A 72,089-nucleotide genomic window follows, 5' to 3' on the forward strand; every position below is an offset into this window, starting at 1 on the left:
AAAAGAAACCCACCAAACCTGGCTTGATCCTGAGTGGCTGAGAAGGTCCAGGTTGAGGAGGTGTTCAGAGTTGAGATAGTGGGAACATTCTTCCCTCACTCATCAGCAAGATACATTTGCTTTCTTGAAGGAGTCTGGTCTAGGGCCAAGAGCAGTGACCAGAACTAGAGGGTCAGACTTGGTTGTGTCAGACTTGATGGGAATTATAATGTGCTCCAGCTGGATCTGAAAATGTCAGCCACTCAGGAAAAATTTTAAAAGCTGCAACTTCAACTCTTTGGCTTGGTAACAGATGACCCTGACTAAAGGAACCAGTTTTTAGTGGTATCTGAGGTGCTCTCCAGCTTCAAGGAAACACAGCTGAGATCTGGCTCCTACTGTGAGCTGAAAGTAGTCTGAATTGACCCTATGAGTGTAAAAAAGAAACTTGGTAACTTGCTAAGACCATCATGCGAGAGGGAGCCCTAAGAAGAGAAAAGGACATTTTAGTTTAGAGGCAAACTGGAGACTTGGGCTTTTTAATTTGAGAATTTAACAGGAGATATAACATCTTATTTTGAACCACAAGCTCATAAAACAGGTCATATCCATCACATATATGTTATGTGCATACTTTTAAATAAATGGTAGCATATTGTACAGGCCACTGAACAGCCAACTTTTTCATTCAATTTTAGGTTGTGACTGTCATGTTATGTTAATTAATGTAGACTGACACCCTTAATAATGGCTGCATGCTATTCTAAAATAAATCTATGAGCCATACTTTATTTACTGTTTCCTTATTAAAGGACACTGAACTTGAATCTTCTTACTTTGTTTGTCAATGTTACAAGCAGCGTTCACTCATTAATGATCATTCAATAATAATCATTATTAAACATCTACCTTCTGACATTTTATTATTTTCTTTTCTTTTTTTTTTTGTCTTATTATTTCTTTAAAACAATTTCCGAGAAGTGGAGTTGCTGGATCAAAAAGGATCAAAATTTTCTCTCTTTGGTGTCTTCTGCCAAATAGCCCTTAAGAAATCTTGTACTAATTTGTACTCTACCAAAAGTGTATGAGAGTGTCCATCTTCCTATGCTCTATTACATGTTGTGTTACCAATCATTTTTGTATGCAAATCTAATAAGTGGGGAGGGGGGAGATGCTGTTTTATTAGAGTATCTGAAATGTTGAACATAATTTCCTTGTTTCTTGGCCATTTTTATTTATCCTATTGTGTTTATGTCATTTGCAAATTATTTCTATGGGGACAGAAATTTTTTTCTCAATATTTCATAGGAATTAAAAAAATATTGTAGCAATACTGATCATGATCTACATCGGAAATAGTTTCCCCACTTTTTCATTCTTTAAACTTTGTTCCATGACATTTTTTCCATGTGAAATAAGGGATCAAATCTATCACCCTTCTCTTTTATGGTTTCTAGCTGGGATGTTATACTTTAAAAGTTCTTCTTCAGCCTCAAAATAACCAAAACATCTATATTTTAATCTAGTATGCATATGATGTAATTTTTACATTTAAGCTACTGATTCATCTACAATTATTTTAAGGCCTCAGCTTTTTTGATGTTTAGCCACTTATTTTAACAATATTTATTGAATTATTAATTTTTGAATACTCCATTTTTTCTCCTTTCACTTAAAATGCTAAATTCCCAAATATACTTGGAACATTTTATAGAATCTGTGTTTTGTTTCACACATCTGTCAGTTCATTACTCTTCCACAAGCACATAATTTGATTACTGATAGTTTAAATATATTTTAATATCAATGAATCCTTTGTAAATATTCAAGAAATTTTAACAAGTTCTATGAGACTCAGAGGTATGATATGAACCTAGGAAAGTAAAGGACTGTTGACATGAATTGATATAGAGAACACCCAAGTGAAATCACAAGTCCAGATGTTCACGTAAACAAAGCCATCCAGAAATAGAGAATTTCTTATTCATTGAATTTGGGAAGGAGTCAAAGAATATGTGCAGATGTCAATAAATACAGTTGGTGTAAGCCCATCTATGCAATGAGACCCATCAGGCAATTCTCATCAAAACTCTTCCATAATTTTAACACTACCTTTAAATTTTTCATAGGTGTAAAATAAAATCTTATTTGGAGAACATCATCTTTTTTCTCAGATGCCTCATCAATATAGTTCTAGGAAGTTCTTTCCTAGAACTTCTTGTGTAAGGTCATTTACATTCTTCACAGAGAATCTGTGCTTCTGCCTTATATTACAGAGCTCCTGGAACTTCTAAGAATGCAGACACTCAATTTTTAGGACACTCCAACTCACATGCTCAGTACTGAATAAGAAGCATCCGTGTAAAAGCTCCCAACTTCCCCAATTTTGGAAACACATATGAGGGACATTTCTGGAAATAAATGGAGGAATGGGGTTAACTTGAGCCTTAGGCAAAGAGTAGGAAAGAGGTCCTAGGAAGATGGCCTTGACCTTGAAAAATGAAAGGAGGAACAAATGGATATCCCACTGCCTAAATTCCTAGGTTATAAATATGAACAAGAAAAATGTAATAAATTAGGAGCGGTATATCTACACCTAGGATAAAGCTGCACCCGAGGTGGGGCTACCCCTTGTGTGGTGCTGGGACTGAATCTTGGACACAATTTTGATCCTATCAATCTGCCAAATAATGTGGGATAATAAATCCTGAATCAAGTGAGTGATCATGAAGTTCAGTGTGAAGCTTTGAAATCAAAACACATCAGGGGTACCCTGTTCACAGGATAATTGCTACCAGGGGATAACTAGAACATTTAGAAGGATTCTTATTTCATCATGCCACTAAAAACAAACGTTATCCATCCTAAATATCACAAAAGTTTTCACTTCATTCTTTTTAATTTTGTAGTTAGCCACTCCAAAGTGGATAAAAATGTTTCCCAGTTAAGCATTCAGATCAACGTGTTAGGGAAGGAGAGTATACTCAATTGATATGAGCTAGGAATGGGTTGCACTGTACTCAGGTAGAGGAAAATATTTTCCCAGTTTCTAGGAGAAACTTTAGGGTCCTTCATTCATTCATTCATTCAATAAATATGCATTGAGAACCAACAGAGTGCCAGGCGCTGTTCTAGGAACTGGGGATAGATTAGTGAATAAGACAGGTAAGGTACTTGTTTTTGCAAGGTAACCTGTAGTAGGAGAAGTATGACAATAAATAAATTCGTAAATAAAATATTGGATATTGAAAAGTTCTACAAAGAAATGTGCTAAGACAGTGTATGTTAGGGAAGACCCCTGACAGAAAATGGGACTCGAACTGAGGACACAGAGAAGTGAGGGAGCACGATCTTCCAAGGTCTGCAGGAGGAACATTCCAGGTAAAGGGAACAAGGTGGCCAGAATGGTTGGAGACAATAAGATGGAGAGTGCTAGGGGATGAGGTGGTAGGATCGCAGGAGCCAGACCAGGGGACCTTGTCGGATGCTAAGGAGTGGGAGGCCACTGGAGAGTCTGAGCAGGGGAATTAAAGGATTCAATTTACACCTTTAATTGATCACTTTGGCTGTTGAGTTGAGAAATGATTCTAGAAGAACAACTGAGATCATTTCTGGCAGTGACTTAGAAGACAGAAAATGGCAGGTGGGGTTAGATTGACAGACATTGAGTTGCAGAGAAGTGGACAGATTTAGGAAGCAAATTCAACAGACATGCTGAAGGGATTATATTTCTGGGTTATTAAATTCTGGATTCTGGTACTGACTTTAGGAGATTCCCTAATCTACCTGGGCTGCATTTGGATCATTTGTTTTCAATCTGTAGAACAAAAATTGCATAATAATTTTACTATATAATATTTGGCAAAATTTAATCAATCCTCTGGCAAGAATTTTTTGCTCAGTTTTTCAGTGAGTTCTTTCTTCCAGTATTTTTTCCTAAGTGCTCAAATAATCTTTTTAGATAATTAGTTTCAAAGATAATTCTCATTCCACACATACTGGCCAGGATATATAAATCCTCAATTTAAAAAATGGATAAAATATCAAGAGCCTTATTTTGCCACATATAGATACAATGTAAATAAACAAATCATTTACTGTTATCACTAACAACTATAAAAATATATAAAATCCATGACTGTCTAGATGTCCCTTGAGAATGTCATGTGCATAGGGCAAGTCAATTGAATAGGGAAAGAGATCTGTTAAAAGATGCTAGGTATTTTTGAACTTTTAGTTCCATCATAAAATTTTCCTAGACACACACAATGATAAAAGTTCTATAAACAACAGTTATTAAACTAATGGGCCCCATGGGATATGATATGACATTACGGAATATGCCAGCCATCTGCAGATTTGACATTATTTTTATTGACTTTAGTAAAAATGATGACATACCCAAAGGGGAAATAGACCATTTCCCCATCTCCAAAGACATCAAACACTGAAATTAGCAGTATGTGATTTATCTTTGGGCCCCATCTTTCACATCAGTGGGGAAAATCCATTATTATCTTTGCATGGAAGACTCTACGCTAGGTAATAAAGAAGTATCATTTCATTGAGAGAGCACATTTTCCAGGCAGCTGTTGCTTTTTTGTGTTTCATGCCTTCAATAAGCCAGGGGACAAGGAAAACAAAGACAAAACCAGGATTACTGAGAGCCAAGTCAAAGAGTAAACTTAATCGTACCTCAAACCCATGACACCCAAAATGTAATATTCTCTGAAGCTGGAAATTCTTGACTAGCCTCATGCTTAAAAAAAATTACGCTAATAAATTTATGCCATCATAAAATCATCTGAGCTCAGCTAAAAGGGTTTCATGGATATAGTTAGAGGGCATTATTTTAGTTATGCTGGAGGCAAAATGACAGTGATGAAGGCCATGCATGTAAGAAATTATGTCCTGATCTCTTCACGCTGATGCTAGTTCTGGTATCTTTATTTTTTTTAATGATCAGATTCTGATAGTAAATCCATTTTCAATTATTTCATTAAGAAAAGAACAAAATTCCATTTCATCTATAGTCCTTCTTTGAGTGTTTTACCCCCCAAAAGGCAATAATATTGTAAAATATTTATTCCATTAGTTTCAGGTAATTGAAATGCCGAGAGCTAAGCGCTTAATCTCTGCTGGCAGGGAAAGCTGCCTGCTGTCACTTTTTATTAAGTCTTTTTCTGCAGCTTTTTGCATAGTCAGTAACAGTGTCTGAACCCAAGAAAATATACAGAGTAACATTTAAATAGCAGTCTGTGATAAGGTAATGTTTACATTCAGGATAATATGAAAATGTGTGCTCTAGAGTTGCAAAGGTTTTTCTCTAGGTTAACTAATTAGAATGTTTATTAGCTACATTCATTATTCTGAAATTTCATTAGAGATTTCTAAACATTATGAACTTCTTAAGCACCATATTCCCTAAAGAGCCTGTGTCTGCTGGAATCTGGACAGGTGAATTTGAGTAGCACTTGGTATTTATCTTCCCATGCCTACAATAGCACAAAAACAGAATACAGAGCATTCATCCTTAGTACCTTCAGGGAACAGAGAGGGCCTGCATAAGTCCCCTCATCATTTTTATGGCACCCTTCACAACTCTGGCTGGTTAACATACAGCCTTCTTAGCTGGACCCGGATCAGTGACTTATCATCATGGTAAATGGACAGCACACAAATCTGTCTTTAGTGGCACTAACTGAAAAGGGAAAGGTCTATCTCTGCCACGAGGGGTGGTGAGCACACAAGCAGGGTTTACAGCCTCCTTATTACCTTAGACACCACGTGGCAAGAGGTGAACCCCCAGGAAACCTGGATCCTGAGTCATAAATCATGAGGATCCTGTTTCTTTGATTTGAACTGTGTTTAGCTTCTGTTTTCTGCCACTAGTCAGTTTTTATTATTCTCAACATCATCATAACTTGAGTCTGAAATATATAATTATACTAATTTTTAAAGCCTCTCACCAGTACACCATAGTACAGGGAAAAGTGCATGGACTTTAGAGTCAAAATTATCTGAGTTCAAGACCTGCCTTCCCTAGGTACCCGCTGTGTGACCTCAGTCATATTAGTTGACCTCTCTGGGCTTCACTTTCCTCATCTATAAAGTAAGGGTAGTATCTCTTTCACAGAGTTATTATTGACAGGATTGAGAGAGATGAGACACAGTGTAGACAAGTGTTTCAACCATGGACTCAGGAGTCAGACCTGACTTTGATTCTTGGCTGTACTACTTACTAAGTTTATGGCCTTGGACAAGTTACATGACCTGTCTAAGCCTCTGTACTCATGTGTAACATCCAAATAATCAAACTACCCACTGCAAAAGATGAGAGATTTACTAAGGCAACAACTATCTTTTCAATGACTCCATGATCTAGGAACTAGGGATAGAGCAGGAAATTTAAAAGATAACAATCTCTGCCCTCATGGAGCTTATACTCTAGCAGGGGAAGACTGACAACAACAAAATGAATGAATAAACTTTAGCTCAGTGCCTAGCATTTAATAAGCACCAAATACAGGCTGTCACTTCTCAGTCTATAATAAACACCTCCCAAAATGTTATCATCTTTTTCCTATCCCATATCCAAGTTCTACCAAACCTCTCATGTTTCAGGAAGAAGTTGAAGCCAAAACCTACATCAAAAGGGACTGAGTCTTTTCAGGGCTTTTTGGCAGGCAGCTATACCCATGGACCACTTAAAAACATAAGAATAAGAAATGGTCTTTCATTTCGATTCATGATGAGGCTTAAAATGTAAGTGACTTGTTGAGGAACCATTCTAAGTGAGAGTGAGTTACTACAGAAGAATAAGTTGTAAGCAAATCAACATACTTTAAGTTCATTAGTTGTTCCCTATTTTGAGAGTAGGAGATGAAGAGAAATTAACTATAGCAGAGTATCTCATCCAAGCTGAAGAGTAAGTCTCTTTGGAAACTGATGGTCTGTGAGCTCTCCAAGGTCTATAGGACAAGAAGAGTACAGATCCACTAGGGATCTTGTTGAGGAGATCAGGGTAGTGCTGAGAGAAAGAGGGGAGAGTTTGTGGACACCTTTAAAGAAAGAGAGGTAGCTTCTGAAACTGAAAGAACTACTTTCATAAAAGCTTTGGGAAACCTACAAGAGAAAGGCTTCCCTGGGGCCAAGAAGACATAGTCCAAGGCAAACAGGGTCTTCATCCTGTGGGGAATCCAGTGCAGTGAGGACCAGCTGTTGGGCACTCATGGATGGCACCCTTGACCCAGGTGTCAGCATCTTCACAGAGGAATTCAGCCGCAGCTCCATCTGGTAAAGCATTAATAGGACTGAGCAGAAACAAACCAGAAAGCAGAAATAACTGGGGAGGGTATTTTTGTGGAAGAGCTATGTTTTGAGAAATGAAACTGAGATAAGATTATTAAACTACCATGATGACTTTTGTAAGAAGTTGGTATATTTTTTTCCAAAATAAATCTGATATTTTATAGCTGAGCCTTATTTAAAAAAAAAAAAAACTCCTTATAAAATTATGGAGATCTTTCTGTATGGCAATGCCTTATGAAGATATCAGCTGAATTATCTGCAGTTGTCTTCTACAAACCATGACCAACTTCACTTGTTTTTGAAAGGACAAACCCCTCTACCCACCCACCCTATACACACATCTTTGCTTCCTGAGATACATAAAGACAAGAATTAGGTTGGCTCATATACATGGAAATGGAAACTAAGACCGCCCACTCCATGCTGACGGGTTAAGTCAACGTTGGTGGGGAGAATACAACTTCTTCATTACTTCTAGGGAGTGGTAGCTACTTTCCTATTTTCTTTTCATCCCCTGATCTATTCCTTATTCCTTCAGGTGATTAGTGATTACTGAGTTTAGGAGAAATGGTAACAGAGCATGCATAATTGAGGCCCTTTCTCTCTCCTGTCTCTTTGGAACAAGATGCATTCCTCTCTGCTCTGGTTGTAGAAGGAGGCCTGCCTCATCTGCCTAATTCTAGGGTTTGGCTTTAGGACTCCATCTGACTTACACACCAGCCCTTCTTCTTTCTCTCCTTCTTGAGGGGCTGCCTACCTAGGGACAGCATGTGCTCACGTTACTCTCCTACAGGCAATAAATCACAAGACCAGGACTTGTCTGGCATTGCTGGAGGAGATGAATTCAAACTCCAGCTTCTGGAACATTGAGCAGGGAGTAAACTAAAAGGAGCAGGGAAATGAACAAAAAGGAGCAACGACAAGTAGGTTCTAAAATTATGTAGGAAAACAAAGGACCTGGAAGAGTCTAAACTATTTTGAAAGAGATGAACACATTTAGAAAATTCACATATTTCATTTCAATATTTACTGTAAAGCAACAAGGGTGTGGTGCTGGCATAAGGATAGACATATAGATCAATGTAACAAAATATTATGCCCAGCAGTAGACTCACGCATATATTGATTTTGACAAAAGTGAAAAGTAAATCAATGGAGGAAGAATAGTTTATCAACAAATGGTGCTGAAATAACTGAACATTCAAAAGCAAAAAAGAAAAGAGAAATGAAAGGAAAAAAAAAGAAGAAAAGGAGGAAATATAGAAGTATTTGTTACCTTGAGTTAGGCAAAGGTTTATTAGGCCACAACAAGCTTGAAGTACACACACTTACAAAAAAATACATTTACCAAAATTGATAATGCCTGCTCTTCAAATAATTATCTTAGGAAAATGGAAAAAAAAAACTGAACACAAATAAACAAAAAAAAAAACAAGCTCCAGACCAGGATAAAATATTTGCAAAGTACATACCTGAAAAGAACTTGCATCCAAAATATATAAAGAACTCTCAAAATTCAATAATAAGGGGACAGGGACTTCCCTCGTGGCACAGTGGTTAAGAATCCGTCTGCCAATGCAGGGAACACGGGTTCAACTCCTGGTCCAGGAAGATCCCACATGCGGCAGAGCACTAAGCCCGTGGGCCACAACTACTGAGCCTGCGCTCTAGAACCCATGCACCACAACTACTGAGCCCGCGCACCTATAGCCTGTGCTCCACAACAAGAGAAGCCACTGCAATGAGAAGCCCGCCTACTGCAACAAAGAGTAGCCCCCGCTCGCCACAACTAGGGAAAGCCCGTGCACAGCAATGAAGACCCAACACAGCCAAAAATAAATCAAATAAATAAGTTTAAAATAATAATAAGGGGACAAACAATCCAATAAAAATAATCAAATAATATGAACAAATATTTTGCCAAAGAAGAGATGTGGATAATAAAAAAGCACATGAAAAGATATTTATTATTTATAAACATTAGAGAAATGTACTTTCTTCTCAATTTTGTGATAAATATGAGTCTGGCTTAAAAAAAAAATCTTTAAAAAAAAGTGAAAAGAAAAATTCAAAGGAAATAAAGGAACCTCAAATAAGACCCAGTGATTGGCTACGCCACCATGGCAAATTTCTTAACTAAACAAAATGGGAGAGGACACAGGATAAGTAAGTGGATTTCTTCCCCTTGGATATGATAGGAGCGTATTACCCAAAATAACATCCTGTTTAAAGATTTTTTCCCAGTTGAGATTATTTTTACAGGTGGTGGACTCAAGAAAACTGTCATAAATTGAGTGACTTCCCAATAAAACTAAAATCTAGTTTACCTTCATGAATAGGATGGTCATATAATTTATTTTCTAAGCAAAGTAATTTTGAGAGTGAAAGTGCTGCAATTTGATCACAACTTTGGGATAAGAGAGACATACACTGGGACTGTCCCAGGGAAATTGGAACTTACAGTTGCCCGTCTCAGTAACCACTGAGTCTCTGCCATGGACAGGGGTAGCATCAAGTACTGTGTTCTGGAAACAAAGCTTTGCCTGGAATCACTACCGCCAGGGCTGGGGATTGGCCTTCTTTGTAAATGTGGTGTAGGTGAGACCAGTACTAATAATTATCAGTGTCCAAACAACTTGGAATCTTTTAAAAGTGAGGCTCATCAGAGATTTGGCATTGGACTAATTCATCTTCAGAACTCCTGAAGCAATCATAATCACTCCAGTGAAAGCTGCTGAAAGAACCTCAGTTCTACCCAAAAGATGACCTTTTTGGCTAAAAATGAACAAAATAAGAAATGGGGAAGAACTTTGATTTCATTAGACTTTTCATTTACAAGGGCAAGCAAATGTGACTTCTGACGTTAATTCCATTGCACTTGAACTTGCAAAGCAATTTAATTTTTAGACTAATTTCTCCCCAGGAATTTGATAATGGGAGGGTGTTTATATTCAATCTGGGGCATTTCTATGTTCTTGACATTTTATTATTGGGAGTAGCTTAATGTTGTCATTTAATTTTATTGTAGTATCTCTGATAGGCTATATTGGAAAATATGGCTAGACATAATTTGGAAAGGGAAATAAAACTGGGAATGAATGTTTAGCCTTAAGCATAGTGCGGCCTCAGAGTTCATTTAATTAATATACTCTCTGCCTCCTTTCAGTCTTCCAGGAGAAAAAATCTATACTGCTCACCAGGGATCCCAGGAAGATACGCAAAAGAACAGTGGTTAGGAGTGGGGGAATGACTTTGAAGCTAGAAGCCGACTTTCTTTTAGACAACCACCGCCTTCCTGGGGAGGGTGTCCCTACCCCTGGTCTTTTCCTTCCACAGGAAAAAGACCAAGGTAGCATCATACACCTGGTTTCTCTCCACCCCCTTCCTCACTCTTCTTCAGGAGAGGCAGAAAAAGTCACCTGGAGAGAGCCTTTTATGGATGGAGCTCAACTGGGGGGAACAAGTCCATCCACACTCCTGCCCATGTGAGATGGGGAGTCTGTTCTTCAGACTCCAGCTACCCTCAGCTGAGCTGTCCACTGATCAGTTAGCAAACGCCTTTTGTTTCTCCATCTGCTCTCTCTTTTGTCTTATTTCTCAGTTGGTTCAGAAACCTAGTCAAGAAAAAGCAGGGTTATTTCTTGGATTCCTCAAGGACCCCCAACTGACAACTCATAGCAAGCATCTAGCAGGATATCTAGATGCACAGTCAATATTTATTGAATGAATAATGAGAGCTGAGATGCACAAATCACATCAAAGAGACAATGGTTCCCAAGTCAGAGTAATTCTTGACTGAAGATACTGACATATGTACAGAAATGCATCAATCATACAGGGGTGGGTTTTAATTTTCCAAAGAATGTAGATCAGAAAAAAGACTAAGAGATAAGTTTTCACCTAAGCTCTGTCAGGAGAGAAAGAGTCAGCTTGTAGGATTTGACAAGTGATTTCAGTGTGCAAGAGAGGCCCACAATCTGTTTCTTACTTTTTTTTACTAATACAAGGAATTAATGTTTGTTACAGAATTACTGCAAAACCCAGATAATAAAAACAAAAAAATCAATGGCTTGAAATCTGAAAATCCATAGAGAATAATTACTTTTATTTTAGTGTATATCTTTGTAGTCTTCATTTTGCAGTTAAATACATACGATCACATATAGAATTTTTGCCAAAATAGGATCATAAATTCTGTATTTGCTCATCCTTTCACCAGATGTATGACAATCTTCCCATTATCGGTGAATGTACTACCATGTCATATTTTTAAATGAATGTAAATATTTAATACCTTAGATGTATAATAGTGTATTTCATCGATGCTCTATTTTTGACATACAGTCATTTCTCTATTAAAACAAGACTACAAAGAACATACTTATGCATACTTTTTATGCATGCATATTTGTCCAGATGATTAACTTTTCCCAGGATGGATTATTATCATGTGCCAGTAGTTTTGGAAGTTTCTCAATAATAATCTATATGCCATGGGCTTCCCTGGTGGCGCAGCGGTTGAGAGTCCACCTGCCGATGCAGGGGACACGGGTTCGTGCTCAGGTCCAGGAAGGTCCCACATGCCGCGGAGCGGCTGGGCCCGTGAGCCTTGGCCGCTGAGCCTGTGCATCCGGAGCCTGTGCTCCACAACGGGAGAGGCCACGACAGTAAGAGGCCTGCGTACCGCAAAAAAAAAATAATAATAATAATCTATATGCCAGTATTTTACTGAACATTTTCAGATACACTGTCTCATTCGACCCTCATAAAAACCCCACAAGATATTACTCTCTTATTTTTAAAGATGAAATTAAGGTTGGGTAACTGGTCACATCACTAGTAAAGGGGAAGAAATGGAGCTGAAACTGATCCTTCTTTTCCCAAAGTTGGATACACGCACATTGTGAAACTCTACTTTGCCTTTAGGACATATTAAGCTTTGCCCCAGACAAGTTGTTCTTTTTGGTGTTCCTATAAATCAGCTTTGCTTTCTAATTTGTTTTCTAGTTAATAATTGTTGTTATATAATAAAACAAGAATTGAAATCTTTTGAACTTTTATTATGCCCAGAAGCTAGTATTAGTTGATTGTATTAAGTTTTTCAGACAGCCATTTATCTCTTTATATTTCCTATAAATTATAACTTCATCCTTTCCAGTTTTCATACTTTCATTTGCTGTTATTTTTACTTCTATGTGCATAAACTAGCATTTCCAAAACTGTGCTAAATAGTAAGGATGACATTAGGAAGTGGTGTTTTATTTCATCCAACCTCATCTAATCCACTGTGTTTTTGGTGTGTCTGTTGTTCACTTGAGATCGAACCCCCAGCCCCTGCATGTCAAGGAAGGACATACCTATTCCTAAACACTAAGATTCTGTTTTTTAAATCATAATATTAAATTTTATAAAATGCGTATTTGGAAACTATGAAAATAGTGTTTTCCGTTTTAACCTACTAATATCATGAATTCTATTAACAGATTTCCTAATGTTGTGCCATACTCACTTTCCTAGAATAAATTCTACTTAGTCGTGGTGAATATACTGCTGGATTTGTACTTCTAATATTTTATTTAAGATATTAGTTTCGTGGGTAAATGAGAAATTACTCAGGGTTTTTTGTTTGTTTTTATCCTGTACCATCTCTTTCAAGTTTTGGCCACAAGGCTTACACTATCCATGTAAAAATAAATAAAGTTATTGCAAGGGTCTTTTTTTCCCCCTGTGCTCTGCAAAGCTTAAATAATATCAGCACCCTGTATCTCTTGAAGGATCATAAAACACTAGTGAAACCATTCAGGCCTGACACCTTTCCTGGGGCTAGTTCTTCAGACAATCTTTGGATTTATTTTAGAGATATTGATATATTGATAACTTCTATCTTCTTATTTACCAATTTTTGGATATTTGTCAAAAATTATGTATTTTAAAGAAACTTTGAAAATTAATAGCCTAGAATTTTACAAATTATTTTTGTATAATTGATTTAATTTGCTTATATTGTCATTGCTAATTCTGTGTATATTTTAAAATCTAATTAGATTATATAATCTTTTGTCTATATTATTGTTTTTTACAAAAAAAGTTTTTGGAATTTAATATAAACTGTACTCTGTTTTCTAACTTATAAAATTGTCTTTTAAACGTTCTTTCTTCTTTCTTTTTTTTTTCCGCTGTTCTTTTCCATTTATTTTGTTAGTTCATTTATTTTCCTTCTTGTTAAGAAACTTTTAGTTTTTTTAAAATGTGCAAAGCACTATAGTCCTAAATTCTTGCATGCCTATGTATCATATTTTGTTGCTTTCAAATGAATGACAACTGGCTAAGGAGAGAACCTGGGGGCATAACCTGTTCCATAAAACTTCAGTAATCATTAATTTATTTTCCTCTAGCATCTAACGTTACAAAAAATTCTGAGGGCAATTCAGCTTTTTCTTTTCTTTTTTTAAATAAATACCTGTTTTAGTTGTTGGTTAGTTGATTGTTATTATTGTTTTGATGCCATGTGTTTAGAATTTTTCTTTACTTTTGAAATTCAACACTTTCATTTTTAATTAAGTTTCCCTTGTACCCATGAACACTTTCTTTATGCAATTCATCCATCATTTTCCACCAGGCTAGTTATTGGTCTTCCCTCCCACTCCTAGTATGGAGACAAAAGCTGCTTTTCAAGCTTGCTGGGGGCTGGAAGCTAGATTCTGAGCACTGGTGAAGTCCCCCGGATGAGTGTCATTCTGTGGACACCATAGGTCATCAGCCAGCCAGTCAGAATCACATTTTGAGGACAAATTTGCTAGAACAATTCTAATATTCTGACAGTAATTACATTCACCCATCAGTCCTTCTAAAATACTCAAATAAGAAAGGAACAAGAGGAAGACAACTGTGAGATAATTCTAGACTCATCCTCACAGCTGAATCTTTACACAAGATTCTAGGTACCAGGGAGGACACGGATAGCATTTTCTTGTTTCCTTCCGCCACGAACTAGAGAAAAAGTTCGCTTTTAAAGGGGTTCATGTGATTAAATCAGGTCCATCTAGATAATCTCTCTATCTTAAAGTCAGCTGTGCCATAAAACATGACGTAATTATGGTAGTAATAGCTCATTATGTTCACAGGTCCTAGAGATTAAGTCATGGAATCTCGGGACCCATTTTTAGAATTCTGTCGACTGCAAGAACATCTCTTTTACTATACCCAGATGCCATCCAAGCACTTGGGGGTCATCACGGAAACACAGAGCACCTTCACAAAATACCCACTTTGGGCCTTACCTGTCAAATACAATTGTTAATCAATAGCCAGTGTGTCCCATGTTATAATCAGCAAACCAAGAGAGCACAACGAGATCAGATCCTCTCATCAAAAATACTATAGATGCACTGAAAAAAGTTTAAGATTTACAGAAAGAGTTTTAAAAGGAAATTAAAAGCATACAATCCAACCATAGTAATCCAACTATTACTTTCTATGTGTATTATTTCACAAATAAGACTATTCTATACATATAATTTGTATCCTGTTTTTTATAATGACACTGTAAATTAGAAGTGTTCATAATATTTACTCTACTTTGCCATAATTTATTGCCCTATTGCTGAATATTTATTTTGTTTATGAATTTTCCTGTTTATAAATGATGCTATTTCTAAGATCTTTTTATATAATTTTTTTTCTTATTTTGTATTATTTACTTAGAATATTATTTTCATAAAATAAGTTTGTTCAATGTGTCTTGTTATGTGATCAGAAACATATTTTAAATATTAATTAAAAATTTTAAACATAAAAAAATAAAGTTTAAGGTAAAACCCAAATTAGACCAAAAAAAATATTATAGACGCTTGCCTATTTTTTGACACTTATAGAAATGGTATAGCATTCCTGGGTGGGTACTAGTACATTGCATTTTGGAAAATAGAACATGTAATTTGCACTCCAAACTGTGGAAAGAAGCAACCACTTTACCCATAGAAAATGATGTATGCGCAGTGCTTACTGCAACTTCATTTATAATAATAAAAAAAGTGTTTAACAACAATAGAGTGCAAATTATAGCACATCCACAAGGTATAGTCATTTACTCATTCTTTCAGCCTTTCAACAAATTTTTATTGTTTATCTGTCACATGCCAGGTACTGTTAGGTGCTAGGGATACAACAATGATGCACAAGAGACTTGGTTCCTATACTTATGGAATTTATATTCCAGTTGGGGAGGAGAGACATTAATCAAATAACCGCACAAACTAATATAAAATTGCAGCTTAAATCTATACAACTTCTGAAGGGTGTAGCCATTTGAAATGATGGTTTTAATTTAAAAGTTGTCAAAAGAGAAGAAACCTGCTTATGATCTAATGGTACTATGAATAAGAAGGACCTGTAATTGTATGCATAGAAAGATACTAATAATATAAACTTTGCAAGGAGAAAAGACTGGAAGGAAACAAACCAACTGTTAATATTGGTTGTCTTCCTTATATTTATATGTAGCTCCCAAATTATATAATTTGCATATTTTACTTCTATAAATAGAAAAATTACTCTATTATGAAAATAAGAAAATCATTTTCCTTCTATCTATCCTTATCATCAGATGCTTAAAGTTTGCAATGTCTGGGCCAGATTTTCACATCTGCTTTGTTTGAATTTTGTGGTTTAGGCTGAACTAACCGAAAACATAAAAATAAATGTGAAATTACCCGGTTATTACTTGGTAAATCCTCATTCTTTACATGGACTTGCCAACTTGCTCAATATTCCAAAGCCTTTCAAAAACTTTTCTGCAACAATTAAATCATAGTAACATTGCTGATGGGGGACTTGCTGTGCTAGATCATTACACACACTGCCTCAGATCTCTACAACAAGACTGCATGGTAGGCATGACTATCCTCATTTGATAGGTCAGGTATCAGAAAACCAGTGTTACTGAGCAGATAGGAAAGACCAAGGGCAGGAGTTGAACCCAGGACCATCTGACTCCCAGGATCATGCCCTTTTCATCATTTTCATAAGCAGAATGTTAAGACAGCCCCCAAGAGAGCCACTATTTCCTGGCATGCAAGCCCTCGCTAAGGCCCTGCCCTTGAGTGTGGGCAGGACCTGTGAATATGATGGAATCACTCCTGTGATTATTACATTATAAAGCAAAGGAATTTGGCAGATGCAATTAAGCTTTGATTTTTTGAGTTAATAAAAAGGGAGATTTTTTTTAAGTGGGGGAGATTATCCTGGGTGGGCATAACCCAATTAAGTGAGCCCTTTCCCTCCTTGAAGTCAGGGAGATTTGCCTGTTGGCCTTGAAGGAGCAAACAGCCTTGAGTCCTGCAGCCACAAGGGACTGAATTCTGCTAACAGCTAGTGACCCTGGAAGTTGATCCTGAGCCTAAATCAGATAACAGCCCCAGCCAACACTTTGATTTAAGTCTGGTGAGACCCTGAGCAGAGGACCCAGCTAACTCATGCTCAACCCCTGATACATGGAACCTGAGATAATAAAGTTGTATAGATTTAAGCTGCTACTCAGCAATAGAAAAGTAATACAATTACCTTACTCTGCTTCCTGCCTCTGGTCTGCCTTCTTCATTTGGGTAAGTAGTGCTCCTGGTTTCTCTCGGGGCTGAGCGCCCAGGCACTTGGGCTGGTTTGCTGTGGGGAATTAAACTTTTCATGCATGAAGGGGCACCTGGAAACTTCAGGTCCAATTGGGATAGACCGAACCCCCAGCAAGAGTCTATGAAAAAGACTAAACCAATGGAGTGAAAAGGTTCAACAGGCTCAGTTGAAACCTCCTAGAGACATCCCATATAGTAACAAGGAGCAGACCTTTGTTGGTGGGTCCAGTGGACAAAAGGGGGTTGATTAACACATCAAACTAAGGATTTCTCCTCCTAACACTTCCTGCCTTCCTTCATGCCATTTTAATGTCCCTAACCTGAGAGATCCAAATATTAGCCAGAAGGAGGGCCACCTAATACCCCCTCCCCATAACCAGCATGGACTTCATGAAGTCAAGTTGGATTCAAACATGAACACCAGGCTGAAATGTTGTGGACCTCTCCAGGCTTCAGTTCCAGCCACTGGGCTCAGTGATAAAGAGGATGCGAGATTTAGGGCTGCCATTTCACAAAAGACCCATTTCAAGGCCCATTCTTTACTACAAAGGTTGATGTCATGGGAGATACTTAACATCAACTCCTGTAAAATATACTTTGACATCAATGAAAGCTTTAAACAATATCACTGACCAGTGATATCCCAAGTCATTCTGCTGGGGTGGATGATTCACCACATTTCAGGAGATTCAGAACCAAAATATCCAATGACTCCAAAATATCTTAGACTTCCCTAGCCAGCACTTAAAAATTCATGTGTTGAGCTCTAATTTTTGGTTTACAGGTCTGTGCTTGCTAAAATACAGGCACTCCTAGAAAAGATTCCTCAGTTTAAAGTTTCATCAACCAACAGACAGAAACAAACTTCACACCTTCTCTTATGAGTAGATGTGACCATAAAAAGAATAAGAAATGAAGAAAATACTGAGGTGCTGGAGAGTAAATACAGGGCAGCAAATATTTGCAGAACGGACACTGAAGGCATTGGATACTAAAGGCAAAAACTCCCTTTGTTAGAAGCATGCACGGCTGGTGCAGCTTATGTGCTCATAAATGTTTATTCTGCTGCAAGAAAAAAGTCTTTCTTTTAATTCTATTGAAATGACGTGATCAATTTTTTTTTTTTTTTTTTTTTTGCGGCACACAGGCCTCTCTCTGCTGTGGCCCCTCCCGCTGCGGAGCACAGGCTCCGGGCGCACAGGCTCAGCGGCCATGGCTCACGGGCCCAGCCGCTCCGCGGCATGTGGGATCTTCCCAGACCGGGGCACGAACCCGTGTCCCCTGCATCGGCAGGCGCACTCTCAACAGCTGCGCCACCAGGGAAGCCCCGTGATCAATTTTAATAGGCATTTCCACTTACTAATCACTCTAGCTCAAAATTCACCATTGTTCTTCACCCCACCCACAGAATAGGAAGTATAAACCCCAGTCCCAAAGTTATATATGAATCATGAAATTGGTGAGAAGTACCTTCAAATAAATGAAGAGGCCATTGATAAAGCAGAACCCACACCTTAGTAACTGGGGAGATTTACACCTATCTGCACCAAACCTCAGACATGGAAGAAGTGGCCAGATTAGCGGGAATCTTCTTCAAAGCATAGACACTAGGGAGGATCAAACCACAGGCCAGGGGAGCTGTTCCCCAGAACACTGGGAGACAGAGGCCCCTACTTCATCTGAAGAACGGGCAGGGGTGTGATGTTGTTACTGCAGTACTGTCCCCTCTTCAACACCCTGGGTTTCAAACCAGACTTAGAAACCAGATAGCCTCAGGAATCTGCTATCATAAGGAACACAGCTTCTAATCATCTTCCCTTCATCCTTCTCAGGATCCGTATACTACTCCCTTTGGCCCTGAAATCCAAAATAGTGCAGGCCATCCTCTTTTATGAAGAGTAAAACCCAATTTCTCCAAAAGAGAATAAAGCATCAAACATAAACTTGTTTGCCTTGGGCTGAGAGAGAGGCAAGGATGGGTGTGATAGAGTAATTCTACCTAAAGGCAGCCTAGGAAAATCTCTGGCACCTCTGTCTAAAAAAGAGACAAAATCATGAATTTAATTTCTGCCAGGGATTATACTGGACTAGAATTTAACAGGACTCTACATGGTGAGTATTAGCTCAGAATTGGGTAAATGCGAACTTGCAGAATATTTAGACATGCATTCTCTCCATCCATCATCCAGATGGAAGTACTGAAGGTGCTATACACTGTGCTAGTTGCTGAACATCCAAAGATAAATGGGAGTTGACGTATAGGGAGAGGAACCAACAACCACAAATGTCACACTGTGTGAAGATGCTACAGCAGAAGCAAAGCACAGTGATGCTAAGAAGCCAACAGTCCCCTCTCCCTGGAGCTCTGGGGAGGCAATTCAAGCCTCTAGGGGTGCATGTACTAGAATGCAAACCTTTCTCAAAAGCAACTAAGGACCATGCCTCATGGCTCCTAATATGTGACTTAGCCTCCAGTCTTACCAGCAGCTAAGCAAATATTTTGACTGATTGGTTGACTGATATAAAATCCTTATCAGTGAGGTTGTTAACTCAGTCTATCAAAATGTGTAAGTTTAAATTAAATTTATACAACCATTGGACTTCCCTGGTGGCACAGTGGTTAAGAATCCACCTGCCAATGCAGGGGACACGGGTTCGAGCCCTGGTCCAGGAAGATCCCACATGCCGTGGAGCAACTAAGCCCGTGTGCCATAACTACTGAGCCCGCGCTCTAGAGCCCGCGAGCCACAACTACTGAGCCCACGTGCTGCAACTACTGAACCCACACGCCTAGAGCCCATACTCCACAACAAGAGAAGCCACTGCAATGAGGCCCGCACAGCAAAATGAAGAGTAGCGCCTACTCACTGCAACTAGAGAAAGCCTACACGCAGGAACGAAGATCAAACACAGCCAAAAAATAAATAATTTTTTTAATATACATATATACAACCATCATATCCCCGAATATTATACACTGTAACTTCAGTGTTGGGTCATAACAGAAAGAAAGAAAAGATACATTTCAATGGGGCGGCATAGGCTGAGGAAGCAGCTCAGCGCAGAGATAAGAAGGCTGTCAGGGTTTCAATGGCAGCAACTTCAAAAGAGAAGGCTTTTACCTTTATGGGGATGTGATTATCCAGAGAGATAAGATAGAAACTGGTAAGGGAAATTAAAGAGAAATAAAACTCTCTAGAGAGCCTAAGAAATCAGTTTATTTGGAAAAAGGAGGGGATCATTCAGCCAGTTGTTTCCCATTAAAAATCAAATCCTCAAAGCCAAGATTTCCAAGTTGGTGTTATTTGAATCTTTCATGACAAAGATAAAAAATTTAAAAACCAGGGGTACTTAACTAAATGCTTTATAAAAAAAAAAAAGTCTGAAGCATTGATTCAAGCTATAGAAGAGTAATTTTACAAATATGAGATTGGGAAGAAACTTGTAAACTGATGGCAAGACATCCTGCAGACCAGATTTTACTGTTTTAAAAAAAAAATAAAAATTCTCAAATTGTTAAAGGTTGATCTAGTTGACACTGCATTTTCACCTCAAGAATTCCTGATATCTTACAATAATGAATAAAACTAAAATTGATGATGAAACAAATAAAAGGATGTGAGGGAGATATTTTTCTTTCCTTTTAACTGATTGAGCAATAGCACATTCCTCCAGACTATGAATATCATAGCCATTCACACACACACACACACACACACACACACACACACACACATCCACAAAGTAAACAGAGGAATGCTCTTGGTCTTTTGGTTCACAACCTGTTTCAACCAAAGTGCTTGTATAAAGCATGAAAGAGATTGAGAGAGAGAGAACCTCATAACTGGAATGATGGTGATTATTCTGGGATTCCCTGGCTGACCTGAGACTTAGTTTCTAATCGTTTAAAGACAGACCCTGCATCACTGGCTGATTAAAACTGACAGCTGCCCAAGCTACTGATGATGTCCCTACCTATTTAGAGAAACTGTTCTCCCTTGCCTGGTTGGGAAAATAAACCTTAGAACAACTGAGGCCATTCTTCATTTCATTCTCCCAGCCCACCCCTTGTTCAGAGCTAACCCGATCTATAACGTAAGTCATCCAGCCTCTAACTCAGAGGAAGAAAGTGGAGAAGCCAAGGGATTAGGCAGGTCCCATTCATCACCCAGAAAATAAAAAGGCCTGGCTCCTCTCCTGGAGTGGTGAGAAGACAGCAGCTGGGTTATAACTAAACACCCCAGCAGTGGTCCAGCAGGACCCAGCCCATAAAAGCTTGACCTTGAGAAGCAAAGAGTCAGAAGACAGATGATCAGCTCTGGAGAGATGTGTTTTTGTCCTTCATAAAATGAGAAGAAGCGACATCGTTCCTTATGTTTCTCTAGTGCTCCTCTTTGCAAGGCACGTTACCAAACATGCCACATTTGATCCCTGACCCCGTTAGCGAGAGACAGTTTCCAAAGCCCGGATAACTTCGAAGGATGCCATCCAACTCTACTGTTTCATCATTTCACAAGATCTGTGCATTCATCTTCATTCCTGAACTAGTCTCTTTGCAACATTACCAGTCTCTAGTGAAGCTAGGTTTATCACAACTCATACGGCTAAGGGGGATATTTTTTTTTAAAGGAAAATACCAGGGTAACAATTCCGAAGCATATAAAGTATGACTTTAAGGTGTTGAAACTGATAATATTTTTAACTTCTATTGCCGACTAGCAGAGATAAAATCAGCACTGCTCTCAATACAGTCTGCCTATTCTGAGAATGCTTCCTGGTTCACAGGTCCTCAAGGCCAGTATTTTCGGAGCCTTTTTATTAGGTCAAGGGTCTCTCAAGAAAATCAAGCTTCCTTCTTACAGAATCACATTTTGTTTAGAACCAAAGGCTTTATTACTAATTACCGAGACTGTTCTCTCAAGTTACGGACAAAGCTCGCAGCCATGTGAATCTGGCTATTTCGAGAAATCTTATCCCTCAGAAAGAAAAGATCTGTCACCCCTGAGGATAGTCAAGAGAATATAATGCAGACGCTATAAGTGATTCCAAAGAAGAAACTCCCCCCAAATCACTCACAACTGATAGCTCCCCAAGCAGGAAAATGGTATGTTACTCCTATTTGTATCTACAGAGCCTGGCACGGTGGCTGTCACATAATCCAGCACCCGGGACCAGCTTGGGCATCTGAGCTGTGCCCTGTGCTTAGGAGGACCCTGTGCTCGATTTAATGCTCAGCTGTATCGATCTTGAAATTCTTCACAATTTAACAAAGGGCCCTGCATTTTCATTTTGAATTGTGCCCCACAGATTAGATAGATGTTATTAATATCCAATAACTATTTGTTAAATTAAATTGAACCATTGTGTGTCTGCTTATAGGATATAGGAAATAAGATAAAGAATGAACAAAAACTCTGGGTTTGAATAGTATTTCCAGTATTTACAAATTCTATTCTGGGACAAGTTGAATAATCCTACACACGTATGTACATATATGTACATATACATATACTATATTATGTATCTTGTAATGTTTTGAGGATTCCAGTAGTATCTCTAAAGCAAAGGCACAAAATAGGCAGTCAAAGTTGGGTATTTTTATTATTTCCACTATTTTTATGGAACTGGATAGGGTTGGGACTATCAGATATGATATATAAAGAAGAAATACACAGAGGCAATGTGCCTCATAATAGCCCTTAGTGAACAAAGGAAATAAGTTGGCCACAATTTTTATAGCCTCAGAATTCATTACTCCAAGGCACAGAATTTTAGTAAGAAATAAAACCTGTGCAGCAATGGCAACTATAGTTAATAGTACTGTATTGAATATTCGAAAGTTGCTAAGAGAATAAATATTACAAGTTCTCATCACAGGAAAAAACATCTTTAACTCTGTATGGTGATCACTCTGCAATATATACAAATGTGGAATCATTATGTTGTAACCTCTCAATAAAAAATAATACTTGTGTATTTATAACATTATTGTAGTGTTGAAATAGGATCAGAGACATAAAAGTGCTTTAAACCAGAAAAGTTTTAAATATAAATATGTCACAGTATATAAGTTAAATCATATTTTAACTAGTTTTATATTGTTTTATTACTTTACACTTTAAAAAGACTTATGCCATAAAATTATTATTTCTAGTATACTATTAATTATAGTTTATGATAATTTCTCTAAAATGTTGACTATTGGACCCTTGTTCTATGGGAAAAAAAGTCTTACAATAACTACAATAAAAGAAAGAAAACACATTTTCTTAGGATGGCATTTTGCTATTATATACTATTTTGTTGGATGAGTGCTTTGAAAAGCCACTTAGTGTATAAGGTATTTGGTTGGCCAAAAAGTTTGTTTGGGTTTTTCTGTAAGATATGGAAAAACCAAACGAACTTTTTGGCCAACCCAATAAAAAGAAACCTCTATTATTTGCCCACCTTCCAGGCAAGAGACCATGCTTGAAGAACAACTGATAGTGACAGTTCTGCTAACTGTCCAGCTTTTGTTTTGCTGAGTGGTAGAGATAGGTAAGCGGAGGGTGTTGGCTACGTTTCTTGACACAACAGAGAGTATTCCTAGGTTCCCAGGGAAGGAGGGAGGCAGGCTGGGGGAAGAGGAACTTTGATGGGAAGACACAGTGATTTACCAAGTAGTCTTATTAAATAGGATATAATATGAATCCTCTTTCCCATCTTACAACTACATCTTCAGTAAAATGTCTGTATCTCATTAATTGTTGATTTTAAATTATTTGGGGAAGATGCAACAAATGTGTGTGAGTAGCACAGCCAAGGCAATGCATGAGAAATCCAGTGGGTCCAGGAAGCAGAATATCTGATGCTATGTAATAGTCCCATGATAAACTGAGAATCATTATTACTTCAGAGCACAGGCTCCGGACACGCAGCCTCAGCGGCCATGGCTCATGGGCCCAGCCGCTCCGTGGCATGTGGGATCTTCCCGGACTGGGGCACGAACCCGCATCCCCTGCATCGGCAGGCGGACTCTCAACCACTGCGCCACCAGGGAAGCCCCATTATTACTTTTAATACTGGCTTTTATAGGAATGTAATCAGATAGGAATATGAGTTCTCATATTTAAAATTAATAATAATAATAATAATGACTTCAGTATCTCTTTTTCTATGGTCTTTCATATAAAATTTTCTCTTTAGCTGACATAAAGAAAGACAGAGGAGAAGTGAGGGAACCAGAAAAATAAATATAATTGGACTAAGCGTTGTCAGTTGGTGCTTAGTAATGTTACCCCAGCCCCTTCTACGTTCACTCTAAATCACAAGCAGACTAAAATCTACATTTCCTAGACTGCCTTAGATCTAAGAACGTGGATGAAATATATGCTCTAGGAGTAAGATAAACTCCTGCAAACAAGGTGGAGGCATTCTTCAGAGGCTGCAAGTACTGTCTCAACTCTAGGGACCACTTTTTGTCACCTGCTCTGTCATGGGGGTGGCAGCTTTGGCTGCAAGAGAAGCAACAGATTCCTGACTTCCAGATCACAGCTACAGCAGTGGACCCCAGATTGCTGCTGCTACCACCATTTGAATAATTTTATAAGCACCTAATTTCCTGTGTTAAATCTCGTCCTGTCTGAAATACCTATCAGAGATTTCTATTTCCCGCACTACATCTAAATAACACAATGACATATGAGATAAACCATACTAATAAATCTCCAGATTTACACAGTCATTGGTTTAATTTGTAGTCAGAATAGTTCTCTCTAAACTGCTCTGTTAAAGGAAAGAAAGCAACCTTCTTCTTGATAGCTTAATTTGTTCAGAAAAATGCTATTAATATTTAGGAAACACCCACTAAGTGATAGAACTACTTATTCAATTTATGGAAAATTTTACCACCATGGGGTATTCAATTACTTTAAAACAGTCATTTTAAAACATTCAATCACTATCAATAAAACAGAGCAGCAGCCATTAAGACAGTCAAACTAAACATAACTTCCTTAGAAAGCAACTTAAATGATCTTTGTAGCGGAGCGTGAAGATCAGTATGCGGACATCTTAACAAAGCAGAGAATTCAGGTAAACGTCTTTACCCGCCTCCAGCAAGGTATACCCAAGGCATGTCGCTACTTCTATTCCCTTTCTGGGATCATTTACCTCCTTTGAAATTCCCACTCTACCCCCAGCCACCTACCTACACTGCTAACATCCTTAAGAACTCAGATGAAATCTTACCTCCTCCAGGGAGACTTCCCTGACCCACTTGCCATGATTTTTCTTTCATCTTCATTTTATAATTCCCATATCTATTCCATACCCCACTCTTTCTGATTAGGCACTTTCATTCCTACTGACTGTTTTCAGGATATAAAAACAAGATAATCTCCTGAAATTTACCAGACTGTAAACTCAAGATACTAAGGGCTGAATTTTTTTCTTTTGAGCTTTTGGTTTGTTTCCTCGTTTGTTTTGTCATTGCTTTATCTCCAGCACCTAGCTCAGTGTCTGGGCTCTCAATAAATATTTGCTGCACAAATAAATTACGTTACCAACAGATATGGGTCCACCAAAAATCCATGTACCCCTGTCCATAATATAAAGTGGTTCATGGGGCTAAATTCCCAGCTCCTTGCATCCTGGGGTGGCCACATGTCCACTTCTTACCAGTAAAATACAAACAAGACTAAGGTGTGTCCTTTCTGGGCTTGAATAGTAGAAGCAGGTCCCCTTCCTTTCCAATGGCTGGAAACAAAGAGGTTCAAGGCCCTAGGTGGTTAGGGAGCCACAAGATGAAAGATGCCTAGATTCCCACGTTAGCAAACAGGGGGAGAGAAAGCTGTTTGTCCATTTTGAAAGCCCATATTAAACACATAAATGATAAATAAACATTTATTTCATTATCCACATAAAGATCTGCACGTGACTGTTTATAGAAGTTTTATTCATAGTAGCTAAAAACAGGAGCAATCCAAATGTTCTTTAGTAAATGGACAAATACATTGTGGCATATCCATACAATGCAATACTACTTGGCTATAAAAAGAAATGTATCAGTGACACATGCAAAGGTGGATGAATCTCAAAGAGCATTATGCTAAGTTTAAAAAGGCAGACACAAAAAGCTATATGCTGTATGATTCTGTTAGCATAATATTAATTAATATAATAGTAACATTAATATAATATTGATATAATCTGGAGAAGGCAAAATCACAGGAACAAAAATCAGAGTAGTAGTTGTCAGTTTCTGGGTGGGGGAGGGGTTTAACTCCAAAGGGTCACAAGGGAACTTTTTAGGGTGATAGAAACTTTCTATATCTTAATTGTAATGGTGACTATATAACTACAAATATTTGTCAAAGCCCGTTGATCTGTACACTTAAAAAGGGTGAATTTCACCACATATAAATTTGTTCTCAATAAACCTGATTTTTTAAAAATCTACTGTGTTAAGACATTAGAATCTCATGGTTGATTCGATACATAGCCAAATATGTAAATGCCATCCTAGCTAATACATGAAAAAAGGATGAAGCCAGAGCCCATACCAGAGGCTACTTCTGCACGCTCCGGGAAGACCTGCCTGTTGCCGAGCTCATAATAAGTGCTCAGGAAAAATGTATTGAAGAAATTTCCTTTCTCTCTCACAATTTTTACATTCCGTAGTTTGCCTACAATCATTTATATATTCATTCATCCATTGCCTCCTATCACTGCACACCATAAAACAAAAGCTGCCAAGCCCCGAACTCTGCAAACACATTTTTCAAATACTTTTCATGCAAGCAATCAGGCGCTGGCCTGTATTATTCATAAGATGATTTTTCTTTCTAGCTGCTGGAGTCACTTAAACATTTAATATCCATAAAACTGCTTTAATTTTTTAAGAACACAAACGGGGATCCCATTGCACTGAATATGGAATTTTTTGGTGTCATAGCAACAACCTACATCATGCCATTCAGAATTCACTCACTGTGGGTAGTTCTCAAGCAAATAGTCTCACCTCTTCGGTCATCCTTCTTACTCACAGATTTAGAATCCTAGGCTTCCAACTCTCCTGTACCTTTCACCTTGAAACCATTCTTTTCTGCCTTGAGAGAAGTTAATACCCCTACCATTTCATTGCACCTATTCCCCAAAGTTAACTAAAAAAAAAAAAAGAAAATGCCCTGGAAAAAAAATTAAGGGAACAAGCAGATTCTCTATTTAGTATGATGTTCCAGAAAGTATTCCCCAAGAACGTGCAGAGTTAGACTATTACAGCAGTTTATAGAGAAGATGGTGAGGGCTTTAGAATCAGCCAGATGTGCACTGGATTTCAATTCACATATTTACCGGAAAATGGACGTGTCATTTAAGCTCTCTGAACTTCAGTTTTCTCATCCATAAAAATGATATGAACAAACAATTAACAATAAAAGGTTAACGATTTTATATATATTCCCTCCCAAGAGACTGTGCATTGATAAATAACACCGGGTAGAGAGGAAATGCTTAAACTAAAGGAGTGATTGTTTTTAAGGGAAGAATACCAAGGTGTAGAAAATATTAGGCCATCCTTGCATCTCAGAGTTAAGAATGGTCTAGAAATGAAAGTACTTCTAAATTTGAAACTATTTGTCGTGATGTAAGGAGAGATATAAATGAAAACCTAGGCATGAGCCCTATGTGGTCAGGAACACTATGTTTGCTACCATGGTAGACCCAGCCTGGCACATGGTAGGTGATCAAGTCACTAAATGTTGACGGAAACAGAGAATCTGGACGCACCTCACCACAAGGGTTGTTATCACCCCAGTGGGTCTTGGTTTCCTTGAATATAAGGAGATTATCTGAAATCACTTACAGCTCCTAAAAGTGAAGAGGGCCTTAAGGGGTCTTCTAGTTTAATACTGTTCCTGTTGTCTCTGTTTTCACCCCTGGCAGGAGGGCACTTAAATCTCCCATGATGGATTGTTGCCCATCCTTTTGATGGAAGAGATGTAAATGACATTGGGTGATATTTCTGTGTCTCCCCTTCCATACCATTAATAATTCCCTACCTTATAAAACATGTGCAATGCCTACTAACTGAAATGTCAAAATTGACATGCTGAGATTATAGTTACTCTAAGAGCAGAGCCACATACCTCGAAAAGAGCAATTTGTATTCGGGTTTGGTCGCAGACCTAGAGATCCTGCACAGTGTCTTGAGGTTATCAGAGGCGTGTGGAAGGATAATCTATCTGTCTCTCAAGACGTATTTTTACTCTGGTCAGACAGTTAATGAGAGAGGCTATTAAAGCTAATCTATGCTTGTTAGCATATGAAAAGGAGCTGCCTGAAAAGTGGGTGAAAAAAGAAGACATTAAAAGAGAGGAACCATTAAGAGAGGTGATGATGCTTCGCACCCCCCCACCCCCCGCTTTGGATGGATGATGGACAGAGAATGTGAATTCATCAACTCATTATTCAGATGATGACTCAATAATGTGGGGAAATGACAGAGAGAGAAAGCTGTCTTCTGTAGCACACTGACATTCCTGGGGACTGCTTGACTCACAGGAATACAACTGCTTTGTGAATTAATTAAGTACTCAGTCATTCATCGAACCAGAAGAATATAATTTGTGATTTTAGAAAGTTTTTAATGCTAATTAAACAAAAGGTGGCCTCTTCACCTTCCCCCATAACAAAATCACTTCCTTAGGTCCTTATGACAAAGGGGTTAATGGAAGGCTTGGTTAAAACGGCTAAAATTTGGCAATTGAATGGTAACAGGATAGTTAGCATGGCTTGAGGGGGGTGTGAACTGGGGGTGCAAGGATGGGAAGCAAAATAGATTGAGCCAACAGGTGTTTTAGTCAGGTGAGGGTAAGCTCTGTTGGTTAACAAACTCCAAAATCTCACAGCAAAATTTTGTTGTTGTTTTTTTTTCTCCTACAAAAGTCTGTTTCAGGACTGAAAGCTTTTCCAGGGCATCTGGCCTCCGTGTAGCCACTTTGTGATCCTGAATCCTTGAATCTGATGGCTCTGCATCTCAACATAAGGATTCCTCAGTCCTCAGGGCAGAAAAAGAGAAAGCAGAGAACTAGCCATTACTGAGTACCACACAGAACAACTTTGGAGAGACCAAGACGCCCTGGCCCCCAAGCCATCTAACTGGGAAGCTGTCCCCTCCCTGATTCAGCTCCATCACCACATAGGATCTTGCAGCCCTAACTCCTCCTGCAATGCTAAAAATTCGATCAGTCTATATGAAGATTTCATATGTGTCATCTGAATTTCAATAGAAGGAATAAGACAGAGCCCAGTCATGAAGCCCAGTGTGAGGAAGGGGCAACTGATACTGGGAACCAGTGGAGGAGACAGAAATCACCAGACGGATCCCTAGAATGGATGAGATCCCTGAAGGACTCAGACTTCTGTTCATCTGCGGTGCTCCCCACAAGAGTGGCTGCCCGGACGTCTGCTTCTTCCCCTCTAGCCAGGCCTCACAGCTGGCACCCTTAGTCCCTACATGATATTCAGCCACTTCAGGCTCCAGTGCGAACGTGGCCTCTCTGTGAAGGAGCGTGGAGACCCAAAATCCACAGTGCAGGGCTCAGCAGCTTGGCAAAGCCAACTTTGCAGTTCCCTTGTGAGAGCTTAGCACAGAGCTAGCACATACGGCTCCTGAAAGGTGAACCCCTCATTTTACATGAACGAACTCTTAATCCTCTTAACAACACAGGATCTGGAACCAGCAACCAAGCTCACTATATTACTGCTAAAAACGTCCAGCCTCTTCCAGGGTCTTAGATCATCTCAGATTGGTGTCTCACCTGCATCCCTGAGACCTTCCAGTGACGGCAGAGCTGCTCCTGGGCCCTAGTTTCCGTGACTGGGTACTTGTCTCTTGCTGAAAAGGCTCCTTCATGTTGCCCATTTGTTCAATTTCCAAATAAAAAAACAAAACTTTCTGCGTTTCCCTGGTGGCACAGTGGTTGGGAGTCCGCCTGCCGATGCAGGGGACGCGGGTTCGTGCCCCGGTCTGGGAAGATCCCACATGCCGCGGAGCGGCTGGGCCCGTGAGCCATGGCCGCTGAGCCTGCGCGTCCAGAGCCTGTGCTCCGCAACAGGAGAGGCCACAACAGTGAGAGGCCCGCGTACCGCAAAAAAAAACAAAAACAAAAATCCTTTCTGCATTGGGAGTCCCTAAGGCTCCCCAGGTTCAACGATTCACTAGAACTTCTCACAGTACTCAGCATATAGTCATATTCATGACTATGATTTACAACAGCAAAAGGATACAAAGTAAATCAGCAAAGGGAAAAGGTGCATGAGGTGAAGTACAGAGGAAACCAGACACAAGTTCCCAAGAGTCTTCCCACTGTGGAGTCACACAGGATGTGCCTAATTCTTTCGGCATCAAATTACAACAACACATGTGAAATGTCCTCTACCAGGAAAATTACTTGAGCCTCAGTGTCCAGGGCTTTTACTGGGGGCTGGTCACACAGGCACTCTCCGAGTAGCTTGTATCAAAATCCCAGACGGTGTCAACCAAAAAAAAAAACGAAACAGAAGGCTGCAAATAAGAAAAGAGTTTATCTGGGGTCTTAACAAGTACAATTTGGGAGACACAAGATTCTGATAAAACCAAAAGAGTGTTTCAGGAAAGAGAAGGACTCAGGGGCCTTCAAAGACAGAAGTCACCAGGTTGTTAAAGTTGCCTGGCAAGAACTGTGATTGATTCTGACATGAGTCAGGAAATATTTGTCCTTAAGGAATCATGAGTTATTTTAAGATAAGGGTCCAAATAACTAGATAGGCTGTCACAAGTTATTTTAGGGTAAGGATTCAATAAGTATCTTGAGTTTCTGGCAGATGTTCTGGACAATAAGTGCCTTTGTTAGGACAATAAGTGGTCAAAAGATCAGATTGCAACCAGGCGGAGACAACATGCATAAGTCACACTTCCTCAATCGCCCCCTCGCTCCACTTTAGAAAGCGCTCTTAGCAATCCCATTTCAATTTTCCTTCCTCAAAGGAAAGCAGGTGTTCAGCATAAACCACGTTGTTTGTACAAACAGTTTAGACAGCCTGAGTCACTCTGGTCAGTTCTAGGAGTGGTGGGAGCTCACCTGAAATCCAAGTTCCCAGATGCCAGCCAAGGGCCAACTCTGCAAGCAAACCATTCTAAGAATAGCAGTCTGACTTACTATGTTAACTTTCCTCTAGACACTTTCCTATCCACCAGCTACTTCAGTAAGAAATGAGTTACAAAGATTTATTTTTTAAGTATCCACAATGTGCCAGTCACCATCCCCGATGCTGAACACGGAAAAAAGAAAACAACCGGGAAGAAAGCAGACCAAAGTCTGTCTCTCACAGAGGTCTCACTCTCTAGGGAAGGAAATAAACTGCAAAGAAACTAATAAATATATACTAAGATGTATCATGTCAGACAGAGGAGAGCACTCTGAAGAAAACCAAATCAGGGTGGATGCATAGAGATGACAGAAAAGGCACTCCAGACAAAGCAGTCAGGAAAGGCCTTGGCTCTGTGGGTACATGTGAGCAGAGACCTCAGTGAAAAGAAGGGGCAAGTCATGTGTCTCTCAGGGGAAGAGCTTTCCAGGCAGCGGGGAGGGGAGTGCAAAGTCCACAAGATGAAAATGTGCTTCGTGTATGTGGAATAGAAGCAAAGAGACCAGTACGACTGGGGAGTGGTAGTGACTGAAATTAAAGAGACAGAAAAATATCTAAAATAAAATATCCAAAGTCCTTTCTTTGGCCAATAAGTCTCTCCCCTGATCTGCCCCTATGCAAGCATGACTGGATGCCAACAGGAAGTTGAGTGAGGGAGTGACATGGTCTAATTTATGTTTTAAAAAAAGAGTAAGGGGGGCTTCCCTGGTGGCGCAGTGGTTGAGAGTCCGCCTGCTGATGCAGGGGACACAGGTTCGTGCCCCGGTCCAGGAAGATCCCACATGCCGCGGAGTGGCTGGGCCCGTGAGCCATGGCCGCTGAGCCTGCGCCTCCAGAGCCTGTGCTCTGCAACGAGAGAGGCCACAGCAGTGACACGCCCGCGTACCGCAAAAAAAAAAAAAAAAAAAAAAGAGTAAGGGGACTTCCCTGTCGGTGCAGTGGTTAAGGATCCACCTGCCAACGCAGGGGACACAGGTTCGAGCCTTGGTCCAGGAAGATCCCACATGCCGCGGAGCAACCAAGCCTGTGCGCCACAACTACTGACTGAGCCTGTGCTCTCGAGGCCACGAGCCACAACTACTGAAGCCCACGCACCTAGAGCCCGTGCTCCGCGACAAGAGAAGCCACCGCAGTGAGAAGCCCTCACACCACAATGAAGTGTAGCCCCCACTCACCATAACTAGAGAAAGCCCGTGCACAGCAACGAAGACCCAAAACAACCAAAAATTAATTAATTAATTACTTTTTTAAAAACCAAGTAAGTCATGCTTCCTGCCTATAAGGGGCTGCTGGTCCACTAGGTGAAACAGTTGTGTCAATTAGTGATGGCAATATAGTGAGTTCCATGCTGAAAGAGAGGCATAGAAAAGGGTACAGTTGAAGGGTTAAGGCTACCTGATTTCAAGACTTATTATAAAGCTTTAGAAATGAAAACAGTGTTGTATTGGCATAAAGATAGATAAATGGCTCAGAATAGTCTAGAATTAGATCCACACAAATATGGACAACTGATTTTTGACAAAGGCAATTCAGTGGAGAAAAGACAGTCTATTCAGCAAATGATGCCAGAACTGAATATCTATATGCAAAAAAATTAACTTCATATATAACATCATATACAAAAATTAATTTGAAATGAGTTGTGTACCTAAGTGTAAAACTTAAAACCATAACACTTCTAGAAGAAAATACAGGAGAAAATATTGTGGCTGTGCATTAGGCAAAGATTTCTTAAATACATAACCAAAAGCATGATCCATAAAAGAACAAATTGCTAAATCTGACTTCATCAGAAGTTCAATTTCTCTCTTCAAAAGACTTTTGTTAAGATAACAAAAAAAAAGCCACAAACTGGGAGAAAATACTTTAAAAAGCCAAAAACTTCATCTGTGATAAAGAACTTGTGTTTAGAATGTGTAAAGAACTCTCAAAGTTCACTAATAAGAAAGCAAACAACCCAATTTTTAAAATTAGGCAAAAGGTTTGCTTAACAGACATTTCACTAAAAAAAGATACACAGATGGCAAATAAACACATGAAAAGATGTGTAACATTATAACCACAATGAGATATCACTGGACATCTATCATAATGACTAACATTTAGAGCGGATAATTATTCTAAGCTTTTGCAAGGACGTGGAAGACGAGGAAGTCTCATACACTGCTAGCGGGCATGAAAACGTTACTATCACTGTGGAAAACAGTTTGGCAGTTTCTTAAAAATTTAAACATATACCTACCATAGCATTCAGCCATTCCAATTCTAGGTATTTACACGAGAGAAGTGAAAGCATATATTCATATAAAGACTTACATACAAATGAACATTTCTTACACACAAACGAACTTACAGAGAAATGAACATTTCTATGAAGCTTTATATGGAAGAGTCCCAACTGGAGACAGCCCAAAGAGCCATCAGCAAGTAAATGGATAAACAAATTGCAGCATGACCCATACAGTGGAATACTATTCAGCAATAAAAGGAACAAACTGCTGATACATGCAAAACATGGCTGATTTTCTCAAAATAATGATGCTGAATAAAAGAAGCCAGGAAAAAGAAAAAAAGAATACACATTGCATAATTCCATTTGTATAAGGCTCTAGCAAATACAAACTAATGTATAGTGACAGAAAGTAAATAGGTAGTTGCCTATGATGAGGAACAGATAAAGGGAAGAAGAAGATGTTATAGAAAAGCATGAGGAAATTTTTAGAAGTGGTGGATATATTCATTATGTGATCATGGCAATGGTTTCGCTGGTTTATATGCATTTATATTATAAATATTTGCCAACTTGCACATTTCATATTTCTTCCGCTTATTGTCTGGCAATTATACCTCCATAAAGGTGTTAAAAGGAAAAGGAGGAGGAGGTGGTGGGATGTGGATCTGGTACAAGAGGAAGAGACAGAACAGAGCCCTAAAAGGATGCCTGCTGCTCACCTACCTGATTCTTGACTATAGACTCAGCATGGTGCAACTGCTCCAATCACTGTTCACCTGCTCGGATGCCTTCCTGTCGCCAGCTTCTCAAACATATCCTCATCACCAGCTGCAATTTTTGGAAGCTAATTTAATGTCCAGATACCAATCATCCTAGATCTAGGTCAATCATCTGGCCACAGAGTCTGTTTTCCAACTCCAAGTGTATAAATAAGCATGAGACTGCATATGAAAAAATGCTTAATATCAATTGTCATTAGGGAAATGTAAATTTAAACAACAGGGAGATACCACCCTACAGTTACTAGAATGGCTAAAATCCAACATCTGGCAATACCAGTGGCTGGCAAGGATGCTGAGCAACAGGAATGCTCTTTCACTGCTGGTGGAAATGTAAAATGGCACAGCCAATTTGGAAGCTAGTTTCTCAGTTTCTTATAAAGCTCACATAGCCTTACCATACAATCCAGCATTTGCAGTACTTGGTATTTACCCAACTGATTTGAAAACTTGGATCCACACAAAAAATAGCACATAAATGTTTATAGCAGCTTTATTTTAAACTTCCTAAAACTGGAAGCAACCAAGATGTCCTTCAGTTGGTGAATAGATAAACATGCATGAATGTATGGTTCATCCATACAAAAGAATGCTATTTAGCAATAAGAAAGATTGAGCTCTCAAGCTACACAAATACATGGACAAACTGTAAGTGCTTACTGCCAAGTGGAAGAGCCAGCCTGAAAGGATACCTACTGTATGATTTCACTTATATGACATTCTAGAAAAAGGCAAAACTATAGAAATGATAAACAGATCAATGGTTGCCAGAGATTTGGAGTAGCAGGCAAGGGGGAGGATAGGATTGAATAAGTGAAGCACAGGGCATTTTTTTAGGGTGTTAAACTATTCAGTATATTATAATTGTGGGTATATGACTGTACACTTATCAAAACCCATAGAACTTTAAGGCACAAAGAGCCAACCTTAGCATATGCAAGTGAAAAAATAATAATTTAGGGTATTGAGGGAATCTGTGGATAGAATGCAGATGTAATCAAAAAATACAGCTGTATTACAAATGTATGAAATAATTTTACTGAAAGACATAGAGGGAAAAGGTGCTGACCTAAGTAACTTTGGAAATGAGTGGAATCTGTAAGACTGAAGGCAAAAGGAACTGTGCATAAGCACCATACTGTAGTTGATAAATGTATTTCCCGCAGAAGTGCAGGTTACCAATTCTGAAACCACACGTATGCTGGAAGTGAACCTTTAATGGAGGCCGCTGGGGGCCAGGTTTCTCACTGCTGAAGTGGAGGAGGTTACAGATAAACAAGGGAAGAAGGCTAGAATGATCCATGTGGTAATAGATTAGTGGGAGACATCAGTACGAATTCACATTTAGCTTAATACACATACAGATAGTTACACACAAAAACATTTATAGATATGTGCATAAAAACAGATTAGTAAATATGCATATATTTCTTTGCTCTGTGATGACCTAGAAACAACACAACCAATGCCTACTGGATTCTTCTGGATAGAGTCCTGCACTTTGGGTAAAGGATTTCTTACAAGTAGAGGGCCATGTTCCCCCAAACCCTCCAGAAAACAGCTAAGTGTTCTCCCCTAACACAACATCCTTCAGGCCCTACTCTCGCCTCTGGCCATGCATGCTCCCTCCTGCTTTTCCATCCTGACCTAAAAGTCTGTAGCTAGATGCTTCATGTGTCATGACTTTATTTCTAACATCTCAGGTGACTCAAGACATATTGCATAATTAAGGCCACAACTGGCCAATCTTTTCCTCCTGTCCCATCTTTTTTCATTTTGTTGTTTTTTCTATCCCTTTAGCACCCTTCTAATATTCAGCCACAGTTCTCATCCAAACAAAACCCAACATGAAATTTTGGTTTGAAACAATCGCAACAAGAAGGAAAGGTAATAAAGTGGATGGAGAGCAGGTGTCTTTAATTTATCTTACTGTATGTATTTAACAAATACTAATAATAATGCTTATTATGTACATTTTAAATAGTAATTCATCTAATTTAAGACCTTATATTGTTAATACCTCATATTTATTTAATCTTCACTTCATTCCTATGGTACTATTATTATTCACATTTTACAGGTGAAAAAACTGAAAAACAAAAACTTTAAATAACTTTCCCAGGATAAAAGAACTAATAAGTGGCAGAGCAGAGCTGGGATTCAAACCCAAGCAATGTGTCTCTCTGGTCCAGAGGCTATGTAGTAACAGAGAAAAAAAACGTCAAATTTTTATTTATTTCATTCTCACAGCAACCCTTAAGTATGTGTTTTCAGAAACACATACTCACACACACCTCCATCTAACAGACGGACCTTGAAAGAGTTTGATGTTTTTCCTAGGAAAGGAACGGGATAGACAGGGACACAAAGTTGCAGGAATGTGAAGTACGTCAAGTAAAGAGTTTTTTAAAAAAAGAGTTTCCTGGAACTTCCCTAGTGGTCCAGTGGTTAGGACTCCGTGCTTCCACAGCAGGGGGCAAGGGTTCCATCCCTGGTCAGGGAACTAAGGTTCCATGCCGCGGGCCACAGCCAAAAACACGTTTCCTAGGGCTTCCCTGGTGGCGCAGTGGTTGAGAGTCTGCCTGCCGATGCAGGGGACACGGGTTCGTGCCCCAATCCGGGAAGATCCCACATGCCACGGAGCGGCTGGGCCCGTGAGCCATGGCCGCTGAGCCTGCGCGTCCAGAGCCTGTGCTCCGCAGCAGGAGAGGCCACGACAGTGAGAGGCCAGCATACCACACACACACACACAAAAAAAAGTTTCCTAAAAATGTCCTCCCACCCAACCCCACCCTGATGACCCCTACTACCTGGTACCCTCACCAAGCCGTCACCTGTGCCTCCCCCTCCCTTTCAAGTTAAGTCAGAGAGGACCGAAACACGCTGACATCTTAACCCTGGCCAAAATCCAGACTTTCTTCTGCAGTTCCCAGGTTCTTTGAGCAATAACAACTTTTCAGGCCTTATGCCAGCTCCTCACCCAGTTCCTGTTTAAATAGTTATGGCTCCCCACTTCTGCCCAGAGGGATGCCTTGGTTTCCACCTCTATGGAAATGATTGGCATTTCTAACCCAGCAACCCAACAGGAGAGACAAATCATTAGGAAAACTTCAACAGAGCCATGCACTGTAGAAGCCATATCCCTGGCCTTTCCTATCATTTAGCATTAACAAGGTTCACTCAATTTGCACTTTTAAAGATGCTTCTTACTCAAGTTTGGCATGTTCCTGCCTTCTCAGATCTTGGGAATTTTCGTAACAGTAAAGGTTCCTGCAGGTAGTGTTTTTTTTTGATTGTAGGATTTTGGGGGCCTCACAAGCTCTCCCTCCCCCTGTCCTTCCTCCTGGGCCTCAGTTCCTCGATTTCCTCTCTCACCTCTCCCTCACATTGACGATTCCTGGTCAAGCACGAACATCCCTGAGTAGGCCACAGTGTGGGCTAGACTGGAAATAAATATGGCAAATCAGCATAACCAGCCCCATTCTACCTCCTTTGCTCTGAGAATCACAAAGTGGTTCTCAGCTGGGCAATACTGCCTCCATACAGGGAATTTGGAAATGCAGGCAGGGACTTTGCAGGCTGTCACAACATCTAGGGAGCATTACTGACATTCTAGTGGGAGGGGACCAAGGATGCCAAATGGGCTGCAGTGCTTGGGACAGTCCCACATAATGAAAAGTTTCCCCATAAACATTGCTAATATTGCACCCACTAAAAATCCCTGTTGGAGCACCTCAAGACAAAAAACTTCAAAGAGCTTTATAAATTCAAATATGTTAGCACTAAGTAGTTAAACTTTTGTTCAATTTTCTATTTCATTAACTGGAAAATAGTATATTCCTGTGCATGTGTGCATGTGTGTGTATGAATGCACTTAAACAAACTAGAAAAACCACTCACTGAATTGGGCATCTGGAGAGCCAGGCGTTCCTTTAATTCTACCACTGACCCCACCGTGTGCCCCTGAAAAGCACTTTCCCTCTCTCGGGTCACACAGAGCTTCCTGATCCCTGGATGAAACGTTTGTTCTGGTTATTTCTAAGGTACCATAAAGCTCAGCATTTCCATGACTTTGAGACCCATGAAAACCTCATTATTCTTTCTGTACTTTAAGGAGCAAATCTGACCAGTGTAGGTATATTAAATAAAGGAGTTAAAGATGGACGGGGGGTCACCCTGTGTTTTTCCTATAATGGTTAAGTCCAGGGGCTTCTCTGGTGGCGCAGTGGTTAAGAATCCGCCTGCCAGTACAGGGGACATGGGTTCGAGCCCTGGTCCAGGAAGATCCCACATGCCGCTGAGTAACTAAGCCCGTGGGCCACAACTACTGAGCCTGTGCTCTAGAGCCTGCGAGCCACAACTACTGAGCCCGCATGCCGCAACCACTGAAGCCCGTGCGCCTAGAGCCCGTGCTCCGCAGCAAGAGAAGCCACCACAATGAGAAGCCCGCGCACCGCAATGAAGAGTAGCCCCCGCTCGCCGCAACTAGAGAAAGCCTGCGCACAGCAACGAAGACCCAATGCAGCTAAAAATAAATAAAAATTTTTTTAAAAAGGTTAAGTCCAGTAAAACGACAGCAGTGGTGGAGAGACGTCACCAGGAGGCAATAAAGGTAAACGGCAAGGTTGCTGTGTGCTTCTACTGGTGGTATTTTCGAAGCACTCAGAGGCAGAGTTAAGAAAATACTGAGGCATACCCTCTTAACTGAGTGAAGCACCTGGAGTTTGAGCAGGGATATAACTGGTTGGGAAAGAAATTTGAATGTAGCCATGAACTTATTCTATGAACATTTATGAAGCACACATTGTGTGGCAAGGCTCAAGCCAGGAAGACTAACAGAGAGAGAAGACTTAGCCTCTGCCTTCAACGTGCTCAGAGGTATGTTGGGGGGAAGACAAGTAAGTGAGTTGGCCTTGAGAGTGGAGTGGGCGTTAAGAAATACCAGAGATGAGGGCTTCCCTGGTGGCGCAGTGGTTGAGGGTCCGCCTGCCGATGCAGGGGACGCAGGTTCATGCTCCGGTCTGGGAGGATCCCACATGCCGCAGAGCGGCTGGGCCCGTGAGCCATGGCCGCTGAGCCTGCACATCTAGAGCCTGTGCTCCGCAACGGGAGAGGCCACAACAGTGAGAGGCCCGCGTACCGCAAAAAAAAAAAAAAAAAACTAAGTAAGCAACCCATCTTTCTGAAAAGCACCCATAAGTCACTGTGAGGGAAAGGAAGGTCAAGTAGACATAGAAAGAGTTCAGAAATAATACGGGGTTCAAAATGAAACTAGTACAAAAGCTTTCATATCACCTTACTCTTAGACTGCAGTAAAATGAAAGTGATAGGAAGCAAACACCAAGGCAATGGGGTGGAAGACCATCAGCAAGCAAGGAAAGCTAACACATTTCTAAACAAAAACTTGGGACGGGCAGAATGTACCTAGGAAGCCCCAAGTAAGCAGGAAGAGGCTGTAACCAAGAGAAAGAGCCCATCTGCTCCAGAGAAATTCATGGCCACCCCAGACACTGAATGTGTCTTGAATTTGTCCTTGAACCCATTGCAAGGACAGTGGAAAAAAGGAGTGAGAAAGAGTTCCCAAGAGGAGACACCAACAAACTCTACCAACCGGCCGCTGTATTAGTCAGCAATGCATGTTATCTATCCCCTTGTTGGTGCAGGCACGCACACGCACACACGCACACACGCACACACACACACACACACAATGCTCTATCTGCGCCTCCTACCTGACATGATATTCCCGTGAGAAACACCTACTACCACCCTGAGAAAAACCCTCCCTTTTCTGCACATGAGGGCCCCTAGTATAAGAGATTTTACAAAGCTCCCCTTGAAGTAACAAATGTCCCACCTAAGGGAGACCATTTGGCTCAGTTCTAGCTAGTGACATAGAAGAGGAAGTCTAATGGGGTTCTCCTAATAAATAATGGGCTTCTTAATAAAAGTCTCAGATGCAAGATAACAATTCTTTGTCCTTCCTCCTGCCTGGAATATATCCATGATGATGGAGTAGGAGCAGCCATCTTGTGACCGTCAGGTAACAAGAAAATGATGAAACAATGATGAATTAAATATAACCCCATGTAACTAGAGAGAGACAGAATATTTTTTTTAATTGTTTTACTGCTGAGTGAGATCTAGAACAACCTATGTTCAGTCTTTTTTTGATGTGAGATAATAAATATCTAAAATGTTGAGGCCACTTTATTCAGGTTTTCAATTACTTCTAGATAAACACATCCTAACCAACAGACAGAGGTAACATCAGACCTAAAAGCGGAAATGGCTAAAAGGGATGTTCTCTGGAAAATGGCACTGTGTAGAGACAGAAAAGACAGGGTTTTTTACTTAGGCCTTCTGAACAATTTTTAAATCATGTATTTTTATTGCTTTGATTAAAAGCAGACTAATTAGGGACAGATATGTATCAGAGATCATCTATTTGTTATGTTAAATACATAATATTTTTTAAACATGGGGCTTTTCAATTATTTCATTTTTAAATGGTAATGTTTTAAATTAAAATAGAAGGCAGAATTTTTGTCCATAGAATTTAATCACAGATCGCACACACTTGTGACTCCCAGCTAAAGGATATAACAGCTGTGTGATCGCTCTCTCTTCTCAACTGGTGCAAGCAAATGTAGAAAACTTAACATTCAAAAAGCTGATTCTGCAAGTTGTTTCACTGATGAAAGCTATGTGACCTTAAGATGTTGTTTTTACAGAGATGGGAAGTAGAGCTGCATAACTATACTAAGGCAATGGTTGTCCATCTCAATGTGTATGAGGATCACCCAGGAACCTGCTAAAGCTGAAAATGCAGGATTTTGAGGTCCAACTTCAGAGATTCTGTTTCAGGTGGAATGTCCATTTTTAGAAAGTCCCCTAATGATTCAGATGCATGTGTCCCATGGAACATACTTCCACCTGGTGTTTCAGAAACACCAGGCTAAAGGGTCACTGGGGAAAGCAGCTGCCATCACAGAGACTGCATTGACCATTCTCCCACCTGCCCAGCAAGTCATTCATTCATTCATTCATTCATTCATACAACAAATCTTTGTTGGGCACTTACAGCATGCTTATCACTGAATACACAAAGCTGATTAAGACAGCAGTCTTGCCCTTGGAGACTTAACAATACAGCTGGAAAGAAAACACATTAACAGTATCTCCCTTGGGATTATTTTTTTCCAGTTTTATTGAGGTATAGTTGACAAATAAAACTGTAAGATATTTAAAGTGTACATCGTGATGATGGTGAAAGGATTCTCCTCATTCTAGTCAATTAACACATCCATTACCTCACATATTTATCTTTTTTGATGAGAATATTTAAGTTCTATTCTCTTAGCAAATTTCAGTTATGTAATACAGTGTTATCAACTATAGTCACCATGTTATACACTAGATCCTCAGACCTTATTCATCTTATAGCTGAAAGTTTGTACCCCTTTACCAAGTCCTCCCTATTTACCCCACCCACCAGCCTCTGGCAACCACTTTACCACTTTTTTAGTCTCTGTTTCTATGGGTTTGACTTTTTTTTTTTTAGATTCCTCACATAAGTGGTACCCTGCAGTATTTGTCTCTCTGTCTGGCTTATTTCACTTAGTATAATGCCCTCAAGTTCCACTCATGTTGCTGTAAATGGCAAGATCTCCTTCCTTCTCATTACTGAATAATATATACCACATCTTCTTTATCCATTCATTGTTGACACTTAGGTTATTTCATACCTTGGCGAGTGTGAACAATGAACATGGGGGTGCAGATATCTCTTCAATATCCTTTTTTCATTTCCTTTGGATATATATCCATAAATAGGATTGCTGGATCCTATGGTAGCTCTGTTTTTAATTTCACAGTATCTGCACCAACTTACATTCCCACCAACAGTGCACAAGGGTTCTCTTTTCTCCACATCCTCTCACTTGTTATCTCTTGTCTTGACGATGAATTTTTAAGCACTTTGGAAACCAAGGAAAAATTCTGCTCTTCAGAGCACAACACATTATAGATGACACTTCAGAGATATTTCTTCTAACACTACAGATACTAAAATCAAGGCAGAAGAATGGAAAACGCCTGGACCCTGTCTCTGCTAGTAGAAAGGATCCTGCCTCTTGAGCTTTATCCTTCATTTACTTTACACACGCACATTTCTTTCTAGGGTTATAACCTATAGGTTTAGTTTTCTTTATATAACTTATGTGTATAACCATTTTGCTTGGGACTCAGATACTGTCCAGACATAGACAACAAGCAAGCAGTCACCTTTAATAAATCCCAGTAAGTTTTGCCATTTTAAACATCTCAGAGAATCAAATCGGAGAAGCTTTGCTGCAAAGCTATTAAGACCACCTGTGATGCTGAATGAGTGCTGCTTTTGGTTCCAGTGGTCTTCATATCATATGTATGGACTAAGTCAGCTAGAAATGTTTTATCCTTATCCAGACATCCAGACGTTCTAGTTTCATGCTGACAGACAAGCAGATATGTTGGCATTATGTAGCAACAGGCTTTGTTTCTTCATAAGCAGCAACCGAGTTTATATTTGGGTTCCAGACAGAAGCAAATATGCTTATGCTCTTGGTTACACTTTAAAATTAATTTGCCTTCTAATTCTTCTGACCCAAGTTTCATATTTAAGAATTTATTCATCCCCTGCTCTTCAAAAATCAGATCCATGAAGCAATAAACACATTTCAGATGATGAAGCATCATAGCTTTAATTAAAACCACCTTTCTCAGTGCGTGTCAAGACTGTCCTTGTGAAACTAGCAGTTTGTAAAATGTGCTTCCCCAACTTAAGAAAGGGCCCTCTGGACTATAAGAAGAGTACTACCGGTTCTTGATATCATTTTCATTTTTTTCAGGTACTAAACACTTTGTTGAGTATTGGCTATATACCAAACTCTTTACTCATTTCACTATTCACATTTTTCCACCTGTACTGTAAAAAAACGAAAATGCCAACAACTATACATTACATCAGGTAAGTCTTAAAAATGATAGGAACAGACAAGTGCAAAACCAGTGTTGCACGATCTTTTTCTATGGTGCTCTGTTATAGTAGAACTTGTGAAGCCATAACTCCCAGCTCTACCCACACTCTGCCACAACACAGCTTTATAAAATAACACCTACCAGACCCTTCATCTCATGACTACCCTCCAACAGCAGCATTATAAAGGGCTTTGGTTTTTCAGATTCCAGCCCAATTCTACTAGAGCACACTTTTGTTATATTTTCATAAAAGACTCTGGCAAATATGTGTGCGCTCACAACTCTAAAATAAGTTACAAGGTGGGAGTGAGTTTCTGAGTAAGAAAATATTATCATTTAAGAGGTAATTTTTTAAAAAGGAAATATTAGACTGATGAATCATCATATCAAATGAAGTGTAGTATCTAATTAACCAGAAGTCATGCAAAAAGTAGTCCTAAAAGTAATGGTTGTGGGCTTCCCTGCTGGCGCAGTGGTTAAGAATCCACCTGCCAATGCAGGGGACACGGGTTCGAGCCCTGGTCTGGGAAGATCCCACATGCCGCGGAGAAACTAAGCCCATGCGCTACAACTACTGAGCCTGTGTTCTAGAGCCCGGGAGTCACAACTACTGAGCCCGCGTGCTGCAACTACTGAAGCCCACATGCCTAGAGCCCGCGCTCTACAAGAGAAGCCACTGCAATGAGAAGCCTGTGCACTGCAACGAAGGGTAGCCCCCGCTCGCTGCAACTAAGACCCAACACAGCCAAAAATAAATAAATAAAAATAAATTTTTTAAAAAATAAATTACAACGTAGTAGTTGCTTTTGGGCTCGTGAGAAATAATGGCTTACTTTTCCGGGGAATAAAACTGAAGGAATAATAGTGAAAATAATTTCCAAAGTATTTGTCCCTCCAAGTATGTTTGAGGCATTGGCTTAAAGAATCAGGTCGGAAAGGGGAAAGTCATTTCCCTGGAAGTTGTTTGAAAATCAACATTCCCTAAACTAATCTCTCTGTGATATCAATCCTAAAAGATATTCAGTGCTTTCCAAAGTTTCTCTGACCAAATATAACTGAGGAATCTTTATAGTGCAGTCTCCTCTTAGAGATTCCCAATGAAACTCAGCATCCGAAGGTTTAGAAGTCCTCCTGTAAAGACCCTATGAATTTTTCTTTAACTACAGTTCCCTAGAATTATTTTACAAGGTAGCACGCTAGTTTATGAAAGGAGGAGGGTTAAAAACTTGGAAAAGTGTTCTGTTCTCCACCTAGACTCTCTGAACATCTGGATAACGAGCTGGATGTCTCACTTTTTGAAGACATTTACTCTTGTGCAACCAGATCAAGGCAATGTTAAAAATACACAGGAAGATCTATACCTGCTATTGGGGGTAGATGTTCTATAGATTGTTCTTTGATAAAACTATTGGTTTTTATAAAATTCCTTTAGAAGAGAAAACAAAATCTTGTTTTTCAAACACAAGTATTTCCTATTGTGTTTTCATGCACTTCCCAAGATTTCACCCATTCCCTGCTCCATCTTTTTGCTTCCTGGGAATTCTCAGAATAGACAGCCTGGAGAAGACAGCAGTGTAAATCTTACTAAAACAAAATGGGAGCAAAACCTCCAAAGAAGCAATTCATCTCTGCTGAACTTTCGTGTTCAGTGGAAGGAGACCAGAATAATTGATTTGGAGACCCAAAGGACTTCCAAACTTCTTAACATTCTTCTTCAGTGGGATGAAAAGAGTTTTCGAGAGTGTCTAAGCTTTCAAACCTGAATATGGTTTTTAAGAACAAGCAAGAAGGGCTTCCCTGATGGCGCAGTGGTTGAGAGTCCGCCTGCCGATGCAGGGGACACAGGTTCGTGCCCCGGTACGGGAAGATCCCACATGCCGCGGAGCAGCTGGGCCTGTGAGCCATGGCCGCTGAGCCTGCACTCCACAGCGGCAGAGGTCACAACAGTGAGAGGCCCACGCACCACAAAAAAAAAATAATAATAAAATAAAATATCAGTTTTGGGCTTCCCTGGTGGCGCGGTGGTTGAGAGTCCGCCTGCCGATGCAGAGGACACGGGTTCATGCCCCGGTCTGGGAAGATCCCACATGCCACGGAGCAGCTGGGCCTGTGAGCCATGGCCGCTGAGCCTGCGTGTCCAGAGCCTGTGCTCCGCAATGGGAGAGGCCACAACAGTGAGAGGCCCGCGTACCGCAAAAAAAAAAAAAAAAAAAAAAAAACAAGCAAGAAGGAGCATGCCTTTCAGCCAAAAAAAATTAAAACTTTACAAATTTCCTCAAGCTAAAATCAGTGTTGTCACCCAGCCTACAAATCAAATTTAGTCAATTAGAGTCCCACAGACCGTTCACTCAGGACCTTCACAAAACGATACTAATATGGGAATATTCATGAACTCGGAGACTGGGAAAAATCTGTTCTAAGCTCAGTGCTGCCTCTAAGTCAATACGTCTTCAGGCAGTCCCTATAACTTTTGAAGCCTTAATTTCCTCGTCTGTGAGATGGGTGTGAGAGAATTGCTATCAAATGATTATGCACTTGTTATACAGTAGAAGCATTATTAACCGTCTTGCATGTAATCAGCTTATGGGATAAATTTTCTCTACATTAACTAGAAAAAATGTGGTTCAATTGCTACAGCCAGCTATAGCATACAAGAACATCCAAGTACTCAGCCCCACGTCGCGCTATATACTGAGCCCCACCTGTTTATAAACTTATTTATGCCTGTTGTGATTATGACTATAATTACAGTTTTTAATTTTTACTTTGCACTAGTAAGTGGAAAAGTAGAGTTGTCCCTCAGAAATTAAGTTAAATGCTTAGTTTTTGCAATAAATAAAGGTGAGATTCAAAAAACTATTGTTGAAATAGCTTTAAGTAAGACAACTGTAAAAGTTTTGGTGTAAAACATATAAAATTCAAAACAATTCACTCAAATATCTTAACATGCGCCTTCAAGTTCCAATTCCACTTTCTTAATTTTAATTGAAATATCTGATTCATAATAAGTTGTAAAAATAGTACAAAGCATTCCCATGTATCCTTCACCCAGCTCCCCAGTGATAATAACACATAACTGTAGTATATTATCAAAATCAGGAACTGATATTGGTACAATATTATTAACTCTAGACCCACTTTATAATCCAAATTGTAAATAATTAAGGATGCATTTTGGGTATGGTAAATCCAAAAAAGATGAGATGGAACTCCAACCAAGAAATCCATGGCCAAATAATCAAAAGATTATCCATGTGTCCAAAAAATTGTCAGAACTAAAAGTTTTACAGCAAATGATGGGTTTCAACTTTTACCTTAAAAAACGGCCTGATATCCATTTATTCAGCACTAACAGGGAGACATTTTACAGTAGTCCCCTGATATGTAACATACTGAAGAAAAATAAACAAATGATTAATGGAGATTATATGTTGGAAAGTGAAATTACAGATGATAACAGAAATTGTATTATCCATGACAGAAACAAATTAATCTAAAGATGAGGAAGAAGGAGAAGAATAAGAGATACGGAATCAATATTACAGCCAATCACAATTTGTATGGAAACACAAAAGACCCCAAATAGCCAAAGCAATCTTGAGAACAAAAAGTAGAGCTGGAAGAATCAGGCTCCCTGACTTCAGACTATACTACAAAGCTACAGTAATCAAGACAGTATGGTACTGGCACAAAAACAGAAAGATCAATGGAACAGGATAGAAAGTCCAGAGATAAACCCACGCACATATGGTCACCTTATCTTTGATAAAGGAGGCAGGAATGTACAGTGGAGAAAGGACAGCCTCTTCAATAAATGGTGCTGGGAAAACTGGACAGCTACATGTAAAAGTATGAGATTAGATCACTTCCTAAAACCATACACAAAAATAAGCTCAAAATGGATTAAAGACCTAAATGTAAGGCCAGACACTATCAAACTCTTAGAGGAAAGCATAGGCAGAACACTCTATGACATAAATCACAGCAAGATCCTTTTTGACCCACCTCCTAGAGAAATGGAAATAAAAACAAAAATAAACAAATGGGACCTAATGAAACTTCAAAGCATTTGCACAGCAAAGGAAACCATAAACAAGACCAAAAGACAATCCTCAGAATGGGAGAAAATATTTGCAAATGAAGCAACTGACAAAGGATTAATCTCCAAAATTTACAAGCAGCTCATGCAGCTCAATAACAAAAAAACAAACAACCCAATCCAAAAATGGGCAGAAGATCTAAATAGACATTTCTCCAAAGAAGATATACAGAATGCCAACAAACACATGAAAGAATGCTCAACATCATTAATCATTAGAGAAATGCAAATCAAAACTACAATGAGATATCATCTCACACTGGTCAGAATGGCCATCATCAAAAAATCTAGAAACAATAAATGCTGGAGAGGGTGTGGAGAAAAGGGAACACTCTTGCACTGCTGGTGGGAATGTGAATTGGTACAGCCACTATGGAGAACAGTATGGAGGTTCCTTAAAAAACTACAAATAGAATTACCATAGGACCCAGCAATCCCACTACTGGGCATATACCCTGAGAAAACCATAATTCAAAAAGAGTCAGGTGCCAAAATGTTCACTGCAGCTCTATTTACAATAGCCCAGAGATGGAAACAACCTAAGTGCCCATCATCGGATGAATGGATAAAGAAGATGTGGCACATATATTCAATGGAATATTACTCAGCCATAAAACGAAATGAAATTGAGCTATTTGTAATCAGGTGGATAGACCTAGAGTCTGTCATACAGAGTGAAGTAAGTCAGAAAGAGAAAGACAAATACCGTATGCTAACACATATATATGGAATTTAAGAAAAAAAAATGTCATGAAGAACCTAGGTGTAAGACAGGAATAAAGACACAGACCTACTAGAGAATGGACTTGAGGATATGGGGAGGCGGAAGGGTGAGCTGTGACAAAGCGAGAGAGAGGCATGGACATATATACACTACCAAACATAAGGTAGATAGCTAGTGGGAAGCAGCCGCATAGCACAGGGAGATCAGCTCGGTGCTTTGTGACCACCTGGAGGGGTGGGATAGGGAGGGTGGGAGGTAGGGAGATGCAAGAGGGAAGAGATAAGGGAACATATGTATATGTATAACTGATTCACTTTGTTATAAAGCAGAAACTAACACACCATTGTAAAGCAATTATACTCCAATAAAGATGTTAAAAATATATATATATTACAGCCAAAAAATATTACTACAGTAAATAAAGATACACAGGAATTCGTTTTTATATTGAACACCCTGAGTTTATGTTATCATAATTTTTAAAAAAAATATTGGAGCATAGTATAAAAATTATGTTATTCTAAGCAATGTAAAATTCTATATTTTATTGTTACCATCTGCTTATATAATTATCGTAAAATTCTGTGTGTGTATGTATATATTTATAATCTCTCTTTTTTGAACTATAACTACCACCCCCAACTGCATCAGAAAAGAGGGAACCTACTGCTCTGTAATATTATGAGGCAGACTTTTCTGTGTGGAGACTGGAGAGGAAAGAAGAGGAAAAAAACAGAGTATACTCTCTCAGAATTTTCTAGAAAGAACCACGCTTATAACCTAGGTAAGGAAAAGCAAAATCATTCACTTTGGAGGTATGTGGGTCAATGAATGGTAACCTAGACAGATTCCTCCCACAGCACTGAGTGGGATATCGTTGGTTGGAAAAGACTATTTGAAAGAGATGAAAAGGATTAGTTTGGGGAAGCTGGGATTTAACTGTGAACAGGATGATATATCAAAGAACAAGAACTTCCAGTCTTAGAAAAACAAGATGGTTCCCACAGGTCTCATCTACGGAACAGACAGAAGCTCAGGTGGGAAAAGCGTGGCAAGCATCTCTGACATTATCTCTGATAATCTGATTATCCTGACATAAAGAACTCTTTGCTGCTTTTACAGAAAACTAGTTCTTTGGAAATAGTGCTGCTATTTTCCCAATTAAATTTCACGGAAGTTCCTTTTGAAATACTATCCTATCTAAGCTATGTTAAAAAGAGCAAAAGAGAAATAAGTTTTTGCTTAAGCAGGATAATGTTATAGGTCGAATTATGTCCCCCTAAAAGATATGTTGAAGTCCTAAACCCCCAGTACCTGTGAATGGGACCCTATTTGGAAATAGGATCTTTGCAGATGTAATTAATTGGGTGGGCCCTGCTTCAATATGGACTGGTGTCCTAAAAAGAGGAGAATACAATGTAAAGAGAGAGACACACAGAGAAACGATCATACAAAGACAGAGGCAGAGATTGAAGTTATGTCCCTACGAGCCAAGGCATGCCTGGGGCCACCAGGAACTGAAAGAGGCAAGGGAAGATAAGATCCTTCCCTAGAAGCTTCCGATGGAGCACAGCCCAGACAACCACTTAATTTTGGACTTCAAGCCTCCAGATCTGTGAGACAGTACACTTCTGTTGTTTTAAGCCACCTAGTTTGTGGTACGTTGTTACAAGCGCTCCAGGAAACTAACAGAAGTAGTCTAGGCACAGTACCCATGATAGGCATGAGAGCTGATAATTCTGGGAGTGGTGGGGAAAAAACAAGAAGCTTCCTTCAGGAGCTCTTTCTTCTGTATTTCTTGGAGAAATCATACTTCTTGTTTGATTAAAGAGAACTTTTCTCTCGTGTGGGTTAAGACAACAGAATTTTCACAGGCAGTCCTAGGTAGGGTAACCATACAGTCTAGTTTGCTGTAGACAGTTCTGGTTTATGTCTCAGCCCAATGTAATGATTAATAGTGCCACCTTTCACTTTCAGGAGTATCCCAGTTTGAACAATAAATTTTTTGGTCATCTACGTGTAAGCCTAAACTACTAAGATTCTAGTAATCTAGTAATCCAATAATCAGAGTTTACTATTATCCAGGCTTTGCTGTCTTCTATTTAAGAAAAAAAGGAAAATGACAATAAAAGAAGATTGAAAATACTGATATTTAAAAAAGAATGTTTATATAACTGAATCACTTTGCTGACAGCAGAAATTAACACAACATTGTAAATCAACTATACTTCAATAAAAAAAGTAAATTAAAAAAAAAACTCTCTGTGAGCTACCATTTTATAAAACACAACACCGTAGTATCTTTGGGTTTATCACAAACTTGTTTTTCTCAGACATTATGGGGATGGTGACTGGCCACAGAGTCCCAGAGTCAGCTTCTCCCAGCAGCCTGTGTGGCTTGGGTAAGTTCTTTGATGTCTCTGAGCTGCATATCTCCATGGGCCAAAGACAGATGGTGTCTGTACAGCCTAACACACATGGTTATTGTGAGAATCCAGAGATAATGTGTGTGGAAGAGCTCTGTAAAAACGCAAAGCCATGCATGAGTGGGATTTGCGATGCATTGTTATTTTTTGTTTGTTTGCAAAAGTATCCAACTCCTGAGACTAGATTTCGTGAAAGATTTCATGTGAAATGGGAAACTCCCCCCCACCCCCATTCTGATGGTGAGCAAAGCAACTCCTTCACCCCCATTCTGATGGTGAGCAAAGCAACTCCTTCAATTACTGTTAGAATTTCAAGACCTTCCTTATGATGAAAAAAATTGCTATGGACTGCATTTGAGCAGCTTCATACTGTTGTATTTCTGCACCAAATAACTCTCGGGCTTTTATTAACTGTTCTATGGAGCCCTATTTATCAGAGAGGCAGGTGTATTACCTGATAATACAATAAGCTCTGGCGAATGTATGAATTGTTTTATTTTTTTATGCCCATAATCAGTTCCCAGAGCATAACCAAACAAAAAGCTTTTTCTCCCACCAACCCCCTTCAGTTTCCTCAGAGTAGTGAAGCTATAAACTATCAACCTTCAGAAATAACTATTGCCATTTAATAAGAAATATAAAATATACTCTCATCTAACAAGGGACACAAGACAGATAAAAACAAACACCAGGGCTTCCCTGGTGGCGCAGTGGTTCAGAGTCCACCTGCCGATGCAGGGGACACGGGTTTGTGTCCCGGTCCGGGAAGATCTCACATGCCACGGAGCGGCTGCACCCGTAAGCCACGGCCGCTGAGCCTGGGCGTCCGGAGCCTGTGCTCCGCAACGGGAGAGGCCGCAGCAGTGAGAGGCCCGCGTACCGCAAAAAAAACAAAAAATAAACACCGTATTCTTTAAATTTGGTGACATGATGAAAGATGGGTACAAGCATGTGGGTTTATTAAAGTTAGCAGTGGACACAACCCAGGGACACAGCTAAAAGAAGACCTCATTTAGATGTCATAAAGGGGATATTACACATCATTTTTCTAAAATGCAGTTTCAGGCATCTTATCCGACCTCCTCCTGAGCTTTGCAATTCCCCAAATTGTCAAAGCCAAGAAAAGAAACACCTTACCACTCGAATATAGAGGCATAAAGTGAAAATGAGGGTGACTTGTGCCACGTTGAGGGTGCAGAGCTTTGGTGTAACTGCTAATACATCCTACTTAATTAATACCAATCATGCTGAAGTCTCTGGGCTAAATACCATACGTCAAAAATTCCTGCTAAAGTCCTTAAGTGCCTTGCTTTGGAGAAGTAAATGTGGTCTATGTAACTGAGATCTTATTAAAAGTGAAGAATCTCTAATGAGCAAGCAAAAGAAGCTAGACATAAAAGAATACATGCTGTATAATTCCATTTATGTGAAACTCTAGAACAGGCAAGATTAATCTGTAGTGACAGAAAGCAGATTAGTGAGTACTGGGGCTGAGAGTCAGGACCAGGGAGCTGCCTGTGAGGGGGGCCTGAGGAAACTCGTCAGAGTGTTGAAAACATCTTATACCTTGATGGCAGTAGTGCCAACACAGGCACACACATTTGTCAAAACCCATCAAACTGTTCACTTAAAATTAGTGCATTTTCTTGTATGTAAATTATACCTCAAGAAATTCCCAGTCTTTGCTCCATCTCAGATCTACTGAATCAGAAGCTGCGTTTTAACTAAACACCCAGGTGATCTGAGCACTCACTGAAGCTTGAGAATCAAAGGATTAGAGAACTGTTCTCAAGTCATTTGGAGGCACACTGGAATTGCCTGGGGAGCTTTAAATATTACTGGTACCTCTTTCCCACTGCCAGAGATGTTGACAGATTTGGTATGGGGTGTGGTCTCAACACTAAGATTTGTTAAAGCTAACCAGATGATTCCAAAATGCAGCAAAGTGTGAGAACCACTCGCTTAGGGCAGCTGTTCTGGAAGCAGGGTCCCCAAACCAGCAACAGCTTCAACATCCCCTTGGAACTTATTGGAAAAGCAAAATCCCAGGTTTTACCCCACACCTACTAGACCAGAAACCCTGGCAGTGGGGCTCAGCGATCTGCTTCCACAAACCCTTCAGACGATTCTGACACATGCCAAAGATTGAGAATCACTGATCTAGACCTAGGAAGATGTTTAAAAAATAAAATTCCTCAATCTCCAACCCCATTCCATGAAACTGAGTCAGCAACTCCTAAGGAGTCTCTGAAAATCATCTGCATTTGAAAATCACTGCTGTGGGTCTTACAGAAGAGATCAGCTTGCTAAAGATCTTAGAATGTGACAACCAAACCATCGTCCTGTCTAGATCCCTCCTAATACCACACCAGTGTTTCCTGAAAGAAAGAGAAGGAAGATAAATGGGCAAGATACCATTTTGATATATTAACCAAGACTTTTAAAAAAATCTTTATTTCCAAGTACATTTGGCTCCCTTTGCCCAAGGGAGTCACTCTGAACTAAGAAAATGGACAAGGCTACAGAATATGGAGAAAGGAAAAGGGAGCTGATTCCTTAGAATTTCAAAAGCCAAGCCCTTAAATGTAAACAAACAGAACTCAGAACATAAATATTAGATTCCCAAATCAAGACACATGATGAATCAGAGAAGGACTTAGAGCCCCAAAGACTACAGAAAGGTTCTTTCAGGAGAGAAAGAAAAGAGATGAAAACAAAGCAACATGTATTTACCCAATTATGGGTCCTTGAGAAAGGAAGTTCCATGTTCTGCCTTGATCACCACCCCTGTGCAGGGCTGGAGTTTTAATAGAAACCCTACATAGGTTTAGAGGATCCCTGATAGAGAGGGTCTGTGCCCCTTTCTCTGTGCTAAACTTCAAGGAGGTGGGCAAGATGCCAGAGCATAGTGACTGGGTGTTGCAGCTGGGCAGATGTGGCTTGGAGAGCTTCACCAAGTTTTTTAGGACCCAGCATGATGACAGAAAGCAGCATGAACTTCATGTCCCATTCAAGGACAACTGCCAGATTTGAGGGGTTTTAAAGGGTATAAAATAAGAGGCAGCAACAACCTTTATGACTTGACAGACTCAGGACCAAATAGGACAGTGGACATCTCGGAATATGCTAGTGTGGGAAAATTCCAAAAAGGACCCAGTGACTTCCTCTAGACCTGATTTCCCCTAGACGCAGGGGCATCCCCAAGTTGACTGAGATTAAGTCTCTGCCACCTGGTAGAATAGAGGTTTATAATATAAACTGTAGCACTGCAGAAAAATTCAAAATGTTCTAGAAAAACTTCACCTGAGTTGGACACCCCAGATCAGTTCCTTTTATATAATGAATGACCCTGACTTCAAGGAAAGTTGGTTTGTCTGCTTGTGAATAGAAGATAGCATGTGAAAAGCCAATAACAAGAAAATTTGAAAAATAAAATCTAGGGAATGATGGAAGACATATTACCAGGTAGTGGGAAATTATTGAATGAATGGCAAGGTAACTAGTAAATGCTGAAAGGATCTTGTGAACTCTAAAGCAAAATAGAAATATTGGCTAGCATTCCAGGTAGAGGAATTGTGTTAGGATTAGGGTTAGGGTCCAAGCAAGAAAAGTAGTGGGAACTAGCAAGTCCAGCAAGAAGAGGAGACTGAAACGCTATTCTTCAGAGCAAAGTCTAAAATGAAATGGTTGCAATATTGAGCACATTTCATTTGAGATCCAATTAATATAGGTTGAACTCCTATAAGTGCTTGGCATATTTATGGCTTTTTGTCACACGGAAGAACCTTACTCATTATATTTTGCAAGACCGATTGAATTCTACCCAGATGAATCAAGTAGTGACCATCGATTCTTATACCACTTGCCAAAGGGTATATCGTGTTTCTCCTACTGGACTGTCCACTTTTCAAGAATAATGATCATGTCTTAAATTTCTCTTCCTGCTGCACTGTTTCATTCTTAAGTGTTGGAATATGGTGCTTAGGTTTTGTACTGGTTGAACTAGAACTGCTGAAATTTAATAAACATGGAATTCTAATTTTCCCTCAACAAATAGGTATTAAGCATTTACTCTGAGTCAAGCACTGGGCAGGTTTTTTAACCAGAGCCAGCGTTATTGAGTACATAGTCTTCAACAGGCTCTGTGCTGGGCTTCTAGAAACTTTATGTGTCACTGATTTCTCATGTTTGCTCAATGTATAACCAGTTGTTCAAGGTAGAACCCTGAGAGTTATCTCATTCCTCTAATTTAGCACCCACTTAAAATCGATCATCAAATCCCATCAATTCTGCTTTCTAAATATCTTTGCATCACTGCTGTGCAGGCCTTTGTCATCTCTTGTGTGGACATTTGCAGTGGCCTTCTAGCCAATAAGGCTCCTCTGGGCTGCCCCTCCATCAGGGTGATCTTTCAAAATACTTTTCTAAGGATGTCATTCCATCACTTCAGACACTTTCACCATTCCCCATAATCTGCAAAATAAAATCTCAACTGCTCAGCCTGCTAGTCAAGGACCTTCAGGTTCCAAAATCTCCTTGAAAACAAGAGGTTGTGACTACCTTATTTACTGATGCAGTCCATGTCACATAGTTGGTATTCAACTGATATGCAATGTTGTTACACTTAAACCTGCCCCTGCTTACTTTTAAAACCATCTCCTGCCTTCCTCTGGATCTTTCAGTCTATGCTCCAACTACACAGCAAGTCCTTCGTCCCACAAAAGCCACACTTGAGCATCTTTGCACATTCAGCTCCCTCTGCCTAGAATCTCATTCTTCCAGGAGAAAGCTTAAATTCTGTGAGTTTACTAAAAGGTAAACTGAATTTTTATCACCTGGTTGCCAAGGAGAGTTGGCTTTGCTCTAATACATTCAGGAAAAGCTAACCTACTCCTTCACCTGTTGCCACAGAATAGCTTCTAAAACAAAAACTGCTCATCAAGATCTTTGTGAATAATAAAATTGATGGTGTAGAGTCTGCACCAGGCCCCGCGAGCTGAGGTGTCGGCACAGCCATTCTGCACTAGGAAATTGGATCTAAAGTGCAGGGTCTGAGGTCTCTGCATGCAGAATCCTAGGAGCAAGTGAAATTAGATAAAGCAATAAGGAAAAAAAGAGTGAGTACAGAGGAGGAGCCTCAAGATGGCAGAAGAGTTAAGACGCGGAGATCACCTTCCTCCCCACAAATACATCAGAAATATATCTACACGTGGAACAACTCCTACAGAACACCTACTAAATGCTGGCAGAAGACCTCAGACCTCCAAAAGGCTCTTCGTGCTCCAGCCAGGTGTCAGGGCTGTGCTTCTGAGGCAGGAGACCCAAGCTCAGGATGCTGGTCCACCAGAGACATCCCAGCTCCACGTACTATCAAATGGCAAAAATCTCCCAGAGATCTCCATCTCAACGCCAAGACGCAGCTCCACTCAACAACCAGCAAGCTACAGTGCTGGGCACCCTATGCCAAACAACTAGCAAGACAGGAACACAGCCCCACCCATTAGCAGAGAGGCTACCTAAAATCATAATAAATTCACAGACACCCCAAAACACACCACCAGAGGTGGACCTACCCACCAGAAAGACAAGATCCAGCCTCATCCACCAAAACAGAGACACTAGTCCCCTCCACCAGGAAGACTACACAACCCACTGGACCAACCGTAGCCACTGGGGGCAGACACCAAAAACAACGGGAACTACGAACCTGCAGCCTGCGAAAAGGAGACCCCAAACACAGTAAGATAAGCAAAATGAGAAGACAAAGAAACACACAGCAGATGAAGGACCAAGGTAAAAACCCACCAGACCTAAAAAATGAAGAGGAAATAGGCAGTCTACCTGAAAAAGAAATCACACAAATGATAGGAAAGATGATCCAAAATCTTGGAAATAGAATGGAGAAAATACAAGAAATGTTTAACAAGGACCTAGAAGAATTAAAGATGAAACAAACAATCATGAGCAACACAATAAATGAAATTAAAAATTCTCTAGAGTTTTCCTGGTGGCACAGTGCTTGAGAATCCGCCTGCCTATGCAGGGTACACGGTTTCATGCCCCAGCCCGGAAAGATCCCACATGCCACGAAGCGGCTGGGCCCGTGAGCCACGGGGGCTGAGTCTGCGCATCCAGAGCCTATGCTCAGCAACCAGAGAGGCCACAACAGTGAGAGGCCCGTGTACCGCACACACACAAAAAAATTCTCTAGTAGGGATCAATAGCAGAATAACTGAGGCAGAAAAATGGATAAGTGACCTGGAAGATAAAATAGTGGAAATAACTACTGCAGAGCAGAATAAAGAAAAAGGATTTGAGGACACTCTCAGAGAACACTGGGACAATATTAAACACACCAACATTCGAATTATAGAGGTCCCAGAAGAAGAAGAGAAAAAGAAAGGGACTGAGAAAATATTTGAAGAGATTACAGTTGAAAACTTCTCTAATATGGGAAAATAAATAGTTAATCAAGTCCAGTAAGCACAGAGAGTCCCATACAGGGTAAATCCAAGTAGAAACGCACCAAGAAACATATTAATTCAACTATCAAAAATTAGATACAAAGAAAAAAATATTAAAAGCACCAAGGGAAAAACAACAAATAGCATACAAGAGAATCCCCATAAGGTTAACAGCTGATCTTTCAGCAGAAACACTGCAAACCAGAAGGGAGTGGCAGGACATATTTAAAGTGCTGAAAGGGGGCTTCCCTGGTGGCACAGTGGTTGAAAGTCCACCTGCCGATGCAGGGGACAAGGGTTTGTGCCCCAGTCCGGGAGGATCCCGCATGCCACGGAGTGGCTGGGCCCGTGAGCTGTGGCCGCTGAGCCTGCGCGCCCGGAGCCTGTACTCCACAACGGGAGAGGCCACAACAGTGAGAGGCCCGCGTATCGCAAAAATAAATAAATAAATAAATAAAATAAAAAATAATAAAGTGATGAAAGGGAAAAACCTACAACCAAGATTACTCTACACAGCAAGGATCTCATTCAGATTTGATGGAGAAATTAAAACATTTACAGACAGGCAACAGCTAGGAGAATTCAGCACAACAAAACCAGCATTACAACAAATGCTAAAGGAACTTCTCTAGGAAGGAAACACAAGAGAAGGAAAAGACCTAAAATAACAAACCCAAAACAGTTAAGAAAATGGTAATAGGAACATGCGTATCAATAATTACCTTAAATGTATATGGATTAAATACTCCAACCAAAAGACAGAGATTGGCTGAATGGATACAAAAACAAGACCTGTATATATGCTGTCTACAAGAGACCCACTTCAGACCCAGGGACCTATACAGACTGAAAGTGAGCACCCGTGGGTGGGCCCGTGAGCTGTGGCCGCTGAGCCTGCACGTCCGGAGCCAGTGCTCCACAACGAGAGAGACCACAGCAGTGAGAGGCCTGCGTACCGCAAGAAAAAAAAAAGAAAGAAACAAGAAAAATCTCAAATAAACAACCCAACCTTACACCAGAAGCAATTAGAGAAAGAAGAACAAAAAATCCCCAAAGTTAGCAGAAGGAAAGAAATCATAAAGATCAGATCAGAAATAAATGACAAAGAAATGAAGGAAACAATAGGATTCCTATTGTTTATTATTTCTGATCAGATCAGAAATAAACGACAAACAAATGAAGGATCAATAAAACTAAAAGCTGATTCTTTGAGAAGATAAACAAAATTGATAAACCATTAGCAGACTCATCAAGAAAAAAAGGGAGAAGCCTCAAATCAACAGAATGAGAAATGAAAATGGAGAAGTAATAACGGACACTGCAGAAATACAAAGGATCGTGAGAGATTACTACAAGCAACTATATGCCAATAAAATGGACAACCTGGAAGAAATGGACAAATTCTTAGAAATGCACAACCTTCTGAGACTGAACCAGGAAGAAATAAAAAACATGAACAGACCAATCACAAGCACTGTAATTGAAACTGTGATTAAAAATCTTCCAACAAACAAAAGCCCAGGACCAGAGGGCTTCACAGGAAAATTCTATCAAACATTTAGAGAAGAGCTAACACCTATCCTTCTCAAACTCTTCCAAAATATAGCAGAGGGAGGAACACTCCCAAACTCATTCTACGAGGTCACCATCACCCTGATACCAAAACCAAACAAAGATGTCACAAAGAAAGAAAAGTACAGGCCAATATCACTGATGAACATAGATGCAAAAATTCTCAACAAAATACTAGCAAACAGAATCCAACAGCACATTAAAAGGATCATACCCCAGGATCAAGTGGGGTTTACCCCAGGAATGCAAGGATTCTTCAATATACACAAATCAATCAATGTAATACACCATATTAAGAAATTGAAGGAGAAAAACCATATGATCATCTCAATAGATGCAGAGAAAGCTTTTGACAAAATTCAACACCCATTTATGATAAAAACTCTCTAGAAAGTAGGCATAGAGGGAACTTTCCTCAACATAATAATGGCCATATATGACAAACCCAGAGCCAATATCGTCCTCAATGGTGAAAAACTGAAACCATTTCCACTAAGATCAGGAACAAGACAAGGTTGCCCACTCTCACCACTATTATTCAACATAGTTTTAGAAATTTTAGGCACAGCAATCAGAGAAGAAAAAGAAATAAAAGGAATCCAAATCGGAAAAGAAGAAGTAAAGCTGTCACTGTTTGCAGATGACATGATACTATGTATAGATAATCCTAAAGATGCTACCAGAAAACTACTAGAGCTAATCAATGAATTTGGTAAAGCAACAGGATACAAAATTAATGCACAGAAATCTCTTGCATTCCTATACACTAATGATGAAAAATCTGAAAGTGAAATTAAGAAAACACTCTCATTTACCATTGCAACAAAAAGAATAAAATACCTAGGAATAAACCTACCTAAGGAGACAAAAGACCTGTATGCAGAAAACTATAAGACACTGATGAAAGAAATTAAAGATGATATAAATAGATGGAGAGATATACCATAATCTTGGATGGGAAGAATCCACATTGTGAAAATGACTCTACTACCCAAAGTAATCTACAGATTGAATGCAATCCCTATCAAACTACCACAGGCATTTTTCACAGAACTAGAACAAAAAATTGCACAATTTGTATGGAGACACAAAAGACCCCAAATAGCCAAATCAACCCTGAGAAAGAAAAACAGAGCTGGAGGAGTCAGGCTCCCTGACTTCAGACCATATTACATAGCTACAGTAATCAAGACAGTATGGTACTGACACAAAAACAGAAATATAGATCAATTGAACAGGATAGAAAGCCCAGAGATAAACCCACACACATATGGTCACCTTATCTTTGATAAAGGAGGCAAGAATATACAATGTAGAAAATACAGCCTCTTCAATAAGTGGTGCTGGGAAAACTGGACAGGTACATGTAAAAGAATGAAATAAGAACACTCCCTAACACCATACACAAAAATAAACTCAAAATGGATTAAAGACCTAAATGTAAGGCCAGACACTATCAAACTCTTAGAGGATAACATAGGCAGGACACTCTTTGACATAAATCACAGCAAGATCCTTTTGGACCCAGCTCCTAGAGTAATGGAAATAAAAACAAAAATAAACAAATGGGACCTAATGAAACTTCAAAGCGTTTGCACAGCAAAGGAAACTATAAACAAGACAAAAAGACAACCCTCACAATGGGAGAAAATATTTGCAACTGAAGCAGCTGACAAAGGATTAATCTCCAAAATTTACAAGCAGCTCATGCAGCTCAATATCAAAAAAACAAACAACCCAATCCACAAATTGGCAGAAGATCTAAACAGACATTTCTCCAAAGAAGATATACAGATTGCCAACAAACACATTAAAGAATGCTCCATATATTAATCATTAGAGAAATGCAAATCAAAACTACAATCTGATATCATCTCACACCGGTCAGAATGGCCATCATCAAAAAATCTACAAACAATAAATACTGTAGAGGGTGTGGAGAAAAGGGAACCCTCATACACTGTTGGTGGGAATGTAAACTGATAGAGCCACTATGGAGAACAGTATGCAGGTTCCTTAAAAAACTAAAAATAGAACTACCATACGACCCAGCAATCCCACTACTGGGCATATACCCTGAGAAAACCATAATTCAAAAAGAGTCATGTACCGCAATGTTCATTGCAGCTCTATTTACAATAGCCAGGACATGGAAGCAACCTAAGTGTCCATCAACAGATGAATGGATAAAGAAGATATGGTACATATATACAATGGAATATTACTCAGCTATGAAAAGAAATGAAACCGAGTTATTTGTAGTGCGGTGGATGGACCTAGAGCCTGTCATACAGAGTGAAGTAAGTCAGAAAGAGAAAAACAAATACCATATGCTAACACATATGTATGGAATCTTAAAAAAAAAAAAAAAAGGCCACGAAGAACCTAGGGGAAAGACGGAAATAACGATGCAGACCTACTAGAGAACGGACTTGAGGACACGGGGAGGGGGAAGGGTAAGCTGGGACAAAGTGAGAGAGTGGTAGTGTATATATGGACATATATACATTACCAAATGTAAAATGGATAGCTAGTGGGAAGCAGCCGCATAGCACAGGGAGATCAGCTCGGTGCTTTGTGACCACCTGGAGGGGTGGGATAGGGAGGGTGGGAGGGAGGGAGATGCAAGAGGGAAGAGTTATGGGGATATATGTATATGTATAACTGATTCACTTTGTTATAAAGCAGAAACTAACACACCACTGTAAAGCAATTATACTCCAATAAAAATGTTTAAAAAAATATTGATGGTGTAATTATAAAAAGTATCATAGGAAAACAAACAGTCACTGTTCCTCATCTATATGTAGGTGTATTTTAGGGCAATGTACTCCTAGTTGTATTCCAAATAAATAAATGAAATCATGAGGATATGATACTTACTAACATTTATTGAGCATGTACTATGCACCAGAAGCTTCTCTAAGGGCTTCATATATTATTTAATCATCTGAACAATTTTAAAAAGTATGTATCATTGTTATACTCATATTTCAGAGCAGTTGAGGAACTTTCCCAAGGTCACACAGCTAACAAATGGCAGAATCAGGATTTGAACTAAGAGCATCTGGCTCCAGGGTCTCAGACATCATGTAACAGGTCATAGATGTGGGAGAGGCTACTTCGATTTGTTACCTTATTCAGTCACATTATCCTAATAGCAACTTAAAATCTGTTTACACTGTTCAAGTACCAGGCATGATTTCACTATGATGAATTTCTAATGCATTTACCCATAGAGCAACCAAGACTTTAATATAAATTATTCCCATTTAGTATAATATGATATATTACTGACCATGACATATCACCAACACAGTGTTTTTTTAAATGAATGGTTTTGGTACGGAGTAGTAAAATGTATTTCACTTGTGTATGTATTTGAGGAAGGTATTACACATATTTAAAAACTGTCATGCACGGGCAGTGACCAGACAGAACAAATGCCTACAAGCATCCAGAACGACTGTTTTGGAGCTTACCAGCCAGATGCTGCCCAGCATTGAAAGGCTGTATCAACAGTCAGACTTCACATACACATCATCAAACTTTATATACATGTCTTTGAAACCTAACGTGTAATCAGCACCCTGTTTTTCATCACAATGGAACCCTTTTGAAAGTAAAACTTGTTTCTGAATTTGGCCACAAAGGAAGGTGTTTCTGGGTTATTGAAAGCTTTTTCAAATAGATGGATAAACGAATAGAATCATTTGAGTCTAGAATAAGCACAAAGAATATGTGCCAGTCATCTCACCAAGCCCTCACAACCCAGCTTCAAACTAGTCAGCTTACCTGGGCAACAATCTCCTTAAAAAATATATCATACAACAGATGTAGTCATTGCTTTTTGACTGCAGCAAAATCATGAATGGTAATAGAAAGCTCTGAGGAGCAGAAGTTCTGATATCCATAATCCCTTCCCACCACTCCTCCACAAACATCTTGTGCCCCAGCCGCAGTGGCCCCAGAGCTTATCTTGATCAACTACCATGTGCCCATTCACTCACTCAGAGTTTTATATATGCCAGCACTCTTATTTCCAAATCCACTTACCAAAAATCCTATCCATTCTTCAAGATACTTTCCAAATCTGAATTTTCCAAGACCTTCATGATGAGATGTCAGAAATATTCTCTTCCTCATTTGAGCATTTTTTTCTTCTTAAGCCACCCATTTTACATTGTCTTATAATTATCTGTAAACTGAATAAGACATCTCCCCAATCAGAGTGTAGGCTCCAAGAAGTCAAAGAAAATATTATATATGCCTTTTTGTCACACGGAAGAACCTTACTCATTATATGCGAAAGACTGAATGAGTTCTACCTAAGTAAAAAGAGTTGTGACTATCAATTCTTATGCCACTTGCAAAAGGGTGCATTCCATCTCCCCAACTAGATTGTGCATTCTTCAAGAATATTGACTATATCTTCAATTTTTCTTCTAGCTTTCACTCCACACACAAACAAGTGCCTAGTTTAGGACTCTATACGAAAGAAGTGAATTATGGCACTCAACTGGTCTTGAACAATAAGCAAGAAATCTATTTCAGGACTTTGTCACAAGAGTAAAAAAATGCCTTCAGAGATCATACATGATAGGGAACACTGAAAATGCACACATTTTTCTGAATGTTAATTTTTTGAAGTTTCAGACATCACATTTTTGTAATGTCGACCATTGCAGAAAGTAGCATTGGTGATTTTTTTGAAAAACATAAAAATATTCCACCATATGCCATGAATATATAAAGAGATGTGCGATTTTTCAATTTCTTAGAAGCCTCAGTAAAAACAATGAAATGGGAAACAATCAGAAAATTTACAGTTGTTATATATACTAGGATTCAGTATAACTGAAAGGAAGTTTACAAAAAAGGATCAGTTCATGATAGACTAAAGCCGACCAGAAATCAACTCTGGAAGTAATAATATAACTATTTTCACTCTAAAATTTCATTGACACCTCTAGACTTCAGAAAACTTACTTTGAATAGTACTATTGACAGGTTTTACCTAGACAGTATTCTTCAGGGCAATAGAGAATAAGAACCGTAGGATAAAATACCAATTAAAATGACTAACTAAGTAATTTGAGAAAAAGAGCCCTAGGTAGAACTCAGAGGGTCTGTGTTCACGTTAACATTTTACCTCACTGAATCTCAGTCCCCTCACCTCTAAACCAGGAATATTAACCATAATCTACCTTCCTTACAGTCTGCTTTTATGACCAAATAATGTTTGAGAAATCACACTGCAAATTATCAAATGTAAAAGTGGAAGATGCTAGACTTTAAAGATGGTAAATGCAAATGAGGAGGACTGCAAACATGTTCTCTAAACCAGAGAAAATGTCCCATTTGTTCTACCAAAACATCTTCTTCTTTCGAATGTCTTAAATCATATTGAAAACTGAAGCACATTCGGGTTGATAATAAATTACATAATTATGAAATGAAATTTAGGTGAAACCAGAGCTGGTCTGGAAAATCATGAACACAGGTGAGTATGTATAGACGTGGAGATGATGGAATCTGGAGAGAGAAGCTGAGGGTAGGTGAGGGCTTCCTACTACTGCCTTTACGTGTTTGGCGATAGATACCACTCAAGTCCCATGTCTTCCGTGAAGCTTCCCCCAGCTGCCTCCGATCCCACCACACTGATTTTCCCTTCTGAAGGAACTAACCCTCTCATTACACATGCTCTTCCTTGCTACTGCTTAGTTGTGCCTCTCCAAAATGCACTGTACCATCCTTTTGAGCCAGTGCTACGGCTTGTCCATCTGCACGACTCCTAGCACCCAGCAGTGGGCTGGGAACAGAATCCATCCATGGCAGGTGCTTGTTAATTGATGTATCATTTTTTTTCTTCTCTTTTTTCTTAATTTTTATTGAAGTATAGTTGATTTACAATGTTGTATTACTTTCTGCTGTACAGTTCTATTCCCCTAACAACCTGGCCCTGTGTCTCCACAGAGAAGCAATCAAGAGGAAGAAAAGCTTGATTTGTGGAAGGATCAAACAGAGAAAACTCCTGACTACACAGTCTGCTGCTTCATCCATGTTACTTTTTTGGTAGGAATTTTTAACAATCAGTCAGTCATTAATCCATCCTGAATTCCCAGAACACAATCTCACCAGGAGACCCAGACAAGAGAGACACAGGTGCTCATCTCTGTCACTGCTAGCTCTGGGCAGGTGGGGAAGGGATCACGTCTCCCAGCCCTCAGAGCTCACCTATGAAATAAAGCAGTTAGATCAGATGGTTTCCAAGAACTTCTCGTCATTCTAAACTCAATAAAAGTAGGGCACTGAAAGAGGTGGTTTACTGGATCCTGGCTGGGGATTCAGTAGATACACTTGGATCATGAGAGACAACTGGGTGAAGTGGTAAATGGTGGCAGATTTTGGTGGAAAACCATAAAAAAGATATTGCTTCCAACATGTCTGCTTTTTCTTTCGAAAAACATGACTGTGGTTGGGAATCAGGCAGTCAGAGAAGCACAGATGACCGCACAGTTCTCTCATTTCAGAAGGAGAAAACAGAGGCCTGGATACTTGCAAATTGTACATGCACAGTAATAGGCTTCATGAAAAACAAAGATTACATCAAATCACTCTTCAAAAAGAAATCCACTTTTATGAACAAATACAGCCTGGGGTATTCTCTGAGTTCAGGGAAGGGCAGAATTGAGGTTACGTTTGCAAAATCTCCCAGCAATGCATAAGTGATTTAGGCTATAAATGAACACTAGATTTGCTTCAACCCTAGGAACTTTTATAAAGCATAAAAGCTTTTAAACTCCCTGTGAATAATACTTTCCCATAAAAATCTGTCTTCCTGAGCTCTATTACTATAATTTCTGTATCTATAATTTGGGGCCTTGTTGTTATTTTAAGATACAGTGAAAAGCAGTTTCAAAGAAATAGTTCTTACAAGCACATCTGCATGCTGAGACAGTTAACTGCCACCCTGTTTTCTCAGCAAAAACTCCTCCAATTATCCATTTATCAATCATGGATTCAACTTAATTCCTGCTTCTGACTCCTCTCTCCCCGCTACTGTCCAATTTCCACCCATCCTTCAAGGCCCAGATGTAGGAAGCATATCCTGCTTGCTCCAGGCCACACTGATCTCCCCTTCTCCAGCTCATTCAGACTTAGACTGTACCAGATAATTTAGCACTTGACTATATATTTGGAATTCTGTTTCTCTCTAACAATTTCATAAAACTTAACAGAAGTTGCTTCAACTACATTATGATTTCTTTGAGACTTTAAAAGCATGACATCTTATATATGAATCCATGATAGACGCTTTATACCTGTGGAAGAAAAGGAGAGAAAAAAGGGAGGGAGAGAGGTCACCAACAAATACTTGCTGCTTAACTGATGATACTGAAGAATACCTGGTAGAACATCTTGACAGGGGTGAACAAAGAAATTCTTTTGATAAAATAACAGCTGAACCCTGAAGAAATGTAATTTTATGTAGCATTTAAGAGTGAGGGCTCCAGAGTCAGAATTTCTGGCTTTGAGTTCTGGCTACCCACCTTCCTAAGAGTGTTATCTGCTTTGTGCCTCAGTATAAAGTCTATAAAATAGGAATAATAGTTGTACTAACTTCACAGACTGTTGTGAAGATAAAATAAGCTGACACATGGAAAGAACTCAGCATATGCCTGTTATGTAGTAAACATTCCATAAATGCTATTATTATTATCACTTTGCTTTGGATTAATAGCAATTCTCTTAGTTATATGGGACTCACAGTCAGTTGTTTTTGCTATAGACAGACCAACTGACAAGAAACAAAACAGAAACAGACTAGGTTTATAGCTAAAAAGAAAGAAAGAAAAATAATAAAACTAGTGGGTTTTGAAATTAACATAAGAACTGCTTGAAGAATGAGCTTGATGTATTAGAAAGAGACCCATGGAGGCAGGATGTCTGAGTATGAAAAAAAAAATAAGGTTGATAAAAAAGCTTAGTGTACCAGTACTGTATGAAAGGGAAGAGCCTTAGGAGTCATCACAGTTGGGCTGGACTAAGCTAAGAAGAAAAGCCAATTATCTCTTTCAAGCCAAACCAAGCTATGCCCTACATCTGTACTGGCGAACTGTACCAAAGATGCATTAGTTAGGACATACTTATGTTGCAGGAACAAATATCCCCCAAATCTCAATGACTTAAAACAACAAAGGTTTATATCTCTTTCATGCTACATGTTTCCACTGTTCAGCAGAGGGCAGAGGACTCTGCTCATCATAATTATTCAGGGACTCAGGTTGCCAGAAGCTCCAACACCTTCTGATAACACCATCACAATGTTTTATGGCTTTCCACAGAAGAGAAAGAAAAAATGGAGGCTTGTACACCAACACATAAAGGCATATGTATGGAAGTAGCACATTATTCTCACTATTTCATTGGCCATTGCAAGTCACATGCCCATTCCTAATTTCAAAGAGTTATACTCTCAGGAGGAAAGAAGTAGAAATTTGGATGAGTCCTAGAAAAGTCTAGTACTAGTAAAGTATGTCCTACAGATTTCTCACACTCTGAATAGCTGAGTAGCTGAATTGTACAGGATATGATATCATATATGATATAATATCAGCCACTTTTACTGAACACCAGTACATGCCAGACACATACTTGGGTGCTCAATAAATGGTAGCTATCATCATCATCATCACTGTCATCATCATTATTATTCTAATTCTAAGCACAGTCCCACAAGGTAACATTACCTCCACTCCACAGATAAAAAAACTGAGATCCAAAGAGATTAAAAAACTTATGCAAAGCCATATAGACTACACGATATTGATCCTCTATCTGTGTTTCTATTAGAGCATTCTGTCTCCTCTAAAAATCTTTAGCATGACCCTAGCCTATCTTTCCAAGGATGTTTCCCACTCATCCCCTTGTTGCAACTGACAACTTAACCAAACTCCTCTCTTATTCCCCACAATGCCCCTCTTTATGCTTCCGCTCACTTATTTCCTGAACTTGGAAAGACCTCTTCCTCCTTTTCATACATCTAAACTGTACCAATCCTTCAACATGGGCTCAAAAACATCACTTCTTTCATAAAACTTTTTCCCATTCCCTCCAACAAATTTTTTGCCTTCATCTTATTTTCTATAATTCCTTATCACTGCCTATATCAGCACTGCATTTATGTCTTACTTCTCCCACCTTACTATCAGTTCCACAAAGGCAGAACTACTTGTGTCTGCATCTTCTGAATGTGTATGAACCTTACTCCACAGACAGGTATGCGAGTTATGCCATGGAACCTTATATTCTTAAAATTACAATAGATCTGACACCTCATCCCATCCTCATGGCCAGTCTGGCAGGAAAGCCAATAGTGTTCATTATTCAGAACTTTCCTCCCTAGAGCCCTGTGAATGTCCCAGGCATGAGGAAGATATTCCCAGAAGTCCTTTGGTTTGGGTTTCCAGTAGTCACTGCTGACAGGCACATAGTCCCTTAGGGCCCAGCTCTGTCCAGGGCAGGTATCTGAGTCCTAAAACCTGTTCTTATGGAAGACAGACCGAGGAACCATCCCCTTGTTGCCCCACTCTCAGCATCCAAGCTCCTGTCTCCTTTCCAGGTTACTGAGAAGGATATGACAACAGGGATCAAAGACCATGCAGACATCCCTAGTTCTTGGAAATCACCTTCATGTTGCATGGCTTTGCTTTCTCTCACCTCCCCTACCCCCAATATAATTCCCCTGCTCCAGCTTTCAGAACACCAAACCCAAGAAAAAACACTCTGCAAGCAACCTCCACTCTCTGTCCTGCAACCATATCCCTCCTGAGGCACTGAAGGTCAAAATACTGCCTACTTCTTTGAATGTGTACAGAGAAATAAAGACAACATTTCAATAAATTATCCAACTACACAAGCTCCAAGTGTTGATCTGCACAAAGGAGGCTTTCTCTACTTGATTAAAGGCATGGATAATGGAACGGTAATCCAGGAAGTGCAACAAAATGGTGCAATTAAATGAACCAGTATGAAAGCTGTTAATACACTTATTAATGGAGCTGGCAATGTTATGTGCAGTGCTGTACAACACTGGTGATTGGCCTATAGTCATACAGAAATTTAAAATGGCAGAATCCTATTTAATGGGGCCCAATCAATAAAAGTGGGTTTTGAAAGATTGCTTAAAAATATGACTGAAATAAATAAATGTTGACAGTTGCTTCAATAAAATCTATATTGACTTATTTTGTTTTATATGAAACATTTGGGGCTGCCCTGGTGGCGCAGTGGTTGAGAGTCCACCTGCCGATGCAGGGGACACGGGTTCGTGCCCCGGTCCGGGAAGATCCCACATGCCGCGGAGCGGCTGGGCCCGTGAGCCATGGCCGCTGAGCCTGTGCGTCCGGAGCCTGTGCTCCGCAACGGGAGAGGCCACAACAGTGAGAGGCCCGCATACCACAAAAAAAAAAAAAAAAAAAAAAAAAAAAAAAAAAAAACATTTGACATATGAGCTCTCATATATAACAAATTTGCCATTAACTCTGCATTTCCAAGGATGCTCCATTTTGATATTCTCTTGGCCTGGAGTTCATGGACTTAAAGAGATCTGTGAAACCCCTGGAATTTTATGCAACTTTGTGTATGTTGCTGCATACGTATATACTTCTGAGGAGGGAACCCAAGGGTTCCATCAGATTATCAGACGACTATGTAGTCCATAAAAGATGTGTCCAACATATACACGTTTCTAAATTCCCTCATCATTTTTTTTTATTTTCTAGGTAAGTTTAAGAGAATATCAGAAAATTACCAAGCAGCCTTAAAATTGACACATGATTTTGAAGTGGTCCATTTAAGAGCCACCTATAATGACACTGTGCCTTGTTTTGCAACCTTTGTCCAAATGAAAATTCCAAACCCCTGGAGTTATAATATAAAAAGACATGTAGTATAGAATTCTAAGTGGCAATAAGAGAGAGGGTGGCATGAAGAAGCCTTGAGCTCGAATGGATGTGAGAACCTCTGCAAGTCAAGGTCACTTCACTCCTGTAAATAAGGGGAAATTCTTCAGAGATATAGGAGCAATGCAAGATCACCAGCGACTAGTAAGCTCACTGTATGGTTGATAAGAGTAATCTCCAACATCAGAAACAAAATCGAGGTGATGTGAAAGGTTGACAAAATGTTTACACCTCATCAAAGAAAGAAGGCTGAAAGCTGGTGGTTAAATGGAGCCTGTTCCTACTAAGGAATCAATTTCCCTCAATGGAAATGGTGCAAAGTGGGGGCAGGCCCTAGCCCAACTGACCCCCACTTTTTACTTTAAAGGGGACACGTAACATCTTGGGTCCACATCTCTACAACCCCTGGATAGGGGTCCTCAGTTTATTTTCTGCAGGGACATAGATGATGAGGCATGTTAAAGTGTAAGCTTCCTGAGGACAGGCATAATAACAACAGTGACTAATACATCAGCTCATGGAATCTTCAAATAACCAAGAGGATACCACTACTATACCATTTTACAGATGAGGAAGCTGGGGCAGAGATGTGAACTAAATAGCCCAAGGTTAAGTGGTAGAGATGGAATTTGAACTCACGGACAGGGTTTACTGAGTACACACCCTAAACGACCACTCAGTACTGACTCCCATACCTGTCTCCTTCAGTGCTACATCCTCAACATCAACTACAGTGATTTTCAAGTAAAGAGGGTTCAAACATTTGTCAAATGACTGAGTGATGTTTATACATGATTTTGTTGACACACCATCTCTAACTCCACCCATTTTCCTTCTATCTAAAGAAGCATATCGGCATGTGAGAGGGGGAATCCTTCTAAGAAAAAATGTGAGTCTGCATCCACAAATTTAGGTGTGTTCTCAAATTTCAGTACACTCATATTCTACCAATTATTAGTAACCATCGCATTATAACACCATAGTTGAGAAGACAGAGGCTGGTTTCTTTATGCAGTGTCTACGAGGGAAGGATCCAGCAGAGATGATGTAGCAGAATGTGTTGTTTCTCCACCAGCATCCTTTCTCCCAGAGTCACAGAATATAAGGACTGTGGCTGCCCACCAAGCGTCTATGGTTCCAGGGCTCCCCTGTACCAGGTGTGGCCACATAACTAACATCTTACTGGTGAAACCTGAGCCGTGGTGTGGCTGCCACTTTCAGGCCTGGTCTTTGAAACCTTGCACGCGGGCTCCTCCACACTGGCCCCTCCATGGAAGCTCAAACACCTGAGCTCAAGCAAGTAAAGAGGACAATTCCCCCCGGCCTTGCTACTCTCAGACCTTCCAGAAATGCAGAACCTTGGGTCCCATCTCACAACGGAAACCAGCATTTAACAAGCTCCACGAGTGGTCTACCTACATGCTGCAGCGTGAGGAGCACTGAACTAGGGGATGTCAGAGAAAACAGCTGAAAACAGCCCTGTGGACCCCTTCTCAGAGTGACCTCAGGAGCAGAGTTGCCTAGCAACCTGGACTATTCCATGAGAGAAAAACCAGCGTCTACCTTTTTTAAGCCACCGACTTTTTGTTGAGCCTCTCTACGAGAGCAGGCTAGCCTCGCCCTGACTAACACAGTGAGCAAATAATTTACTTGATGAGTTTCTCCATTAGAGATCCACCATGAAAACCTTTGAGAAAAGTATGAGGACAAGTTCCAAAGGGACTTCAAGCCTTCACTTCTGACCATGAAGAACATTATCATAACTGTGTCTTTAATTCTACAACCCAGGCATCAGGAAGCAAACCTTACCCTCTCTGATCTGGTTGAGATTGACTTGAACCTCATTTCCAGAACTTTCTCTTTAGCTTCTGTGAATTCCTGAGAATTTCTTCTCCCCATTTCTTTAGCCTTTGAGTGCCTGCATTACTGCACACTGCTCTGGTTTCATTTTATATCAACCTAGATGAGAAGCTCAGCTCCTCCCATGACTGCCAATGTAAAGCTACCCTTCTCCATAGACCCCACGAGTTTAGAAACATTGTTAAAGATTTGGGACATCACACAGAGCCATCCTATGTGGCCTTAGTCATCCCTCCAGATCTCCCTGGTACCTCCTCCCCACTTCCTCCCTTACCTTCCCCTGCAGTAACAGAGAACAGTTTCGGCTAAGGGGGCTGAGGATGGAGGAGAAGGAATAAAATACGACACTACAGGGGGAAAAAAATCCACTAGCCCAAAGTTTGGAAATGACTTTCTCACCACCAGGCAGCAAAGGCACTTCTGCTGCTTTCCCGCGGTCTGTAGTCAGCAGTTGCAGACTCCCTTCCCTTATGTTCAAGGAGTCTTGGCACAGCTTATCCTAAATTAATGTGTGTACACAGTCATTTGACCAATTTTTATTATAAATCTACTACATGCAGCTTCTTTCCTAGGCAAAGAGGACACCAGGGTCAGAAGACATGAACCCTGACCTCAAGGAGCTGAATGTCCATTAGAGAAACCAGCTCATAAATAAATGATTATGAAAGGCTGTGGTTACAGTCTGATCTGGATCTGTACCAGGTTCGGCACAGGTGGAGGGAACTGCATCTGGTGCCCTGGGAAGGGTAAGGAAAGCCTTCCCCAGGGATGGTCACTCAAGCTGACACTTGAGGCAGGTGAGGGCAATAAGGAGGGCACTTCAAAGCCTACAGCTGTGTGTCCACAAGGCTCAAGAGTATGG

Source organism: Phocoena phocoena, chromosome 7 (genome assembly GCF_963924675.1).
Source record: "Phocoena phocoena chromosome 7, mPhoPho1.1, whole genome shotgun sequence".
NCBI lineage: Eukaryota > Metazoa > Chordata > Mammalia > Artiodactyla > Phocoenidae > Phocoena > Phocoena phocoena.